The following is a 72089-nucleotide window of genomic DNA, read 5'->3' as shown; positions in this document are numbered from 1 at the left end:
TACAACTATTCAACAAAGGAGATCACTCCACAAACTAATGCATGTTAGTACAAACATTAATGGACATCCCTCACTCTCCATAGTCTCTAGCCTCTATATATGCTTCATATATATAATACCATGGGTAATCACCATGAGTCTCTCAAAATTATATAATCAATAAAACAAGCTTATCACACTATTTGTGGTCCATTGCATAACGTTGGTTAACCACTTTATTATTAACTATGGCTCATTTATTTATTATATTATTACAACACATTATTCAGTGAGTACCTCCCTTTGTACCCGATATTATCCTTGTTATTTTTTCCTCACTTGTTTTTATGGTAATATACCCCCTTCTACCTTACTTTTTAAGTCTCTTATTCTTTTTAATATAATGTAATTTATTTTATTTATTTATTATGCCTTTTTAATGGAACTGTAGTATTCTAAATTATATCATTAACCATATGATTAATCTGTTCTACTCATATTTTTGGGATTTATTTCAATTTTATTATTTTATGAATATTTATTCATTTGTTGTTTTATTTTTTTTTAAGGATGATGATGATTATTATTAACTCTTTTTAATAAGTATAGTATTTTATTTAACATTTATTATTATTATATTAAATTTAGGGTCTTATACACCAATATGGTGTCTCACTTGGACCTACCTTAAAATTAGATAATAATAATAATACAAATATATGAAAATTGGTAAAACAATTCACCTAATATTAGGCTCTAGACAAACCTCAATATTAAATAGCCTAGATCCATTTAATTCCATATCTATCAAGCACCCAGGAAGAACTACCAAATCTCTCTTGGTACACACCTCTTTTTTGGTCATATAGTGAGTCTTTATTGAACCTTTTTCTTTTCCAAATGGATATGCAAATTGTTGAGGGTTACAATAATTGTTGTGGAAATTAACATTTATTTTGATCTAGTTAGAAGGTTTTTTGCAATGAATGTCTCATTAGCAAAGAATACCTTTAAATAGAATACATTAGAGAAAAATGTTGTGGGAAAATCTATGGGTTATGAAAACTTGGAGCCCAAAAACCTCAATCTTCAAATTTACTATTTTATCTCAATTTTTTTTAATGGTTAATTATAAATTTTTATTATTTTGTTTTGTTTTGATTTTGATTTTTTATTTTTAATTTAATCCATTTGTTTTTTTATAAAGAATATCATCAAAACCATAATTGTAAAGCTTAAAAACTTAAACCTCCATCCATAATGTATTATTTTATTTAATTGCATTTTTATTATTTTTATTTTTTATTTTTTTAAATCTAATTTGACTATTAAAAAAGAATACAGCTACCAACTAAAAATTATAAAAACTTAAAACCCAATAAACCTATATGGAAATAATAAATTTACCTTTTATAAGGATTTTATTTTAATTAAAAAATACCAGTGGGCAAAAGTAACTAACGATTATAAAAATATAAAACCCAAGAATTTAATAAATTTTCGTTTTAGATGGATTTTATTTTAATTGTTAATTTATTTTAATTTAAGGAAGAGGACCCTTTGTATTTTTTAGTTCTAATGTTGCTTATATATAATACCATGAATGAGCATTACCTAAATGAGTGAAATTGTTTTCTGGGCTAGTGCGCTTCATTTTAACTCCGTAACTCAGCTAGTGCGTTTTTATCTTTGACTCGGTAATTTTGATATCTGAAGCACTTCGTGGCTCATCAGAAGAATAGAGGTCCGGTGCAGTGGGTGGTCCGCATGATCAGCTAATGCATTTCATTTTAACTCTGCACTATTTCTTTTATTTTCTGCAATTCAGCTGCTGCGTTTCATCCTTGTTTCTGTAAATCAGCAAGTGCGTTTTATCCTCTGTTGTTTTAATATCTAAAGCACTTTCGTTTCAATATCTGAAGCACGTTGTTTTAACTCTGTTGTTTTAATATCTGAAGCACCTTGTTTTAATATCAGAATAATAGCAGTCCGGTGCAGTGGAAATTATGGAACGAGAAAGCCAAAGAGGGCGAGGAGAAACACGTAGAGCAGGGAATACCAGCCGCGGTAGTACCTCAAACGCTTCCTCCTTGTCCCGCAGTAATGCTCGGAGCAGAAGTAGGAGTAGGAGTGTGGATAGTGACAGGAGTGGTAGGAGTGTGGATAATGACAGGAGGAGTGGTAGGATCATTAGTTCCAATCACCCGAGTGATGATAGTGACGTGAGACCACTAACTGCTTCCTCATCTAATCCTGCAACTGTTACACAACAGAATTACATCACAAGTAACGTAGCTGCTGCAACTGACAATGCGAGAACAGAAGCAGTAGCTGCTGTTACTTGGGAACGAGTTGTACGTTCGCGCGAAAGAAGAGAAGAATTTAGTTGGGAAAGAAGAGAAGAATTTACATTTGTATCTACAGTAATACGACGTCGCGAAACAGGAGAACCAGTTGTGCCTATAACAATAATACTACGTTCGCGCCAAAGAAGAGAACCAGCTGTACCTATGACAATAATACGTATAACAAGAGAAGAATTTAGTGTTGTACGCGATGCTCAGTCCATCGGACAGGCGGATAGAGCCGCCGTGCAGCAGTTGCCCCGCGTAATCATTTCTGAACAACATATCAATGATGATAATAATTCAATGTGCTCAATTTGCCTGGAGCAATACAAAGTGGGGGAGGAGGCGCGCGTTATGCCATGTGGGCATATGTACCACGAGACCGAGATATTTAGATGGCTGGAAAGGCAACATACATGTCCTCTCTGTCGATTCGAGATGCCAATTCAAGGCTGATTGTAAAAGATTTATCAATTCAGTCTTCTAAAAGGTGAGGTGAAACGGATAATTTTATTTTGACTATGAACACTGAATAGTTCGAAACCGATGATTAATGCAATTCTCCCGTAACGTAATACTGATTGTGAAAGATTTTTCGTTTCACCCATTTTCGTTAGGGTTTGCTGAAACAATTTAGCCAGGGAAAGATTTTCTTTTCACCCATTTTTGTTAGGGTTTGCTGAAACATTTAGCCGGTAAAGATTTTTCATTTCACCCAAATTCTTTAAGGTTCTCTGAAACAATTTAACTACTATGCTTCGGATGATATGGGCAATGCCTAAAACCTACGAGGTTATCTGGCAAACACTTCGTTCGTTTGCTTTTTTGTTTTCTAATTGCTAATTCTTCGTTGTATAACTTCATTATTTGTGAATATCTTGAGTTTCATTTTATTCTTTAAAATATTGTGTGATATTGTCAAATGCAATGTGTTTGGTTGGAAAAGAAATTTAGAAAGTTTAATGGATATTTAGCTTTTTCTTTAATCTATTTAAATTATATTTAAAATGTTTTAAGGGTTAATTTTCAATTCTCATGGATTTTGTTTTGCCATGAAGTATCTATTGACTTTATAGGTGAGTTTGAAAACCATTTCCTAGCATCTCTTTCTAAAATTTGAAAAAAAAAATATTTGTATATACATATTCATGTTTAATGGTTAAGTTATCAATGCACTCTTGAAAGGCAGCAATATGATATTTTGTTGATTTTTCACTTTCCCCATAAAACTTAGGAAGTATGTTTAAATAATTCTCAAGCATGTCATGTAGCTTTCACCTAATTTTGAGAGGCCCATACCTTGCAACTACCCATGGTGTATTTGGCTTTCATTTAGTGTTGAAGAATAAAAATTGTAGCTTCAGGGAAAATTGGTTTGAAAATGGGAGAGAATGAGACTAGAAAGGGTGGTAACTTTCCAATAGCATACAATGAAAAACCTACACTTGAAAAATCAACTAATGGTTCAATTTTATTCAAAGGAAGACTTCAAGAAAATATTTTAGGAGTTTGAATTTAAGTAAATATTAAAAATATTTAGATTCAAGAATATAATTCTTCCAATAAGAGGAATATTGAAGATGAACAACTCACTTTACATCATATATTTCCTTCTCTCACCACTTTTTTGGATCATAATAAATGGGATTTTCTCTAGAGCTATAATTAAACCTAATATGTCCTCTTTCTGCCTCCATCTTGGAATAGTGGAGTCACATGGTGAATGAGAACTCTTAAATATTTCCTTTTAAACCATGAAGGATGTCATTTGATTCTTGTTCACCCTCAACAAGCAAAAACTTTTCATTTGTCACTTCCAAAGAAATATCAATTGGAATATCCTTTCCTCATGATGATGCCAAAATGGATGTTGTTCCTTACACTATCCCTAGCAAGCGAACTATGCCAAGGCACCTAATGGAGGTTTTATTTAAACTTCCCTACTTTAGGCTAATCTAAAATAATTCAATAGCTAGAGTGGGTAGATCTAGCTAGTATAATGTAATTTGAAACATGGGCCTTTTTTTATTAAAAGGAAAAAACCCAAAAAAAATGTCAACACTTAGCACACACAATCATTTTGGTCCCCAAAGGGCATCTTTATCCTATTCCATCAGACATAAAAAAGACTCTAACTCATACAAAAGAACACAATTCTTCCACTTCAAGTATCAACAAGTAAGATTGAAGCTTCAAAGGTGTATTACATGAAACACATGAAAGTATACATTTCATAAAAAACAAACAAATATGAAGAGATAAAACAAAATTATAACTCAAATACTCTTAACATACAACTCTTTTAATCACCACACTCATCATTACCTTTATGACTCCTAAGCACTTTAAGTTCTAGACCATTCACTTATAACATTACTTAGCATCCAACATAACATTATATATTGAATTGAATGCAAATTGAATGAGTTTAAGTGAAGATTTAGTATGTGAAATAAAGATAAAGCCCATTACTTCCATGTGAAGCTATTCTTTGATAATATGAGAAACATCATACATTGTGAAAGAGAAACTACATTAAAATTGAAGAATACATGAGCAATTTTAAAAATAACAAGAAAATACAAAATCATTTGAATTAGGTGATTAATCCTTCACAATATTTCATGATTGTTTGGTGCTAGAACAAATAATAAATATCATTTTCATCAAGATGAGATCCTAGGAAAGAAATATAATGTTAGTTCTAAGAAAATTTTGACTCTTCTCAAGACTTATTTCTTATATTAGATATGCCTTCATCCCTAATTTAATTTTAAAATTCCTAACTGCTTCCCATCCACATGGATTACTTCAAATGTCACATACAAAGTTGAATTTTGGAACAATGAAGTATAAGAGAATAATATCAAGTGCCATATCTTGCATGCCACTAAATTCCTTTTGCTTTATTTTTTCATGGCTAGAAAACCCTTTCTTACTTGTTGAATGCACAATTTATTTCTCTTTTGATGTTGAATTCCTTTGGGGATAACATGTAATCCTACTTGATTCCTCACTTGTAGGTTAAGACAATGCCAACATCTTCTTGTATCTTATGTCAAGTTTACTATCTAAATTTAAATTTTGTGGTGGAGATTTATACAAATGCTTAATAAGAGCTAAAATATTGAATCATAGAACAAAGAATTTGGATATTTTTGAGTTAAAAAATGGGCTTTGAAATAAATAATGTAATAACAAAAACAAGATGAAGATTACATCCCAAGGGTAAAAAAGAAGAAAAGTTCTTTTTAAATCTCCTTATGTGTTTACTCAAATTTCTAGTGTGAGCATTCATGCTATTTTTACTTAGTGCAATATTGTTATTTGCTTTAGATAATTGCATTAACAAAACATTCGCCATTTACATTGTATTCACACCATATCATCATAACATTAGTAGAAATTATGCAGAAATAAAAGTAACATCTACTATGCAGCAAAATAGTAAAAGGAACATGGGAAAAAAAACAATGCACAAATAGAGACACCATGATTGGTAAGAGTCCATGGAAAAACCCCACAACAGGGGAAACCCTTTCAAATTATTCTTCTTATTAGATTGTCATAAAATTTCCAGCAAAGAGAGAGTACAATATTCCAATTCACCAATCACCATATTATCGAGCAAAACTAACCAAACAATATTTGAGAGATGAGCCCAATAGAAAAATCCACTTCTCAAAAAATGTGGTCAACTATTATCAAAACAATGGGTCACAACTTCATGGAGCTAGTGATCATCAGTGTGGCTAGAATGCTCTAGTTGCAGGGAGAAACATGTATGTGAGTGACAACAACCAAAATTTCCTTGTTCCAACCATAACGCTAGAGACCAAAAACCCTACTTCACACGTTTGAGCTTGAACCGTGCAATTTCAGACTTGTGTGAACCAATTATGTAAACCAACCTCAAACCTGTGTGAGCCAATCTAAAGAATAGAGAAGAAGAATATGCTTGATGATCATGTCCAAATGAGGTTCACTTGACTTGTGTTTATAGGCTTCCAAGACTGTCCAATTTCTCTTTAGGGTCAACCTTTCCTTTTATGCACATATGGGTTTCCATATTAAAAATAAATTTTTCCTTAACCAAATAAAAATTTTCCAAAGGCAAGGAGGGTTCTACCTTGATCAGAAAGAGTTTCCAAAGGAGGGAATTTTTCCTTGAGCTCTAAAATTAACATTCCCTCTCAACTAAGGAGAAATTATGGACTCGTCCCATATCAAATATCAAATTAACTTTCAACTCTTCTCATCTATTGAACACCCTTAAACCTAAAAGAACAAAAAATTGACATCATATGGGACATCAAGCTACCATATAAAATCACTGCTACTACCCAGAATCATTATCAGTGGGGATCTAATGCTATGACCTAGGAATCATCCCCGGGTAGAGTGATGATGTTATAATCTGAGAATCATCTACGAATAGGGAGTCGATGCTATAACATGTGAATCATCTTCTGGTATGGATCCAATGCTACGACCTAGTAATCATTTACCAGTGGGAAGCCAACGCTACATTCTGAGAATCATCTACCAATAGGAAGTTGATGCTACAATGGGGGAATCATCTACCAGCAAGGAGCCAATACTACAACCTGGGAATGATTTGTCACTAGGGAGCCAATTCTACAACCCATGAATCATCTTCTAGCGAGGAGCCAATGCTACCTTCCAGGAATCATCTGTAAGCAACTAGTCAATGCTACATTCTAGGAATCATCTGCCAATGGGGAGCCAAAGCTACAACCCTAGAATCATCTACCATGGATGAGTCAATTCTATAACTCGGGAATCAACAGACAATAGGAAGGATTCAACTTACCTTATGAGGTAATGGTTTTGCAGATCCCATAGTTTGGTGATAATAGGAGGGATAACACTTACCAAAAAAGGTAAAGATAATGCACATCCTATTATTTTTTGATCTTCCCAACTTTACCCATTAGCCAAATCATAAATGGTAAGGATTCCACCTAAAGCAAGAAGCCAACACCCATTAGCCAAATGGGTGGGAAAAAAAAAATCCAACTAGGTTATACTTTGTCAAATCTAGAGGTCCCTCAACCCCAAAATCTCTAAGGCTCAATTCCTCACCTTGGAAGCTCAAACAAGAATGAAGAGCATAACTTAGTGTCCTCAATTACCCCAAACCCTTACCTAGTCGGGTCGTATCCATCAATCCGTGTTTTTTTATATCAACTTAAACAATTCACTGAAGAGTTTATTCACATTGTTTTATGCAGTAATTTTGAGCATCAATCCCATCTTTTCTTTGTTCATACAAGATATCAAATAAATATTATTTTAGAAGAAACCTACTTTATTAAATTGTATTTTTGGCTTATCTCCTTAAAGAGTTACTCAAATGTCAAGTGTAGATAATTGTTAGATGCAAAATTCAATTTCACATCCAACTTGTACCCATTATGCATACTTATGAGAAGAATCACATTGATAAAAGAAGGAAGATACATTAAAAAAATGTGTTCAGCATATTTTTTTAATGTATATTCGATTTTTTATCGATGTGGTTCTCCTCGAAAATAAACATAATAGGTACTCATTAGACGTGAAATTTAATTACACAACCAAAAAAATGCATACTTGAAATTTGACTAAACTTATAAGGAGATAGGCCAAAAATACAATAAAAAAATAGGTTTCTTCTCTTCCCTCCAAAATTCATAACTCTTATTTTACTATTTTAACTATAATTTTATTATTCTTCCTTAGAATGACAATTTTACTGAGAAATTTCCTCTATTGTATGAAATCTTTCTTGATATTTGATCAAGTTCCTCGTGATAAGATAGACTTCCTCTTCTTCTCACCAATGAATTGTTTGATTTCCATTTTATATATAACATTTACAAATCCATATTGTGAAGAGAGACTCGCTCTCAATCCTATACTTTAATTATTTTCCTCTTCCTACATCACTATATCTTCTATTGGTGTCTCTTTTGTTGGAATATTTTCCTCTTCATATTCCTTTTTATTTTTCTATTTCTTTCTTCCCTATATCTTTTCACTTACCCTTGGTCTCTTTTCACCCCCAACTTATTTCCTTTCTTGCTCTTGCTAAAGAACCAAGTCACAATTTTCATCTGTGTTCCCTAAAGTTGATGGATCTTGTGAGCTTTTGCTCGTAGTTTCCTTCCTATTTGTTACCATTACAAAGCCCTCCTTGTTGATTCGATAGGAATTTTGTGTATATTATTGATTTTGGTTTTATTTGAATTCTTGGAAGAAATGATCATACTCATGAAATTTATGACATATAAAAAGGATTTGTTCATAGTCTGTCGACTTCTCCTAAAACTTTTCATGGTATCTAATTTTGCGAGTGGTTTAGTTAAATATAAACACACACATAGCCACTTATAGGTTGTCTAATTTCCCATTGTAATCATTTTAAGATGTTACTATGAATGGCTCAATAGAATTACCTATACCTTCTAGTGTATCTTGACCCAAAAATTCTTGCAACATTGAGAATAGTATGAGCCAAATTTTAGTCAAGTTGAAATTTTATTTATTAGTATTGAATCTCTCCTCACACGACTTCATATATAACCATGCCAATTTTCAAAGGTATGGTCTTCCCTAGAATATTGTATCCTTGTCTTCCACATTGTTGAAAATAATAGTGAAAATTCATTTTTGGCCCAACTTTGGTTCTATATCCCCTTTAATTTTATATTACTTCTGAATCCACCTAATTATCATTCTCTTTGATGACCAAATTCCATTGAATTTACATATTAGTGTGTGATGCTTCATGCACTGAATAATTTCCCATAATTTCTTTGAAATGATTTCAAGTATTCGCGGTATTTGTACTTTATGGGAGGCATGATCGAGTGTTTCTAGCCCCCTTCCATTGTTGACTAGCAATTTCTAGGATGGATTTTTCCTTCTCCTTCTCTTTTTGACGAGATTACAATCCCAAATCATGGTTGGAGCTTCTTTTACATCAAAATTTCTTGATACATGAAGCGTATGCCTCAACCTACATCCTTCCACCATGTTATTGAATGAAGACCCTTCCCTTAGGCCACAAGGGGGGCATGAGAAGTTAGCATATCTGCAACAAGAATGTAACCCTAGATTGAAAGCCCAAGATCAAATCAGGTTAGCTCCTTTATCACAATGTCACTTTAGCTCTCTATTTAAAACCAAATATTTTTTTTTGTAAGCTGAGCGACCATTCTTTTTGCATTACTTCGAGCTGAAACCATTACATTTTCATGGTGGCCTCAACCCGCCCGGAGGGGAAGCCGGGTTTGTTGGCCACCTTAAGTTTTTTACAGCCATCCAAAAACAAAAAATACGGATTCTTCTTGTCCATGCTATGTAAACTAAACATTCAAAAATATTACTACTCTCTCTTGTTTTCATTGTTAACTAAAAATAGAAACTAGACTATTCAACCATTTTCACAAAAAAACTTTAGACAATATACATATCTATCAGCATTAGTCTGCCATGGCTTCCTGCTTCTCCACTTCCTTCTTTATGCCGAGGTTGGTTTCCTTGATCAGCTGCTGAATCTCCTCCAGTTCCTTTTCGTGCATTATCAAAGTGACCTACATGTTTTTCAATTCTTTCTTCAAGTTTGGGATTCCTTGTGACACCTCAGCCATCTCCATGGCCACCTGCTCCATCGCCTTTGCCAACAGCCTTTTCATGACCCAATAAACATGCAATGCCTATTTATACAGAGTAATGTGGCCTCTCGTATTCTCTGGATCCACGAGGAGGTATTCTGAGTTTTCCATTTGAGACCCTGATTGCCACTGTGTTGCCTCTTCCTCCAGGTGCTGGATTATCTTTCTAGTATCTTTATTGGTGTTCTCACAGTAAGCTTCCTCCACAAACTAAATTCTCTTCTTTAATGTTTTCCTGTATTTTCTTGCTGGTGTAGGTTCATTCTCTTCCTGACTCGCTACTGGTCCTCCTCTTCCTCTGCTTCGATGCCCCCATCCCCGTCCTGCTCTTTCTCTACTCGTGTAATTTTCCTTGCCTCCCCAACACTTCGTGCCTGATGTGCTCCCGAATTCCCCTCTCTCCTCTCGCCAATTGTTACTCCTGTCTTCCTCCTCCGTGTTCTCCTGTCTTTTATCCCTTGCTCACACTCCATTCTTCCATATCTTTGTGCGCGGTTGTTCCTTTCTGTCCTGGTCCGAGTCAAACATTTTTATTTCTTCTTTGTGTCATCTTGGATCATCTCGTACTCCTTTGCCACTTCTCCCTCTTCGATTCCTTTCCCCTTCTTTCCCTGGCTTCTCCGTTCTCTACTGTCTTTGCCCTCATCGCTCCTCGTTCTCCTCCTTGTCGCCATTCGATAACTCTTACCGGCGTTGTCCGCTTGTCATCTCCGCCTTCCCTACCTTGCTATTACCCTGCTCAGAGCTTTCACTGCTCTATCTCTTCACTGATCCTTGGCACCTTTGTTTAACATTCTCCTTTGCTTATCTCGCCCTCCTTTATGATGTCTCCTTTGATGGTTCTCCTTGTCTCTCATCACTCGCTTTCCTTACCACCTGCCTATTTCATCACCTCCCACCTCCTTTCGTACTTCTCCTGTGTGGTCATTCCCACGTCCTAGCTCTGCCGCATTACCTCCATCGGTTTCTTCCCTCATTGCCTTGGCGCTGTCCCTTCTTGATATGATACCTATGTTGGTAATCCCTGTGTCCTCCTTCATCATTACCTAACTGCCTTCTCCCTCGTCACCCACTCTTGCCTGATCCGTATTAATTTCACTGATTGCCATCGATATCACCCTGATCGGGGGTCACTGGGTGTCTCTTTTATTGATTTGTGGATTCATTATGGTCTTGAGTGATTACAGTGGTGAGTTCATCCCATCCCGGTTTATTCCTTATCATTGGCCAGCTGTTCTCGATCTTATCCTCTTGTTCTTTACTCCCCCACTTTGCAAGGTAGTCAGCAGCCTTGTTTCCTTTTCTCCTGACGTGATTGATGATTTTTTAGTCTACTCTCTTTAATAATTCCACCAGGTCTTGGACAATCCCCACCGTCCTCCAGCTTCTGGCTACTTGCTCCCATTCTTTCCCATTATTGAGTTTACGTAACATTTCTACAACTATCTGGGAATCACCTTCTATTTCCATATTTGTGTAGCCATTCCTTACTCCTATCCTTAAACCTTGATAGGCAGTCCACAATTCCGCTTCATTGTTAGTCATTTCTCCTCCCCCTTCCACGTATGCCCATCTTGTGCATTTCTCGTTGTTCCTAAAAATGCCCCCAAAGCCTGCTGGTCTTGGGTTCCCTTTGGAAGCCCCATCAAAATTCAACTTAATGAAATTTTCCCTGGGGTATCTGAACTGATCTGCGCTCTGGGTTTGAGCTTGTTGTTGCGTTTCCTTTCTAGGATATACCATGTGAAAAACCATGTTTAGTTTTTTTAAGATTCTTTCTTCTTCCGAATTCGCCTTCCAATCTTCCTCTTCCGAGGTTTCGGCTAACACAGTTTCTCTAATTTCCTTTTGAATTCCTTTCCATATCCTTTCTGGATTATTGGCCTTATCTATAAAAATTCTTCGGTTTCGTTCTTTCCATAGAAACCATATCACAAATCCCACTGTTAAATTCCAACTTCTCCTTACCACCTTGCATGAAAATTGTCCCTCACCCCATTGAAAGATAATCTTTTTTATGTCACTGGGGTCTCTATTTTATTTTCTAAAGAGGCTTCTAACCTCCTCCCACTGATGCTAGGCGAATGGGCAGGCATTCAGAATGTGTTCCTGGGTTTCGGTCCCCGTTTTGCAGAGGCTGCATCTTGAGGGTCTGAAAAATCCTTTCTTCTCAATCTTATCCCATGTTAGGATTCATTCTCTTCCAACTAGACACACAAATATGGTTATCTTCGGCCACCATTTACTATTCCAGATAACTTTCCATTCTGCATTCTCTTCCTCCCTCTCCTGCTGACTTGTCAAATAATATGCTTCCTTGAGTGTGAAGGTCCCTTTCACAAATTTCCCCATCTGAGAATATCCAATCCAGGTCTGGCTTTAATTTTCCTTGATTCTAGTTCTTTTATATATATTCCTTGCTGCTTTTGGTTTATGTTTTCATCCCATTCTTCTAGCCTTCTCTAGGTTCTCCATATCCCATTTAGTTCCCCTTCTTTCCAGTAGTCTCTCACATATTCTAGTCCTTCCCCTATCGCTTTTTGTTGAATAATTTGCAAGGCTTTTATGCTGGCCATTCCGTTTCTTTGTTGCCACTCCTCGTCCCAAAATCTAGCATTACCTCCTCCTCTTATTTCCCAGAAGGCATAATTGTTTACTATATGTCTACTCTGGCTTGGTAAATCCCAGATTGCGGAGCCTTTCGGTGTTTCTTCATCTCTAAGGATGCCTGCCGTTGTTGTGGGCATGATATATTTCTGGGTCCATATTCTCTTCCGTAATTCATTTCCTCCTCTCATCCAACTCCACCACAATTTTGCTCCTAGCACTTTGTTCAGCATTTCCGGGTCTCTAAGGCCTAGACCCCCTTCTTCTTTTCTTTTAGTCAAGCTTTTCCACGAAACTAGTGCCCATTTCCTTTGCTGCTTTGGCCCTCCCCATATAAATTTGCTAAAGATTTCTTTCATTCTCATGCATGCCCCTTTGGGGGCAGCCATTATAGATAAAGGGTAAATAGGTATCGCTTGTAAGACTGATTTCAATAACACCAGTCTGCCTGCTATGTTCAGCGATCTAAACGACCAATTTGCAAGCCTATTCTTGATTTTCTCTATAATTTGTAGCCAGTTTGCCATTCTTGTGGGATTTGTGTCTAGCTGATTCCCCAAGTACTTTATTGGAAGTTCTCCAAGTCTGAACCCTAACGTTCTAGTTAGATGGACCTTAATAGTGTCTGGAATGTTAAAGATGAAGGTACATGATTTCTCTTTATTTATCTCCATACCAGATGCCTCCATAAATAGATCCAGAATTCTTTTCACGCCCCTTACCTCCTTTATTGAGACTTCACAGAAGAGCATGACGTCATAAACAAACTGCTGACGTGTAATGGGCAGATTGTTACCCCATAGTCTTAAGCCTTTAATTTTCCTTTCCCTCAACTCTTTTTTGAAATATCTTCCCAACCCCTCCGCCGCCATTATGAACAGAAAGGGAGATATAGGGTCCCCTTGCCTTATTCCTCTAGTTGCACTGAAAGTTGACAATGGAACCCCATTTAGCAGGACTGAGAAGATAGGCGTTGATATCATACTATAAACCGAGTCTATCCATCTACTACTAAATCCAAAGGCCCCAAGGATTGCTGTGAGATATTTCCATTTTAGGCGATCATAGGCTTTTGACAGATCGAGATTTATCATCATTCCTTTATGTTTCTTCTGCTTTAGAGAATGGATCGTTTCGTGAGTCACTACTAGTCCATCAAGAATTTGCCTTCCCTCCACAAATCCTATTTGCTGACGTGAAATTATACTAGGGAGAATAGGTTTTAATCTCTTTGCTATGAGGGTGGCAATTATTTTGTATATTACATTGCACAGGGCAATGGGTCTAAAACCCTCGGATGTTTTAGAATTAGCATTTTTAGGAATCAAAGTAAGGAAAGTCGAATTCAGACCCGACCATACCTTTTTCTTCATGCGGGATTCCTCTACTGCCTCTAGGATCTCCTATCCGAGAAAATGCCATCTTGTTTGATAAAACTCCATGGTGTAGCCATCTGGTCCGTGTGCTTTGTTCTTTTTCATACCCTTCAGAATTTCCTCCACCTCCTCTAATGTGGCTGCCCTCATCAATGCCTTATTCTGTTCTTCTGTTATTACTCTAGGAATCTCTTTGCAGATGAGGTCTGTAGCTGCTTCTCTATCTACTTGCAGTTCTGTTAGGATGTATTTATGGTATCCCACCAATACTTGCTCAATTCTCTCATGATCGATTATCCTTTCTCCTTCTTCGTTTTTAATGGAAAAGATCATGTTCCTTTGCATGTACTGAATCATAGCTTGGTGGAAAAAATTGGTGTTTTTTTCTCCCTCTCACAACTAGTTAATCCTGGATTTTTGTCTCCATAGAATCTCCTCCTGTTTTCTTCGCTCTTCTAGTTGGATTATAATAACTCCTTCCTCTTTACTGCTTTCCTCATTCCTGCCCTCTATAATTATTTTTTGTTGTATCTCTTCCATTTCTTTCTCTAGCTTCTGTTTCTCCTCCATTATATTCTCAAACTCATCCTTATTCCATTTTTTTATTTTCCCTTTAATTTCTTTGAGTTTTAACTGAAAAGTATGCATCTTCCCTCTTCCTTTTTGTGTACTTTGATTCCACCATTCCTCTACTTTAGATAGGAACTGACGATTCCTAAGCGAGAAGGACTCAAACCTAAAAGGTTTTTTGCAGGAGTTTTTCTTAATATCTATTTCCAACCTGATTGGCCAATGGTCCGCAGCCATTGCCGACATAATTTTAGCTTCAACAAATACATACCGGTTCATTATCTGTTCTGATATAAGGAATCGATCTAATCTAGAAGCTATTTGATTTCTTCCTCCCCTTCGGTTATTCCAAGTATGGGTGTCGCTCATTGTTGGGATGTCTACGAGTCGCTGCTCTGTGATTATTTCGTTAAAATCCTCCATAATTTGCTCTGGTCTTCTTATGCCGCCTTTTTTTTCTTCTATCGTTCTAATCATATTAAAGTCGCCCCCTACTATCCACGGTATTCCAGGGAGGATCCTTCTAGTTGCTTGCAGGTCCTTGAGGAAATTTTTCCCATCCCTTAGTATGTGTGGTCCATAGACTCCTAAGATGAGGATCCATTCTGCTGATCCTGTCATTCTGAATAAGCCTATAAGGATTCTAGAAGAGATTATCCAATTTTAAAACAATACCTCCTATGGGTTTGAAAGGATTGCAAGACCTCCTGCTATTCCATTTGCATCCTGGCCCATTACCTCATATTGTATTTTTTGTTTTTTAATTATTCCTTCTAATTCTTGGAAGCTAATCTTCGTCTCTTGGATTATCATTATGCTAGGCTTATCTTTCCTTATCCTCTCTTTTAGATACCTCTCCTTTCCTTTGTTGTTGAGTCCCTTGATGTTCCAACTTGTGACGATCATCTTATGACTTTTTGGATGGTTGTTGAAATACCTCTAAAAGAGGTATAACCCTCCCTAAATTGACCAATATTTCTCCAACGGCTTGTATAGTTTCATTTAATGTCCATCTACCTCTTTTCGTGCCTCCATTGCGAGTACTGTCCATTCCTAGGCTTTGGTTTCCTTGCGTTTCTGTTTGATCTGTCTCATTTTCTAAAGTGATGCCTTTTTTCTCCTTGTATTTTTGAAATGTTTCTTTATATAATTGTTTTTGGGCTTCCGGTATGAATCTATCATCAAGGTTCTTCCAGTCCTGTAACAATCTCCTCATGATTCTTTCCTCGTCATTTGCACTATCCTTCTGGGTATCTGTCCCCATCTGGGTTTGTTCTGTTGTCATTTCCATGCTCTCCCCTATTACTCCTTCTATCTTATTCTTCTGGTTTAGATCTGATTCTTTTGTCTCTTTTATAATTTCCATTGGTTCCTCCTCGTTGTCTTCTTCTCCGTTTTCCTCCTCTTCCTCCTGTAAAGCTTGAAATTTATTTTGGTTTTCTATTATTACTGGTTTTTCCGGTCGTTGTATCCTTGTTGCTTCCTTATCTCACCTTTTTTTCCTCTGGATTTCATGGAATCCCGTTTCCCCTTCCTCTATCCTCTTTGTCCTCCTCTGTTCTTCTTCCTGTTTTCTTTGTGTTTCCTCTTCTTTATTCATTGGGCATTGTTTGAAAAGGTGTCCATATTCGTGACACCTTCTACACCTGAAGGGTATATGCTCATAGTCTATTAGTTGTTGCCATATTTCATCATGGTATTCTAGCTCTATATAATCCAGCAATGGCTCTCCTATATTCATATAAATGCATATTCTTGCATAGGATGTATGCTTACCTCTTTTTATTGACTCTGCTACCTTGACAAAAGTCCCAACTGTATTACCTATGCCTTCCAAGATATCGGGGTCCCAAAACTCCATTGGTAGACCAAATAGTCTGACCCAGATGGGTGCTGCTAACATCTTTTCGTGGTCTGGGTTATATCTGTCCTCCCAATGTCTCATAAACAGTCCAACATTATTCATGAAATATGGCCCTTCTTCAAAGGTTCTTTCTTTATCTTCCAAGTTTGCAAATATCACTGTAAAGAAGCCCTTTGCTCCTAGTTTTAGGTCTATGTGCCCTTTCGACCTCCATCTTTGTTGTATCCACTTTGCTAGGTCCCTTTCTGACGGCCAATAACCCATAAACTTGCATATCAAAGCATGGTCTCTCATATAGCATATGTATTCTTCAAGTTTGTTGTTGGGTATTACGTACCTTGGTTTCTTCTGTGCCCTCGGTAGACATCTACCCCCAAGCTTTGTTTGCCATCGATTCCCCATTACTGGCGCATCTCTGCTATTCTCCTTTGAGTTTTTTTGTATTCCGCTCCGGCTTGATTCGCCTGCCGTGATATTTTTGTAGGAGGGGATCTCTCCCCTCCCCTGCTTTCCTTCCATTGCTTCTATGAGTCCTGATTGGCTTGCTATCCTGTCTCTTCGAATTATGTCTTCGTTGGTTTGAATGCGAACCGAGGATTTACCCTTCTGCCTTGTCTCCGACTCTGATCCGCTTCTACCTCTGTCTCTGCAAACCCTAAGTTTCAAAACCCTAGCTCACCCGTCCTCGCTCGGCGCTTCCTCATCCACCCATTCCAAGATCATAGATCATGATTCCATATAAAACCAAATATTAAATATTAATACACTATTAATATTAAATATATTGGTTCATTTTTAGTTTGTTTCATTTACAATGGTATGTATTTGTATGTCAAAATTAATTATAGTAGAATTAATTTTAATAAAAAATTTCATACCAATTTTATTCCCCTTGGTAGAGAAAATGGTACCAAAGGGAATAATGGGATGTAATAATATAATAAAAAATGGGATATATCTAATAAATAAAGTGGTTAATGTGCATTATGCAAGGGAACACAATTAGTTAGGGATTAATGTGATAAGTCTGGTATTGAGAAATCTATGGTGATTATCTATCCTATTGTATGTATGAAGTCTATATAGAGGTTAGAGACTCTAGAGTGAGGGATGTTGAGTATTTTTTTGTATTGTCAAACATATGGTTTGAGGCATGTTCTCCTTCTTTAAGGAATAATTATATGGTGTTGCCCTACCTCAAGATTTTTGTCAATAAAGAAGCATTTACTCACATTGTTTCTCTATCTTTGGTGTTATTTCTCTACTATATTTTGCACTTTTATCTATTTGCAGTAAGATCTAGATACCACTTGGAGTAGATGCAAATATATCAAATTCTATCATATAATAAATTCAAGAGCCAATACACAAATAAGATAGAAATAATTCACTTTATTAATCAAACCGTTGAGATGGGGACAACACAATACAACTATTCAACAAAGGAGATCACTCCACAAGCTAATGCATGTCAATACAAAAATTAATGGACATCCCTCACTCTCGATAGTCTCTAGCCTCTATATATGCTTCATATATATAATACCATGGGTAATCACCATGAGTCTCTCAAAATGATATATTCAATAAAACAAGCTTATCACACTATTTGTGGTCCATTGCATAATCCTGGTTAACCACTTTATTTATTAACTATGGTTCGTTTATTTATTATATTATTACAACATATTATTGAGTGAGTACCTCCCTTTGTACGGGATATTATCATTATTATTTTTTCCTCACTTGTTTTTATGGTAATATACCCCCTTCTACCTTACTTTTTAAGTCTCTTATTCTTTTTAATATAATGTATTTATTTTATTTATTTATTATGCCTTTTTAATGGAACTGTAGTATTCTAAATTATATCATTAACCATATGATTAATCTCTTCTACTCATATTTTTGGGATTTATTTCAATTTTATTATTTTATGAATATTTATTCATTTGTTGTTTTATTTTTTTTTTTAAGGATGATGATGATGATTATTAACTCTTTTTAATAATTATAGTATTTTATTTAACATTTTTTATTATTATATTAAATTTAGCGTCTTATACACCAATTTGATGTCTCACTTGGACTTACCTTAAAATTAGATAATAATAATAATACAAATATATGAAAATTGGTAAAACAATTCACCTAATATTAGACTCTAGACAAACCTCAATATTAAATAGCCTAGATCCATTTAATTCCATATCTATCAAGCACCCATGAAGAACTCCCAAATCTGTCTTGGTACACACCTCTTTTTTGGTCATATAGTGAGTCTTTATTGAACCTTTTTCTTTTCCAAATGGATATGCAAATTGCTGACAATAATTGTTGTGGAAATTAACATTTATTTTGATCTAGTTAGAAGCTTTTTTTGCAATGAATGTCTCATTAGCAAAGAATACTTTTAAATAAAATACATTAGAGAAGAATGCTATGGTCAAATCTATGGGTTATGAAAACTTGGAGCCCAAAAACCTCAATCTTCAAATTTACTATTTTATCTCAATTTTTTTAATTGTTAATTATTAATTTTTATTATTTTGTTTTGTTTTGTTTTTTATTTTTTATTTTTAATTTAATCCATTTGTTTTTTTTATTAAAGAATATCATGGACAGAACCATAGTTGCTAAAGCTTAAAAACCATAAACCTCCATCCATAAATATACTATTTTATCTTAATTGTATTAAAATTATTAATTATTTTTTTTTTATTTTTTTAAATTAATTTGACTATTAAAGAAGAATACAAGGTGCAAAACTAAAAATTATAAAAACTTAAAACCCAAAAACCTACCTTTTATACTGAAAACCTAATAAATTTACCTTTTATATGGATTTTATTTTAATTAAAGAATACCAGTGAGCAAAACTAAAGATTAAAAAAATATAAAACCCAAGAGTTTAATAAATTTTCGTTTTATATGGATTTTATTTTAATTTAAGGAAAAGGGGCCTTTGTATTTTTTAGTTCTAATGTTGCTTATATATAATACCATGAATGAGCATTACCTAAATGAGTGAAATTGTTTTCTCGTCTAGTGCGCTTCATTTTAACTCAGTAACTCAGCTAGTTCGTTTTTATCTTTGACTCGGTAATTTTGATGGTCTAGTGCGCTTCATTTTAACTCCTTAACTCAGTAAGTGCGTTTTTATCTTTGACTCTCGCTGCCCCTTTAACATTCTAGATTAGAGATCTCTACTAAGGGACAAGGCCTCTAGTTCTCCCAATCTCCATCTCTCTAAATATATATGTATTCCAATATACTGGTACCTTTTGATTTCATCCACCTTCTGAGGTCTTGAATATTTTCTTGAAAAGTTATAGGTTGATTTCCCATTATTATGTCCTTCCATATTTTGATGAGACTACCATTCCTAGGGATCTTAGAGGAGTTTTCTTTGAAAGGGTCTTTTTAATCAAACTCCAAGTATGGGAACAAGACCTTATTGGCAAACCTTTTTCTAATAATAGGATTCTATTATTGTTCATATATTTTTCTTCCATGATTTGCTTCCAACAACAATTGTCTCCAGCTATAAATCTCCAAGTGATTTTTGCCCCTAGTGCCACATTCATTATCCTAGGAAGTCTTATTTCCAAGTTTCCTTTCTCATAGGGTTGTGTTACCTCATCCCATTTCACTATATTGTTCTTCCTTGTTTCTACTTTAGCTCCTTGCCATAGGGAAAAGTTGATTACTAGCTCAATTTGTTTATGTATGCTTCAAAGAGCTTGTATTGTTGTGTACTAATAAATTGGGAGTGTTGTGAGTAATGATTTGATTAATACCACTCTTTCTACCATGTTTAGCTAGTTCATTCACAAGTTTTGCACACTTTTGTAAATTTTTTCTATGTACTTATTCTATATCTCAATCTTCAAATTTTCTTTGGAGATAGGGAGGCCTAGATAATGAAAGTGATTCCATTTTTCTTGTAAGGGAATTTGCAGAATTTCTCAATTTTTTGTAGATTATGTAGAGGAGAATTCCATCCAAAGATTCTACATTTTTTATTATTTAGAAGTCCACCAAATACTTCCATAAAATTTTTCAACGCCTTTTTTATTCTTCTTGCCATTATACAAGAGGCCCCTCCCACTACCAAGGTATCATGTGCGAATAGAGAGTGGTTGATGCTTTTCACTGCATGAGAGATTGAGAGACTTGTGATAAACTTCTCTTGTCTACATTCCTCCAGAGAGTCTGCCATTATAATATATAGGAAAGGAGAGAGTGGGAAACCTTAAAAAAGTCCTCTTGAACTTTGGAAATAATCACTTGGTCTTCCATTTATCGATGGAGAAATCCATGGAACTACCATACATGCCTTAAATATATTTATTTCCTTCTTTGAGAAACAAAATCACTAAAGAACCACCACAAGGAAGTCCACATTAGTTTTCCATATCAAAATTTATAGTCATATCTCTTTCCTTTTTATCAAGGCTAGAGTGAAGAGCTTCTTGGACAATTAGGATATTGTCAAGAATTTGTCTTTTTGGAACTAATCCTCCATTTTCTAAGATAATTTATGGGAGCACTACTTTTATTTTATTTTCTAGAATCTTTGTAATAATTTTGTACCAGGAGTTACATAGAGAGATTGGCCTGAACTTGCTAAAAGTGTTTGCATTGGGTTCTTTTGGAATTAGAGCAAGCAAGGAGGAATTTGTGAATCCTCCTATCTTGAATTTCCCAAAAACATTTCTCATCATTCTTATGAGGTCTTTTTTTATGGTACTCCAATTATTTTTATAGAAAGAGATAGGGAACCCATCTGGACCTAGAGCCTTATCTGGATGTAAATCGGAAATAACAACAACCATTTCCTTTTCTTCAACTTCTTTTGTTTTTTCATTGTTTTCTCCTTTGCTGATTTTTTTTGGGGTATGTTGTAGAAAATCATCCTACTCAAGGATGATAACACATTTTTATAATATCTGAATTCATCCTTGTTTATTTCATTTATGCTTTCACTTATTTTCCCTCATTATCCATAATTATGTCAATAAGGTTTTGCATCCTCCTGGTAGTATTATGGAAGAAGGTTGTATTATTATCACTTGCTTTAAGCCATAAAATTTTGGACTTAGTCTCCACTCTTCTTATTCCACTCTATTTTTCCTATATAATTCCCAATACCGTTTTTTTTATTTCCATAGAATCTCCTCCATTTCTTCTTGCTTCTCTTTTTCAAATTGGATTCTCTCTATTTTTTCTATTATTTCCAGCTTTCTTTTTCACATTTCTATTTTTTTGCTCCTTGCCCAATGTTTTAGCTCCTTCCTCAATGATTTAATTTTAGTTTCCAGGCTTAATTAGTATTTTTTCTCCTTGCCCAATGTTTCAGCTCCTTCCTCAATGATTTAATTTTAGTTTCCCAGGCTTAATAGTAGAGCCAATGATTTGATTTTCCTAAACATCTCCAATTATTTTTTTTACTTCTTCATCGTCGTTGGAACAAGGCCAAAGTTCTCTAATAACCCAAGTGAGAGTGCCACTAGTTTGTGATCGGATGCTATGTTATGAATGATTTTGGACTTTATTTCACTAAAGGAGGTGGCTATTGTGTCTTATATTAGGAATCTATCTAACCTTTCCTTTATATTATTTTTACCATTTCTTTTGTTACTCCATGTATACTTCCCATTGCTATGAGTGTCCATTAATCTGGAGGTTTCCATGATAAATCCTACAATTTCCCTTAATGGATCAGCATTATATTTCTTGCCAAAATTATCCTCTACATTCAGAGCCAAATTAAGGTTCCCTCCTATTATTATGCCTCTTTTTTGGACTTGCAATAGATGATTTTTTAAGGTGTCCCGATAGACTTCCTTATCCCTATAATGATTTGGGGCATAAATGTTGACAATGCAATATATATCCTTTGACTTTTTGTTTTTGAAATTTATTTGCATGCAATGCAACTCTTTTTATGTTTGAATCAACTCCCACTTCTCTGTTTTCCATATTGTACAAATCCCTCTTAAGCTACTATTGCTGGGATTGATGTTCCTTGGTAGTTTTTCATTTCTTGAATCATTGTTTCCATTTCCTTTTCAATTATCTTTGTCTCCTAGATCATAAAAATATCATGCTTCTCTCATGTTATTAGGTCTTTCATTTCCTTCATTTTTGGCATATATCTCATTTCTCTAAAGTTCCACCAGACAATATTCATTATCACTTGGAGTTGGGGGTAGAGGGACCTTTCCCTCTGGTGGGTTGAGCAGGTTTCTCCTTGTTTTTTTCTAGAATGGTGTCTAGTGGTTGTTGGGTTCCCAGAGCCATATCTCTTTCTATTGCTTCATCTCTAATTTCTGGCTTGGACTTTCTGCTTTCCCATTTAGGGTGGTTAGAGATGGTTTGAGTTATTATTCCGTAGAAGGAGGAATGGAATGGCTATGGGAGAGGATGGGAGAGGAGGGGGAAAGAATGGAGGGGAATGGGAGGAGAGGAGCAGAGGAAGGAGGGGAGGAGGGAAGATCAATGTCCCCAAGAGAGCTAAATAGATTAGAATCCAAAATGTCCAGGGGGGATAGAAGAAGGAGGAAGAGATGAGGAGGCAAAGGAGGGATCTTTATGAGGAGAAGGTAAAGGAGATGAGAAGGAGAGATGATGGGGGAGGCTAAAAGATGGGAGGGTGGAGACAAAATAAGGATGGGATGAGGGTTTGGGTTTTGCTACTAACTTTTTCTTATTGACTTGCTCCCATTATGGTTCCTGGTTTTCTATTTCTTCTTATTCCTGATTTTTACAACATCTATACATAAATTGAATTTGAATGGAATTTGTTCATAATCTAGCTGTTGAATGTGAACCCAACTATCCACTTTGATCTTGACGAAGTCCTTTCACTAAATCTACTTCCACACATATTGTGGCTTAGGAATGCATGTTTTCCTTTGGCTCACTTCTTTCCATATATTTCCCCACTGCATTACCTATTGCTTTAATAGATTCATCTCCCCAATGTAAAGGAAGATGGGGAAGCTTCACCCATATTGGGACCACATTTGGCATGTCCAAATCTGGATCTAAGTCCCAAGTCCATCTGTTGAGATAAAGCCCTCTTGAATCCATGAAATATGGTCCATTTATGAAGATTAAATCTCTAGCCCCTTTAGTAGGTAAAATAGTTCTGGCAGATGAGACAAATCCATCATGTACCAGTAGAGTGTAGCAAGCCGAGGGAGCTCCCATGGAGATGAAGGAAAAATTCTTCAAATTTACTATTTTATCTCAATTTTTCTAATTGTTAATTATAAATTTTTATTATTTTGTTTTGTTTTGTTTTGTTTTTTATTTTTAATTTTTAATTTAATCCATTTGTTCTTTTTTATTAAAGAAGATCATGAGCAGAACCATAGTTGCTAAAGCTTAAAAACCATAAGCCTCCATCCATAAATATACTATTTTATATTAAAATTATTAATTTTTTTTTTATTTTTTTATTTTTTATTTTTTTTAAAGTCTAATTTGACTATTAAAAGTGCAAAACTAAAAGTTATAAAAACTTAAAACCCAAAAACCTAATAAATTTACCTTTTATATGGATTTTATTTTAATTAAAGAATACCAGTGGGCAAAACTAAAGATTATAAAAATATAAAACCCAAGAATTTAATAAATTTTAGTTTTATATGGATTTTATTTTAATTGTTAATTTATTTTAATTTAAGGAAGAGGCCCTTTGTATTTTTTTAGTTCTAATGTTGGTTATATATAATACCATGAATGAACATTAGCTAAATGAGTGAAATTGTTTTCTGGACTAGTGCGCTTCATTTTAACTCCGTAACTCAGCTAGTGCGTTTTTATCTTTGACTCGGTAATTTTGATATCTGAAGCACTTCGTGGCTCATCAGAAGAATAGCGTTCCGGTGCAGTGGGTGGTCCGCATGATCAGCTAATGCACTCTGCACTATTTTTTTTATTTTCTGCAATTCAGCTGCTGCGTTTCATCCTTGTCTCTGTAGTTTTACGATTTTCTGTCAATCAGCAAGTGCGTTTTATCTTTAACTCTGTTGTTTTAATATCTAAAGCACTTTCGTTTCAATATCTGAAGTACCTTGTTTTAACTCTGTTGTTTTAATATCTGAAGCACCTTGTTTTAATATCAGAATAATAGCAGTCCGGTGCAGCGGAAATTATGGAAGGAGAAAGCCGAAGAGGACGAGGAGAAACACGTAGAGCAGGGAATACCTGCAGCGGTAGGGGTACCTCAAACGCTTCCTCCTTGTCCCCGGGACAATAATGCTCGGAGCAGAAGTAGAAGTACGAGTGTGGATAGTGACAGGAGGAGTATGGATAATGACAGGAGGAGGAGAAACAACAGTAGCAGTAGCAGTAGTGTAGATGGTAGGATCATTAGTTCCAATCACCCGAGTGATGATAGTGACGTGAGACCACTAACTGCTTCCTCATCTAATCCTGCAACTGTTACACAGCTGAATTACATCACAAGTAACGTAGCTGCTGCAACTGACAATGCGAGAACAGAAGCAGTACCTGCTGTTACTTGGGAACGAGTTGTACGTTCGCCGAAAGAAGCGAAGAATTTAGTTGGGAAAGAAGAGAAGAATTTACATTTGTATCTACAGTAATGCGACGTGGCGAAACAGGAGAACCAGTTGTACCTATAACAATAATACTACGTTCCCACGAAAGAAGAGAACCAGAAGAATTACATTTGTATCTACAGTAATGCGACGTGGCGAAACAGGAGAACCAGTTGTACCTATAACAATAATACTACGTTCCCACGAAAGAAGAGAACCAGGTGCGGCCCTGGAGCAATACAAAGTGGGGGAGGAGGCGCGCGTTGTGCCACGTGGGCATATGTACCACGAGACCAACATATTTAGATCGCTGGAAAGGCTACATACATGTACTCTCTGTCGATTCGAGATGCCAATTCAACGCTGATTATAAAAGATTTATCGATTCAGTCTTCTAAGAGATTAGGCGAAACGGATAATTTTATTTTGACTATGAACACTGAATAGTTCGAAACCGATGATTAATGCAATTTTTCCTTAACGTAATACTGATTGTGAAAGATTTTTCGTTTCACCCATTTTCGTTAGGGTTTGCTGAAACAATTTAGCCCGGGAAAGATTTTTCGTTTCACCCATTTTCGTTAGGGTTTGCTGAAACAATTTAGCCCGGGAAAGATTTTTCTTCTCACCCATTTTTGTTAGGGTTGGCTGAAACAAGTTAGCCCGGTAAAGAATTTTCTTTTCACCCAATTTCTTTAGGGTTCTCTGAGGTTATCTAAAACCTACTAGGTTATCTGGCAAACCCTTTGTTCGTTTGCTTTTTTGTTTTCTAATTGCTAATTCTTCGTTGTATAACTTCATTATTTGTGAATATCTTGACTTTCATTTTATTCTTTAAAATATTGAGTGATATTTTCAAATGCAATGTGTTTGGTTGGAAAAGAAATTTAGAAAGTTTAGGGGATATTTAGCTTTCTCTTTAATCTATTTAAATTATATTTAAAATGTTTTAGGGGTTAATTTTCAATTGTCATGAATTTTGTTTTGCTATGAAGTATTTTCAATTGCCATGAATTTTGTTTTGCCATGAAGTATCTATTGAGTTTATAGGTAAGTTTGAAAACCATTTCCTAGCATCTCTTTCTAAAATTTGAAAAAAAATATTTGTATATACATATTCATGTTTGATGGTTAGATTATCAATGCACTCTTGAAAGGCAGCAATATGATATTTTGTTGATTTTTCACTTTCCCCATCAAACTTAGGAAGTATGTTTAAATAATTCTCAGGTATGTCATGTAGATTTAGGGGAATTTTGAGAGGCCCATACCTTGCAACTACCCATGGTGTATTTGAGTTTCATTTATGTGTTGAAGAATAAAAATTGTAGCTTCCAGGAAAATTGGTTTGAAATTGGGAGAGAATGAGACTAGAAAGGGTGGTAACTTTCCAATAGCAGACAATGAAATACCTACACTTGAAAAATCAACTAATGGTTCAATTTTATTCAAAGGAAGACTTGAAGAAAATATTTTAGGAGTTTGAATTTAGGTAAATATTCAAAATATTTAGATTCAAGAATATAATTCTTTCAATAAGAGGAATATTGAAGATGAACAACCCACTTTACATCATATATTTCCTTCTCTCACCACTTTTTTGGATCATAATAAATGGGATTTTCTCTAGAGCTATAATTAAACCTAATATGTCCTCTTTCTGCCTCCATCTTGGAATAGTGGAGTCACATGGTGAATGAGAACTCTTGAATATCTCCTTTTAAACCATGAGGGATGTCATTTGATTCTTGTTCACCCTCAACAAGCAAAAAATTTTCATTTGTCACTTCCCAAGAAATATCAATTGGAATATTGGTTCTTCATGATGATGCCAAAATGTATGTTGTTCCTTACATTATCCCTAGCAAGCAAATTATGCCAAGGCACCTAATGGAGGTTTTATTTAAACTTCCCTACCTTAGGCTAATCTAAAATAATTCAATAGCTAGAGTGGGTAGATCTGGCTAGTATAATGTAATTTGAAAGGTGGGCCTTTTTTTATTCAAAGGAAAAAAACCCAAAAAAAATTTCAACACTTAACTCACAAAATCATTTTGGTCCCCAAAGGGCATCTTTATTCTATACCATCATACATAAAAAAGACTCTAACTCATACAAAAGAACACAATTCTTCCACTTCAAGTACCAACAAGTAAAGATTGAAGCTTCAAAGGTTTATTACATGAAGCACATGAAAGTATACATTTCCTAAAAAAAAATCAAATATGAAGAGATAAAACAAAATCATAACTCAAATACTCTTAAGATACAACTCTTTTAATCACCACACTCATCATTGCCTTTATGACTCCTAAGCACTTTAAGTTCTAGACCATTCACTTATAACATTACTTAGCATCCAACATAATATTGTATATTTAATTGAATGCAAATTGAATGAGTTTAAGTGAAGATTTAGTATGGGAAATAAAGATAAAGCCCATTACTTCCACCTGAAACTATTCTTTGATAATATCAGAAACATCATGCATTATGAAAGAGAAACTACATTAAAATTGAAGAATACATGAGCAATTTTAAAACTAAAACAAGAAAATACAAAATCATTTGAATTAGGCCATTAATCCTTCACAAGATTTCATGATTGTTTGGTGCTAGAACAAATAATAAATATCATTTTCATCAAGATGAGATCCTAGGAAATAAATATAATGTTAGTTCTAAGAAAATTTGACTCTTCTCAAGACTTCTTTCTTAGATTAGATATGCCTTCATCCCTAATTGCATTTTAAAATTCCTAACTGCTTCCCATCCACATGGATTACTTCAAATGTCACATACAAAGTTGAATTTTGGAACAATGAACTATAAGAGCATAATATCAATTGCCATATCTTACATGCCACTAAATTCCTTTATGCTTTATTTTTTCATGGCTAGAAAACCCTTTCTTACTTGTTGAAGGCACAATTTATTTCTCTTTTGATGTTGAATTCCTTTGCCAATAACATGTAATCTTACTTGATTCCTCACTTGTAGGTTAAGACAATGCCAACATCTTCTTGTATCTTATGTCAAGTTTAGTATGTAAATTTAAATTCTGTGGTCGAGATTTATACAAATGCTTAATAAGAGCTAAAATATTGAATCATAGAACAAAGCATTTGGATATTTTTGAGTTAAAAAATGGGCTTTGAAATAAATAATGTAATAACAAAAACAAGTTTAAAAGAATCAAGATGATGATTACATCTCAAGGGTAAATATTTCTAGAGGGAAAAGAAGAAAAGTTCTTTTTAAATCTCCTTATATGTTTACTCAAATTTCTAGTGTGAGCATTCATGTTATTTTTAGTTAGTGCAATATTGTTATTTGCTTTAGATAATTGCATTAACAAAATTTTCACCATTTACATCGTATTCACACCATATCATCATAACATTAGTAGAAATTATGTAGAAAAAAAATTAACATCTACTATGCAGCAAAATAGTAAAAGGAACATGGGAAAAAAAAACAATGCACAAATAGAGACACCATGATTGGTAACAATCCATGGAAAAACCCCACAAGAGGGGAAACCCTTTCAAATTATTCTTCTTATTAGATTGTCATAAAATTTCCAGCAAAGAGAGAGTACAATATTCCAATTCACCAATCACCATATTATCCAGAAAAACTAACCAAACAATATTTGAGAGATGAGCCCAATAGACAGATATACTTCATATCATAGTTTTCGAGCATGCTATCAATGGTCAAAAAGTGTGGTCAACTATTATGAAAACCATGGGTCACAACTCCATGGAGCTAGCGATCATCAGTTTGGCTCCAATGCTCTAGTTGCAGGGAGAAACATGTATGTGAGTGACAACAACCAAAATTTCCTTGTTCCAACCATACGGCTACAGACCAAAACCCTACTTCACATGTTCGCGAAGCTTGCAATTTCGGAATTGGGCGAACCAATTATGTAAACCAACCTCAAACCCGTGCGATCCAATCTAAAGAATAGAGAAGAATAATATTCTTGATGATCATGTCTAAATGAGGTTCACTTGACTTGTGTTTATAGGGTGCCAAGAGTGTACAATTTCTCTTTAGGGTCAACCTTTCCTTTTATGCACATGTGGGTTTCCATATTAAAAATAAATTTTTCCTTAACCAAATAAAAATTTTCCAAGGGCTGGGAGGGTTCTATCTTGATGAGAAAGACTTTCCAAAGGAGCGAATTTTTATTTGAGCTGTAAAATTAACATTGCCTCTCAACTAAGGAGAAATTAGGGACTGCAACATACTTCCCATCTCAAATATCAAATTAATTTTCAACTCTTCTCATCTATTGAACACTCTTGAATCTAAAAGAACAATAATTTGACATCATATGGGACATCAAGCTACCATATAAAGCCATTGCTACTACCCAGAATCGTTAGCAGTGGGGATCTAATGCTATGACCTAGGAATCATCTCCGAGTAGGGTGATGATGTTATAATCTGAGAATCATCTACGAATAGGGAGTCGATGTTATAACGTGTGAATCATCTTCTCGCATGGATCCAATGCTATGACTGAGGAATCATTTACCAGTGAGAAGCTAATGCTACATTCTGAGAATCATCTAACAATGGGAAGTTGATGCTACAATGAGGGAATCATCTACGAGCAGGGAGCCAATACTACAACTTGGGAATGATTTGTGAGTAGGGAGCCAATTCTACAACCCATGAATCATCTTCTAGCTAGGAGCCAATTCTACCTTCCAGGAATCATCTGTAAGCAGCGAGTCAATGCTACATTCTAGGAATCATGTGCTAGTGGGGAGCCAAAGCTACAATGCGAGAATCATCTACCATCGATGAGTCAATTCTATAACTCGGGAATCAACAGATAATAGGAAGGATTCAACTTACCTTATGAGGTAATGGTTGTGCAGATCCCATAGTTTGGTGATAATAGGAGGGATAACACTTACCAAAAAAGGTAAAGATAATGCCCATGCTATTATTTGTTGATCTTCCCAACTTGACCCTCAAGAGTGAGTGGTAGAACACTTACATATCTAGATTGAGTGGGATGCCACCTATCATAAATGGTAAGGTTTCCACCTAACGCAAGAAGCCAGCACCCATTAGCAAAATGGGTGGGAAAAAGAGATGCCAGCTAGGTTATACTTTGTGAAATTGAGAGGTCCCTCAACCCCAAGATCTCTAAGGCTCAATTCCTCACCTTGGAAGCTCAAACAAGCATGAAGAGCATAGCTTAGTATCCTCAATTAGCCCAAACCCTTACCTAGTCGGGTCACATCCATCAATCCATGTTTCTCTCTAAAGATTAGAAATATATCAAAGTGCTCATATTTGGTGTCAACTTAAACAATTCACTGAAGGGTTTATTCACATTGCTTTATGCAGTAATTTTGAGCATCAATCCCATGTTTTCTTGTTCATACAAGATATCAAATAGATATTATTTTAGAAGAAACCTACTTTATTTAATTGTATTTTTGGCTTATCTCCTTATAGAGTTCCTTATAGAGTTACTCAAATGCCAAGTGTATATAATTGTTAGATGCAAAATTAAATTTCACATCCAACATGTACCCATTATTCATACTTATGAGAAGACTCACATTGATAAAAAAAGGAAGATACATTAAAAAAATGTGTTCAACATGTTTTTTTAACGTATATTCGATTTTTATCAATGTGATTCTCCTCGAAAATATACTTAATAGGTACTCATTGGATGTGAAATTTAATTACACAACCAAAAAAATGTGCATAATTAAAATTTGACTAAACTTATAAGGAGATAGGCCAAAAATACAATAAAAAAAAATAGCTTTCTTCTCTTCCCTCCAAAATTCATAACTCTTATTTTACTATTTTAACTATAATTTTATTATTTTTCCTTAGAATGACACTTTTAGTGAGAAATTTCCTCTATTGTATGAAATCTTTCTTGATATTTGATCAAGTTCCTCGTGATAAGATAGACTTCCCCTTCTTATCACCAATGAATCGTTTGATTTCCATTTTAAATATAACATTTACAAATCCATATTGTGAAGAGAGACTCCCTCTCAATCCTATACTTTAATTATTTTCCTCTTCCTACATCACTATATCTTCTATTGATGCCTCTTTTGTTGGAATATTTTCCTCTTCATATTCCTTTTTATTTTTCTATTTCTTTCTTCCCTATATCTTTTCACTAACCCTTGGTCTCTTTTCACCCCCACCTTATTTCCTTTCTTGCTCTTGCTAAAGAACCAATTCGCAATTTTCATTTGTGTTCCCTAAAGTTGATGGATCTTGTGAGCTTTTGCTCGTAGTTTCCTTCCTATTTGTTACCGTTACAAAGCCCTCCTTGTCGATTTGGTAGGAATTTTGTGTATATTATTGATTTTCGTTTTATTTGAATTCTTGGAAGAAATGATCATACTCATTAAATTTATGACATATAAAAAGGATTTGTTCATAGTCTATGGACTTCTCCTAAAAAATTTCATGGTATCTAATTTTGGGAGTGGTCTAGTTAAATATAAACACACACAGCCACTTATAGGTTGTCTAATTTCCCATTGTAATCATTTTCAGATGTTACTATGAATGGCCCAATAGAATTACCTATATCTTTTAGTGTATCTTGACCCCAAAATTCTTGCAACATTGAGAATAGTATGAGCCAAATTTTAGTCAAGTTGAAATTTTATTTATTAGTATTGAATCTCTCCTCACACGACTTCATATATAACCATGCCAATTTTAAAAGGTAATGTCTTCCCTAGAATATTGTATCCTTGTCTTCCACATTGTTGAAAATAATAGTGAAAATTCCTTTTTGGCCCAACTTTGGTTCTATATCCCCTTTAATTTTATAGTACATCTGAATCCACCCAATTATCATTCTCTCTTATGACCAAATTCTATTGAATTTACATATTAGTGTGTGATGCTTCATGCACTGAATAATTTCCCATAATTTCTTTGAAATGATTTCAAGTATTCGTTCTATTTGTACTTTATGGGAGGCATGATCGAGTGTTTGTGGCCCCTTTCCATTGTTGACTAGCAATTTCTAGGATGGATTTTTCCTTTTCCTTCTCTTTTTGACGAGATTATGATCCCAAATCATGGTTGGAGTTTCTTTTACATCAAAATTTCTTAATACATGAAGCATATGCCTCAACCTACATCCTTCCACCATGTTATTGAATGAAGACCCTTCCCTTAGGCCACAAGGGGGGCATGAGAAGTTAGCATATCTGCAACAAGAATGTAACCCTAAATTGAAAGCCCAAGATCAAATCAGGTTAGCTCCTCTATCACAATGTTACTTTAGCTCTCTATATAAAACCAAATATTTTTTTTTGTAAGCTAAGGAGGGACCATTCTTTTTCCATTACTTCGAGCTAAAACCATTACATTTTAATGGTGGCCTCAACCCGCCCCGAGGGGAAGCCGGGTCTGTTGGCCACCTTAAGTTTTTTACAACCATCCAGAAACAAAAACTATTGATTCTTCTTGTCCATGCTATGTAAACTAAATATCCAAAAAGATTACTATTGTCTCTTGTTTGTATTCCTAACTAAAAATAGAAACTAGACTATTCAACCATTTTCACAAAAAAACTTCAGACATTATACATATCTATCAGCATTAGTTCGCCATGGCTTCCTCCTGCTCCTCTTCCTTCTTTATGCCCAGGTTGGTTTCCTTGATCAGCTGTTGAATCTCCTCCAGTGTTTTATCCTGCATTATCAAAGTGACCTGCATGTTTTGCAATTCTTTCTTCAAGTTTGGGATTCCCTATGAAAACTCAGCCATCTCCATGGCCACTTGCTCCATCGCCTTCGCCATCAGCCTTTTCATGACCTAGTAAACATGCAAGGCCCGTTTATACAGAGTCATGCGGCCTCTCGTATTCCCTCGATCCGGGAGGAGGTATTCTCAGTCTTCCATTTGAGACCCTGATTGCCCCTGTACTGCCTCTTCCTCCAGGTGTTGGATTATCCTTCTGATATCTTTATTGGTGTTCTCACAATAAGCTTCCTCCATGAACTGAATTCTCTTCTTTAATGTTTTCCTGTATTTTCTTGCCAGTGTAGGTTCATTCTCTGCCCGACTCCTTGTCGGTCCTCCTCTTCCTCTGTTTGATGCCCCGATCCCCATCCTTCTCTTCCTCTCCTCATGTAATTTCCCCTGCCTCCCCGACTCTTCATGACTGATGTGCTCCCGAATTCCCCTCTCTCCTCTCGCCAATTGTTACTCCTGTCTTCCTGCTCCTGTTCTCCTATCTTTTATCCCTTGCTGACCCCGCTTTCTTCCATATCTTCGTGCGTGGTTGTTCCTTTCTATCCTGGTCCGAGTCAAACATTTCTATTTCTTCTTCTGTGTCGTCATGGATCATTTGGTACTCCTCTGCCACTTCTCCCTCTTCGATTTCTTTCCCCTTATTTCCCTGGCTTCTCCGTTCTCTACTGTCTTCGCCCTCATCGCTCCTCGTTCTCCTCCTTGTCTCCATTCGATAACTCTTACCGGCATTGTCCGCTTGTCTTCTCCACCTTCCCTCCCTTGCTATTTCCCTACTAAGAGCTTTCACTGCTCTATCTCTTCGCTGATCCTTGGCACCTTTGTTTAACGTTCTCCTTTTCTTATCTCGCCTTCCTTTATGATGTCTCCTCTCACGGTTCTCCTCATCTCTCGTCGCTCGCTTTCCCTGCCACCTGCCTATTTCATCACCTCCCACCTCCTTTCGTACTTCACTTGTGCAGTCATTCCCATGTTCGAGCTCTACCGCATTACCTCCATCAGCTTCTTCCCTCATTGCCTTGGCGTCGTCCCTTCTCGATATGATACCTGTGCTGGTAATCCCTCTGTCCTCCTTCATCATTACCTGACTTCCTTCTGCCTCATCACCCACTCTTGCTTGTTCCATATTAATTGCATTGATCGCCGCTAATATCACCCTGATCGAGGGTCTCTGGGTGTCTCTTTTATTTATTTGCGTATTCATTATGGTGTTGAGTGATTATAGCGGTGAGTTCATCCCATCCAGGTTTATTCCTTATCGTTGGCCAGCTGTTGTCGATCTTATCCTCCTGTTCTTTACTCCCTTAGTTTACAAGGTAGTCTGCAGCCTTGTTTCCTTTTCTCCTGACGTGATTGATGATTTTGTAGTCTACTCTCTTTAATAATTCCACCAGGTCTTCGACAATCCCCGCCGTCCTCCAGCTTCTGGCTACTTGATCCCATTCTTTCCCATTATTGAGTTTACGTAACATTTCTACAACTATCTGGGAATCACCTTCTATTTCCAGATTTGTGTAGCCATTCCTTACTGCTATCCTTAAACCTTGATAGACAACACACAATTCCGCTTCATTGTTGGTCATTTCTCCTCCCCCTTCTGCGTATACCCATCTTGTGCATTTCTTGCTATCCCTAAATATGCCCCCAAAGCCTAGTGGTCCTGGGTTCCCTTTGGAAGCCCCGTCAAAATTCAACTTAATGAAGTTTTCGTCAGGGTATCTGAACTAATCTAGGCTCTGGGTTTGAGCTCGTTGCTGCGTTTCCTTTCTAGGATATACCATGCCAAAAACCATGTTTATTTTTTTTAATATTCTTTCTTCTTCTCGATTCGCCTTCCAATCTTCGTCTTCCCAGGTTTCGGCTAACACAGTTTCTCTAATTGCCTTTTGAATTCCTTTCCATATCCTTTTAGATAATTGGCCTTATCTAAAAAAATTCTTCGGTTTCGTTCTTTCCACAAAAACCATATCACAAATCCCACCGTTAAATTCCAACTTCTCTTACCACCTTACATGAAAATTGTCCCTCACCCCATTGAAAGATAGCCTTGTTTATGTCGTTGGGGTCTCAATTTGCTTTTCCAAAGAGGCTTCTAACCTTCTCCCACTGATGATGGGCGAATGGGCAGGCATTCAGAATGTGTTCCTGGGTTTCGGTCCCCGTTTTGCAGAGGCTACATCTTGAGGGTCCGAAAAATTCTTTCTTTTGGATCTTATCCCATGTTATGATTCTTTCTCTTCCAACTAGCCATACAAATATGGTTATCTTCGGCCACCATTTACTATTCCAGGTAACTTTCCATTCTGCGTTCTCTTCCTCCCTCTCATACTCACTTGTCAAATAATACGCTTCCTTGATTGTGAAGGTCCCTTTCGCAGATTTTCCCCATCTGGGAATATCCAGTCCAGGTCTGGATTTAATTTTCCTTGATTCTAGTTCTTTTATATATATTCCTTGCTGCTCTTAGTTTATGTTTTCATCCCATTCTTCTGGCCTTCTCCAGGTTCTCCATATCCCATTTAGCTCCCCTTCTTTCCAATAGTCTCTCACATATTCTAGTCCTTCCCCTATTGCCTTTTGTTGAATACTTTGCAAGGCTTGTATGCTAGCTAGTCTGTTTCTTTGTTGCCACTCCTCGTCCCAAAATCTAGCATTACCTCCTCCTCTTACTTCCCAGAAGGCATAATTGTTTACTATATGTCTACTCTGGCTTGCTAAATCCCAGATTGCGGAGCCTTTGGGTGTTTCTTCAGCTCTAAGGATGCCTGTCGTTGTTGTGGGCATGTTATATTTCTGGGTCCATATTCTCTTCCATGATTCATTTCCTCCTCTCATCCACCTCCACCACAAATTTGCTCCTAGCACTTTGTTCAGCATTTCCAGGTCTCTAAGGCCTAGACCCCCTTCTTCTTTTCTTTTAGTCAAGCTTTTCCACGAAACCAGTGCCAATTTCCTCTGCTGCTTTGGCCCTCCCCATATAAATTTGCTAAAGGATTCTTTCATTCTCATGCATGCCCCTTTGGGGGCAGCCATTATAGATAGAGGGTAAATAGGTATCACGTGTAAGACTCATTTCAATAACACAAGTCTGCCTACTATGTTCAGCGATCTAAACGACCAATTTGCAAGCCTATTCTTGATTTTCTCTATAATTTGTAGCCAGTTTGCCATTCTTGTGGGATTTGTGTCTAGCTGATTCCCCAGGTACTTTGTTGGAAGTTCTCCAAGTCTGAACCCTAACGTTCTAGTTAGATGGGCCTTAATAGTGTCCGGAGTGTTAAAGATGAAGGTACATGATTTCTCTTTATTTATCTCCATACCAGATGCCTCCATAAACAGATCCAGAATTATTTTCACGCCCCTTACCTCCTTTATTGAGACTTCACAGAAGAGCATGACATCGTCTACAAACTGCTGATGTGTAATGGGCAGATTGTTACCCCATAGTCTTAGGCCTTTAATTTTCCTTTCCCTCAACTCTTTTTTGAAATATCTTCCCAACCCCTCCACCGCCATTATGAACAAAAAGGGAGATATAGGGTCCCCCTGTCTTATTCCTCTAGTTGCACTGAAAGTTGACGATGGAACCCCATTTAGCAGGACTGAGAAGATAGGCGTTGATATCATACTATAAACCCATTCTATCCATCTACTACTAAATCCAAAGGCCCCAAGGATTGCCCTGAGATATTTCCAGTTTAAGTGATCATAAGCTTTTGACAGATCGAGCTTTATCATCATTCCTTTTTGTTTCTTCTGTTTTAGAGAATGGATCGTTTCCTGAGTCACTACTAGTCCATCGAGAATTTTCCTTCCCTCCACAAATCCTGTTTGCTCAGGTGAAATTATACTAGGGAGAATAGGTTTTAATCTCTTTGTTATCAGGGTGGCAATTATTTTGTATATTACATTGCACAGGGCAATGGGTCTAAAACCCTGGGCTATTTCAGAATTAGCATTTTTAGGAATCAAAGTAAGGAAAGTCGAATTCAGACCTGGCCATACCTTTTGGTTCATGCGGGATTCCTCTACTGCCTCCACGATCTCCTGTCCGAGAAAATGCCATCCTGCTTGATAAAACTCCACAGTGTAGCCATCTGGTCTGGGTGCTTTGTTCTTTTTCATACCCTTCACAATTTCCTCCACCTCCTCTAATGTGGCTGCCCTCATCAATGCCTTATTCTGTTCTTCTATTATTACTCTAGGAATCTCTTTGCAGATGAGGTCTGTAGTTGCTTCTCTATCTACTTGCGGTTTTGTTAGGATGTCTTTATGGTATCCCACCTAGAAAACAAAATGGTGACTCCTCGAGGGAGGATATGACCCTTTCCATCCATTCCTTGAATCTGATATTTTGACTAGTTTGACCAACTGTCTATTTTTGAACTAGTGTGCATCAGTTTGGGTTTATACCATCATTGATTACTGCCTTAGAGTGCTAAGTTTGGATTGTTTCTAGGAATATTTTTTTTTTCCCATATTCCTCGCCCATCGTGGGATTAGATCTCACAATCATGACGGCATTGTGAATTTTTAGTTGTACAGTTACGATGGAAAAATTTTGCTTCATTATTTGGTCACGCTGAAATCATCACTACTTTTTCTATAAAAAGTAGTGATGATGACCTCGACCATCACGAGTTTGCCTATTTAAATTAGTTATGATAACCCAATCATCACAGGTTTGGTTATATAAAGTACTGATGATCCTTGAATGTGAGAATTCTCAAGGATTTTTCCTTATAATCTAGTGTGTCTTGGCCCCTAAGGTTTTTTCCTATCTTGTCTGCTTGGATTTGTTAGTTTTTGATTGAATGTCTCGATTAATTTGCAAAAATTTTCTCGTTGGCTTCGAACTGAAATTTGATTGAGTTCTAGGGTTTCTAGTTGTTGGAAATAATACTGAGAGGGGGGGTGAATCAGTATTATCAAGTCACTTATTTTGTTTTTCAAACCCAGATCATATATGCTACTTCAGTTAGATAAAACCGCATATATACGCAACTATAGAGAACGAAACCCACGTATGCAATGCAAACTTATAATTTAATTTATCTTACTGATGTTGATCATTAATCTGTGTATTAGGATCAAATAAACAGTAACTAGATACAGTAAAACAGATCTGAAGACAATCACACTCACAAGAACACAAGATATAAGGTGGAAACCCAATGTGGGTGAAAACCACCTGCTGCAATTCGTCTCTATCTTCTTTTAATTAGAAACTTCTTTTTACATTGTACTGGTGCAGTCCTTTACCAGTACGCAACTTGCAACCTGCAGAGAGCTTCAACCCTCTCTCATTCTCCAGCTTCTCCTGGAAGGGAGCTACAACCCCCTTAGCTCTTGCACTAGCCAAGATACTAGTACGTAGGTGCTGGCCTACAGAAGGCTATAACCTTCTCTTTCTTCCAGGGACCACATTCCATAAATTTTTAGACTGGATCCATGAACATCAATCAATCATCAAGAATTTTTACATCAAACAATCTCCTTTTCACCAATTAGAACTGAATCAAGTAGATACTTCTCTGACAGTTGTACCAAAAACACAGTAACAATAACCACACACCAAATTCTGAACCCAGAACACTATAGTAATAAACAGAAGCAGCTAGATCACAACTCAAAAGATATATGCTACTTCAATAACCTGAAACCTGTGTGCATATGCTTCTGTGTTTGTAGAAAACTGTGTATACGATGTTTTTATTCACTGAACCAGCGTGTATACGCGTCTTCGCTTTACTGAACCTACGTACAGATCTATAAAGGATAATTCAATCTTTCAAATATTCAGACACAGATTATCAGATTTATAGATCAAGCATGTGCCACATATAACAGATCAAAATCATACAAAGATACTACCATTCAAGGCTAAATATTATGACCCATCAATAGAAATGATCCTTCTCTTTGCGCTAAGGTTCCTCCTTCATTCAGATCCAAATCTGCACCATAACCTCAATCACCAATTTCAGATCTAGCACTTATTAGATATTCAATTAATTCAGATGGTCCTTTGCCAAATGATCCCCTTCCTCTTTTATAGTCTTAGGCCTTTCACAATGTCGCGGTCCAAAACCATAATAAAACGATACCATGGACCTAATACTTGGAATCAACACTTCCGACGAGATACCATGGTCCAAAACCATAGGTTCAAATACCAAGGACTAACTACCATGGACCAAAAGTAAGTTCTCCAACATATACACGCTTTTCCTTGTTTGAAAGTGTGTGTATACGCACACACGCCTTTGTAACATCTAACCTGCGTGTATACGTGGTCTAGTCTAGATGAACCTGTGTATATGTCTTTTCCCTCATTCTAAAAGCCTGTACTGAGATCTGTCACCAAAGAGAGTTTCCATCAAGGACAACACTTGTTCCATAGCTCCAAACATGTGCCATAATGCCAACAATCTCCCCCTTTGGACTTGATGTCAACCCGAAGATCCTCAAAGTCATTCTCCCCCTTTGTCATCAAGGGCAAAGGGTTGTGCTCCCCTTGAGTACATGCTGAAATCACTTCCCTGCTGTTCTGACCATGCTCCCCCTCACTATAGGCAAGCTCTGCAAAAAGATGTTCTTGAAGAAGAAACATGACTTATACATCATAAGAGACCTTCCTATCATCAAAAGACTTAATACATACATCCATCACCCAACCAAGTGGGGATCATCCACCCAACCAAGTGGGGATACATCAGAAATTTACATATGAAAACCAAGTACATTACATCTTCATCCCAGGCATAGTGGGGAAACTAGAATAGGTCGTTACATGACCTTGACACCATAAAAGAGATACATGCCATAAAGACGAAATATCTAAAGCAAGACTTATGAGAGTCACCAGTAACTGATATTAGCAACATCTATCAATCACCATTCAGATCAACAACCATGATTTCCTTCTGTTCTCCTTCTTCCTTTGTTCCACCTGAAACCAACAATAGCTGTGAACTAGAACCGAAAGCTTCTAAGATAATGCCAACAATGCATCATTAGAAGTTTATCTTCTCCACCTGAACCTGTGCTAGATGGCCTCTATCAGACCCATATCATACTAGATATCATTTTTTGGGATTCAACTGCGTTAAGTAAGTCATTCAAACGTATGACCATATGAGAGGTAGTCGTAACTGACTAATTTCTCATGATTTTTGAATAGTTCACTTAGCACTCATTGCATCGGGTGATGCTCACAGTCTAGTGAAATGTGGAGAACGAATCACATAGCATCAATCATCACTTCCGCTTGCACTAACCAGGACTTCCCAGGAGGTCACCCATCCCAGAACTCCTCTGGCTCAAGCGCGCTTAACTGTGGAGTTTTCCCCACAATCAAGGCTTGTTACCCCATGCAAAACTTAGCAAGTATTGTGCCTCATGAACCATTCAAGTAGAGATCCCTTGACTCTTTTTGAATTTAAGTATGGGATTTACGCAGTGCATTATATTAGATATCGGGATTCAACTGCGTTAAGTAAGTCATTCAAACGTATGACCATTTCCATGAGAGGTAGTCATAACTGACTAATTTCTCATGATTTTTGAATAGTTCACTTAGCACTCATTGCATTGATGCTCACAGGGGTGAAGAAGTGGGATTGAAACTAGTGACGAATCACATAGCATCAATCATCACTAAACCAGGACTTCCCAGGAGGTCATCCCAGAACTCCTCTGGCTCAAGCGCGCTTAACTGTGGAACAATCAAGCCCACTTAGCTTGCTACCCCATTTGCAAAACCTTAGCAAGTATTGTGCCTCATAGCCTATCTCTACTGATATCCATCAAGTCTCCATAGCCTATCTCTACTGATATCCATCAAGTCTCCATATACGCGACTGTCTCTGCACAAACCGGTGTATGTACGCGAACCCTCCTTAGGAAACTCACGTACACCCATTTTTCTCTGAAACAGACAAGTTTTAACAGCAAGATGCTGCATCAACTACTCCGAGCTTCTGTCTGAGGTATTCAAAAGTTTCCCAGGGTAGTGGTTTGGTGAGTATATCAACAACTTCTTCCTTAGAGGGAACATACTCCAGCTTGACCTTTTGTTCTAGCACTTGTTCCCGGAGAAAATGATATTTGATAGGTATGTGCTTGGTCTTTGAATGCATGACTGGGTTTTTTGAAATGTTGATTGCACTTGTATTATCACATAAGATGGAGATAGGTGGAGTACAAGTGATTTGAAAATCCTGCAAGGTTTGCATCATCCAAAGGAGTTGAGTGCAGTAATATGCAGCAGCCACATATTCCGCTTCAGCTGTAGATAAAGCAATCGAACTCTGTTTCTTGTTGAACCAAGATACTAATCTCAAACCCATAAAGAATGCACCACCACTTGTGCTCTTTCTGTCATCCATGCTTCCAGCCCAATCTGCATCTGTATAAGCATGAAGAGTGAGATCTGTATCTCTAGGATACCATAAGCCATAGTTTTGAGTTCCTTGAAGATACTTGAAAATTCTCTTCACTGCCTGAAGATGAGTTTCCTTTGGATTTTCCTAAAATCTTCCAACTATTCCCACTGCATGCATGATGTCTGGTCGGGTAACTGTCAAATAAAGCATATTTCCAATCATGGATCTATAGGTTGGTTGATGCACTGCTGCTGATTCATCATTTGCACTGAGGCTGCATCCTGTAACCATAGGGGTACATACTGGTTTTGCATCTTCCATGCCATATTTCTTCAAGATCTGCTTTAGATACTTGGTTTGAGACAAAGAGATACTGCCTTAATTTTGTTGGACTTTCAATCCAAGAAAATATGTCAGTTCTCCAAGAAAAGACATTTCGAATTCTTTATGAATCACCAAGGCAAAGCTTTGACTCATAGCTTCTTCATTGCTGCCAAAGATAATATCATCTACATACACAACAACTATTAGCAATTTGTCATTTTCAATTTTTATATAAATATTGCTATCTGCTGATCCTTTTGAAAAACCTTGTTGATGAAGATATTTTTCCAAACGGTAGTACCAAGCCCTTGGAGCCTGTTTAAGACCATAGAGAGCCTTTTTTAGTCTGCATACAAGATTTGGATCATTCCCAAGAATGAAACCATCTGGTTGCTCAATGTACACTTCTTCTTCTAAGTCTCCATTCAGAAAGGCTGATTTCACGTTCATTTGAAATACTTTGAACTTCTAAAAGCTAGAGAGAGAAAGGAATATTCTGATGGCCTCAAGTTTGGCAATGGGAGCAAAAGTTTCTTCAAAGTCTATTCCTTCTTGTTGAGCATACCCTTTACAGACAAGTCTGGCCTTGTTTCTAATCACTCCCCCATTTTCATTCAACTTGTTTTTAAAGATCCATTTTGTCCCTATGACATTCTTATCTTTTGGTCTAGGAACCAACACCCAAGTGTTATTCTTTTCGATCTGCTCAAGTTATTCATCCATTGCCTTGACCCAGCATTCATATTTGCATGCCTCTTTTACATTTTGTGGTTCAATGGAGGAAAGCAAAGCCAAATAGCTTGAGGCTTCTGCAATTGTTCTTCTTGTTTGTATACCTGCCTCTTTTTGCCCCAAAATTTGAGATTCTGGATGATTCTTCTGAACGTACCTCGATGGAGTCTTATCTTCTATCCTTATCTATTCTTCTGGTGCCTCTTGAGCTTCTTCTTCATCATAGTTTTGATTTGATGTTGAAGGATAGTCCTCATCATCTTCGAGATCTTCGGAATTCACTTGCCTAGGAATGTTTCCTTCTTCATCAACCACTACATCAATGTTGTCAACAATTCTTCCAAGTCTTTTGTTGTAACACTTATATGCTTTGTTGTGGGGAGAATAACCAAGGAGAATGCCTTCATCTCCTCTAGGTTCAAACTTGCCAAGATTTTCATCATTATTTTTAATATAGCATTTTCTTCCAAAAATTTTGAAATGTTTTACTGAAGGAGTCACACCATACCAGAGCTCATGAGGAGTTTGAGTGCTATTCACCCGGACATTTGTCTTTTTGAGAATAACAACTGCAGCAAATGCGGCTTCACCCCAGAAAGTTGTGGGAGTTCCAAAATCATCAAGCATTGCACGAGCCATTTGTTGAACCGTTATGTTCATCCTTTCCACTACTCCATTTTGCTGAGGAGTCCTAGCTGTAGGGAATTCCCTTCTTATTCCATGTTCTTCACAAAAATCGAAAAATTCATTTGAGGTAAATTCTCCTCCTTGATCTGACCTGAGGCATTTGATTCTGAGATCTGATTCGTTCTCCACCAAGGCTTTGAATGATTTGAATTTTTCGAAGGCTTCGTATTTTTGCTTCATAAGTCCTATCCAACACATCCTGGAATAGTCATCAATGAATAATATAAAGTATTCTTCTCCTCAAGGTGAATTTTTCCTAGTTGGTCCACATACATCAGTATGGACAAGTTCAAGCGGCCTGTTGGCTGATCCTTCCTTCTCAGGAAAGTTAGTTCTAGTTTGCTTACCAAGCTGAAATGATTTGCATATTGTATTGTATGGGATTCTGATGTCTAGAAGACCACGAACTACCTGGTATTTGCATGCTTTCCTTATCTGTGAGAAACTAAGAGTCCCCAATCTTTTGTGCCATAGCCAGTGTTCATCATTCTTTCTCAGATAGCATTGATGCTATCCTTCTTTGAATATGTATAAATTATTTGGAGTCCTTACGCCTTTGATCATTTTTTTTCCTGTATCAAGATCATGAACACGACATCCATTTGATCGAAATACTACTTAGTTCCTTGATCACACATTTGGCTGACACTTAATAGTTTATGCTTTAAGCCATCAACATACATGACATTTCTAGCTTTGACCCTTTCTTTCAACTAAACAGAACCTTTACCTTTTATGAGAGCATGGGTGTCATTTCCAAAAGAAACCTTCTTCTCCTTCTCTAAGGAACTATATGACTAAAGTTTTTCTTTATCACCTGTCATATGTTTTGAACATCCACTGTCGATGTACCATTGATTTTTTTTCCCTTCTGCATATAAGGCTATACCACATCTTTCTGGTTATGGTTCTTTGATTCTCCATGATTTGGCACTTGAGGCTTGCTCCTTCTGAGTGGTGTGCCAAAACCTGCTCCTGCATTCAGAATATTCATGACCAAAATTTTTACAAATAGAACATTCTATTTCGTTTTCAAGAGCAAAGAAGTTGTTGTAGGTCCTTTTCATGATCCTAGTCATACTCCTCTGTTTATGAGCTTCTCTAGTCATGATTGTCTTATAGGCAACACATTGAGCTGCTTTGTGACCAAAGTTATGACATGAAAAACATTGGCCATTGAAGAAACTCCTGTGATTATCAAATCTACCAGCCAAATGATTGTAGTTCCTATTGACATCCATTCTTGAGGCAAATTGAGAAGGTTTTACCTGTGGCTGGTTGTAGCTTCTATTTTTCCTTAAAGTAGATTGCCCTCGATTTACCTGGTAGCCTTTGTTCATTATTGAGGTAAATTGTCCCTGATTTACCTGGTGATTTCCATTGGGTCTTTGTTCACTTCTCCTTGCAGCATCAAGATAACTCTTGGAGGTAGATGGTTTCTACGCTTGAGTTGTTTCTTCATTATATCCTAGACCTGTCTTGATTAGTGGAAAGCGCTGCACTTTGATAATCTCATCGAACGTGTTAGATCCTTTAACGAATATAAGATTAAGAGCTTTTGTTTTCTCAATCTCTTTTCTCAATCCCATAATTTCACATTCTAACTTTTCATGATGTTTTTCCTTTTCAGCAAGTTGGAATTGTAGAGTATCTATGATCACATTCTTCTCTTCTAAACCAATTTTGAGTCTAGAAATCTCTTCATAAAGACATTCTTCATCTATAGCATCCACAAAATCATCATCTTCAAAAGCCGTTAAATGTTTATATTTGTTACCTTTTTCATCTTCGTCACTATTTGAAAGTCCATCACTATCTTCAAGAGTGTAATAGTTTTTCTTATTTACATTTTGTTTCTTGTTCCATCTAACAGGTTCCTTCCCCTTGTCAATCTTATCCTTATGAGGACATTTGGTAGCATAGTGACTAACTCTTCCACAAGCAAATCATTTGAAGGTAACTTACCTCTGAATCTTCCAGCACCCCGTTGAAGGTTCTTGACAAAATTTGATTCCTCCTCTTCTTCTGACACGTGTCCTGACTCATAATAATCTCCTTTGCCTAAAGCCTTGAAAATAACTTCTCTTCTATCCGATGGTCCTCCTTTCGTCATTTCATAAGCAGTCAGAATTCCGTGCAGCTGTGACATGGTAAGGTTTTGTAGATTCTCTTTTTCTTCTATTGCAGAAACTTTAGATTCAAACCTAGGGGACAAAGATCTTAGAACTTTTTCAACCACAACAACCTATTTTATTTCTTCACCCAATTTTTTCATACAATTAACAATCTCATCTACACGAAGGAAATAGTTAGCAACACTTTCATCATTGTGCATTTTGTAATTTTCATACTGAATTCTGAGGGTTTGAAGTTTTGCTCGCTTTAGCTAGTCATCTCCTTCATAGCTCAGAACAATCTTGTCCCATATTTCTTTTGTGGATTTATACTGCATAACCTTGATGAATTCTGATTGAGATAGACATCCTAATAGAGTATTGATAGCCTTTACATTTGTTTCATATTGCTTCTTACCAACCGGATCTGTAGGAGTTGCTGAAGAAAAAGTGTACCCTGTATCTATGATATCCCAGACTGCAGTACTAAGAGATTGAAGAAAGGGTATAACTCTTACATTCCAATAGACAAAGTTAGTCCCATCAAAAATTGGTGGCCTGATTGATGCTTCTCTCTCGTAGTTTCTCATGATGATGGATCTTCCTTCAAGCGATCAAGCTTCTTCAGAAGGACCTGCTCTGATACCAATTGTTGGAAATAATACTTAGGGGGGAGTGAATCAGTATTATCAAGTCATTTATTTTCTTTTTCAAACCCAGATCATATACGCTACTTCAGTTAGATAAAACTACATGTGTTATAGACTTTTTTGGGAACTCCAAACCCAAGAATAATTGTCCATAAACCAAGGGCTCCTAAGTCCCTAAAGGTGTTGTTCCAACCCCTAGAAGAACAAGGTCAAATAATTACAGCATCTCCTTGAAGTTATCCATGAAAAACTACTCAGAACTAGTCAAAACTGGACCATCTCACCTGCTCCATAGGCAAAGTGCGTTGCATCCCACCTAAATACACACAGTAGGTGTGTTGCATGTCAAAAATCCCTTCTATGGGGTGCGATGGGTGAGAAGGGAAAAATGGCAGGGTCAATCCCCAAGGTGGAGAAGCATGGAATCTTCCAAAAACTTCTCCTGTGACACCTGCCTCTCTGAATTAGACCAGGGATGAGTAAGAGATCATCAATCTCCAAGTGGAATCAAGAACTATCAGAGGGAAGACACTAATCAAATCTCAAGCTGACTCACCTCCCTTGCAAACATCTATATATGGATCCCTCATCCCAGAGATCCAGAGGCTGGAATTTTGTATCTTATAAGGAAGTGCTGTTGGTTTCTTGGTGCAACATCATAGTGTTGGGTGATCTAAGCTTTTCATGAGGTGAAGAAGGGCTTACTTGTTGAGAGGATGATGCTGGGTTAGAACAATCTGTTGTAATTCTCTTGGCTCTTTCTTGATTATCAATAAAGCTATTCAATTTTTTCTCCATACATTTGTGTGATTAATGTTTTATGCATTTGTGTGGTTAATATACATCTAATCCTATATTTCTTATCATAATAGATCTATGTTCTCATATAGTGTTGTGCTAATTTGACTCTACAGGTACTCTATGAAGCTAGGTACACAAGAAAGCAGGTAGCAAAGGACTATCAGAAGGGAGAGGAATCGAGCAAGGAACCAAGCGCAAGACAGAGCTTGGTCTCCTTTATTCTTCTCTAATCTATCTCTCATAAAGGAAAATGAAAGTAGTTTTAGTTTGTTTGTTTCTAAGGTAGCTACCAGCCTTAGCGGGATTAGCAGCTATGCATAGACACTATTCCCGTTTACAAAATGGCGACTCCGCTGGGGAGCGAGTAGATTGTTTGTTCATCTACATTTGTTTACTTTATAAACTTACAGACAGAACCTAAAGTCAAGCCAGCTAGCCTTTGAACTGCATTTACTATGCAAGTGAAAAGTAGATCAACGTTGCTTAAGTGAATCTTCGGGTTTTGTTTATGAATTAAACAATTGATTTACAAGCTTTCTAATTGCCCTCGTGGTGGCTCTAGTAACCTCCTTAGATCTACCCCTGTGACTGATTTACTGATTACCACTTGCTTGGCCTAAATCCCTGAACTGAACTGTAAACTGTGACCTGGAATCCAATCAAAGTCTCATCCTTGGTCCAACGCACTGTCTGTTCTGTGAACTTCAAATGTAGTGCACTTCCCGAGTGTAGTAGGTTCATTTCATTTAAGTTTCACTGTGTTACGGGTGCGCTGATCAGACAAGGCCTTGTTCCTAAATTTTGGTTTCTGTGTTCACTCTTTTTAGCTTTATTCAGGAGTTTTGCTGCCTGTAGTCAGTACACCTCTGTTTGAAACCCCTTTCCTTGCTATTATTCTTCTTCCATTGTGCAAAGAATTGTGAATGTTTTTATGTGTTTTTGAGTCATTTTCAGTTCTCCTTTACAAAGAAGTAGCGTAATTGTAGTGTCGTTTCTTGATTTGAAAGTGTCACAAGTGTCAGTTTGAGTCATAGAAGAGAATCTGATTGTTCTTGATAGTTGATTACACTGTTACTTTTGTATTTGATCTGAATTAGTAGTTTTTCTACTGTCGAAAGAAAGTTTTCAATTCCAAATCGCAAAGTGTTGTCATTGTCCTCATTTTGTTTTGAAAAGGAACTTGTTAGTAATTGTCGCTTTGGAAAATACATGCACGTGCATTTTCATTTAGACTGTTTGTTGGTTTGATTTAGGACAGTGCACATAGTGTGTGCTCTATGCTCTTTGTTGAAAGAACGCCATCTCTCTTTCCTTAGTAGCTAGGATTTTCATTGCAGAAAGAAGATTAAATGACTGCTTATCATCTTAGATTGCATTTTAGGAATTGTACATCTACATCATGCGCTAAACCTGAAAGGAAAATTTCTTAAGCAATATCAACTATAAAATAAATTTAATGAATCTAAAAATGCTTTGGAACCTAACATAAAACATCTAAAAGTCTAGGCTAGAGACGTATTCTGGCATCGTAAAGCCTGGTAACTATTTTTTCCACTGTTGGTTGGGTGATTCCTCCACTTTGAGATGATAAGTGCCAGTACAAACTTGTGTTGCCACGTACCGTCGAGTATATTTTGGGAGACCACAATAGGCTTTATCCTTTATCCATAGGAAGCCATGTCTGTCGCCCTATCGATAACAATGCACTGAACACAACATTCGGGAAGATTGACTGCCATACCGTAAAAAGTATTCTACAGTTTTGCGATTGGTTTGGTAATCCCTCTATCTAGATTTCCAGAGAAGTCCCTTTCATTCCTTTTTAGACTCCTTAACAGAAAAGTTCCATCTGAGCACTTGTCACTTCAGGCTCATTAAAAATCGAGGGCAACTAGAGTCATCTTTTTCTTTTTCTCGACTCTTAAAAATTCAATAAACAAGTTGTGTCAAAGCGTCTAAAATTTATTTTAAATGGAATAATCATCACCTTTCCTACGTTGATCTTAAGTTGAGAAAAATGGAGTCCACCAACCAAGGAGTTCCCCTTGGAGGAAATCCTAGTCCCTTCTCCTCTTGGGGAGATGTTGGTGCACCCCATATGGCCACATTGTCTCTTCTAGGATTGACGATCGGCTTGCCCGTATGGCTCTTCTCGACTTTTGTCGTTCAGAACACCGTAATTCCTAAACAATCAAGTCAAAAATTAAACGATATTATAGTTACCCCACAACCCTCTACTTCGTCCAATTCTTCCTCTCCTCCTTTCTCTTCGCTTGATGAAGCTGGTAAAGCCCAAAATCAAGTAACTGAGAAGAAGAAGGAGAAGAAGAAGAAAGAGAAGAAGAAGAAGTAGCCAAATGTGAAAAGGGGCAACCAAGCATCGTATAGAAAAAATCCACACACTACACTAACCAGGCCTAAATTGACATGTGTCATTTGCAAAGGAGACCACTTCCATCGAGATTGTCCTTGCATCCCTCGGATATTAAGGGACTGGTCTCCTCGTTTGCACAATCCGGTGTCATCAACCTCTTACGATCATGTTGAGCATTCACTGTCAACTAGTGAAAGTGAAGCCCCTGGACAAAAAGGAAAGTATAAATTTCCTTGTAAATTGTGTGAAGGCAATCACGCCATCCACCGTTGTCCCTTCTTAGACGAAGCTAAAAGAGTCTTGGACGGCCATCCGGTTTCACCATTACGACTTCCTCCTGGATACAAGAAACTCTTTCCGAGTCCGTCACTAGTTGAAAATCTGACTGACACGCCCTTGTGGTCAGCCGAAGCATCTATTATTGAAGATAAACCATCTGAATCCATACCAGACGAAAGTCAAAAGGTCAAGGCGGCAGTTGACCCGGTCATGTCTTCAAAGGATCAATCTTCAGATGATACAGTCTCCAAAGAGAACAAGAACGACATTGTTCAAATTCTCTTCGTAAACACAGACTTCGATGAACATGGGGGTAGTTTACCCGTTCCTTTACCGCGGGAAGGATGTTCATCAGAGTCATACTCGGTCGTCTATTCGGTCCCACCTCCAAGCAACCTGGTTGTTTCCTTTGACTGGAATCTATTAGGCAGACCCCGTTTACCAGCTAGTGTACCATTCCGAATCATCACTCAAGTATATAGAATGGTTATGGCCAGTACCATCATAGATGAGGGGGCTTCTTTGAGTATCCTTTCCTCTACTGCTTGGAAAGCGCTTGGTTCGACATCGCTTTTGCCTGACATGAGAAATCTAACAGGCTTTGACAAAGGAACCAGTCGACCGTTAGGGATTGTTCCCGATGTGCCGATAACATTGAGAAGGAAAACTGTTCACATGAGTGTAATGGCAGTCCAAGGACCCCTGGATTATAATCTACTCCTTGGACAAGACTATATTTATTGCATGGGATCCATTGTCTCTTCACTCTTTAGAGTAATGTGTTTTCCGCACGAAGGAAGAGTGGTCAAGCTCGTAGACCATCTTTCATTCCCTGGTTCATACATAGCAAATAGTCATATACCAACCCTGAATGGTCTTTTCACACAACGGATGTCTCATCAATCCCTAGTTCATCCTCCTGATGAGTGCGAGTGATTCGGAGGGCATGACTGAAACCCAGGGGACATGCACCCTGGCCTGTTTCGACAGGAAAACTTCAGGTATAGGGTAGGTTTCCGCGAAGGATATCTGACTAGTCTAACATGCCCGTCCATTTAGGAAAAGGGGATTAGACTAGAATAAGATTCCCTCGTCAAAGTTATGTGAGTGGAAGCGTCTGCACCACTCACCTTTTTCTATTTCGGTAGACATCGCTGAAGAAGTGTTTTGTTTGTGGCACAAATAGAAAAATATTTGGTAACCTGAAAAAGGTAGACCTTTCCCGATAAAACAAATGTTTTGTCTGCAAATAGAGGGGTAACCTAAAAAGGTAGGCCTCTCTTAATAAAACAAATGCTTTGTCCAAAAATTGAGGGGTAACCTTGAAACTCTATTTCACTATACCTGGGGGCATGCAAACCCTTTTGGCATGCAATCAAAGAGCGACCATTTATTTTTTTAAATTGGTCATTTCCTAACTTGCATAAAGAAAGGATGTGGGGAAAAGCTTTGAAATAATGTCGTTTTTATATATAAGACCTCCTTATTATGCGACTGGATTAATCGAGCAATTTTAACGTGGAATTCAAGCTCATTAAAAGATAAACATAAGCAATGAGCAAGTGTTTACCCCAGCATTTAATCTCATTAAAAAATGAACCAATTTCCAGTAAATAACCATCGTGAATGTATTACTTCAGCCTTTGAAGCCTTGGTAGTGTTCTCATCATCACCTCCACTCTGTATTGGCCGATCATTCACCTCCACTTGATTGTTCACCCCTTTTGAGGAGCAGCTGTGAAGAGTGATCTTGTTAGCCATCCTTGTGACACTGCTGTGATTCGAAAATTCCAAACCTTACCTGGAATAAGCTGCTACCCGAATCTATCACTCATTCCTCAAAAAATGAGTCTCCTTTAAGCTCTTTTCAACTGAATCATAAAATATGAAAAGATTGTTGAGCGATTGGCCTCTCCAGCTCGTTAAAGTGACCGGAAGTGCTATCCCTCCTCTAGATTTTAATTTTTTTGGACCTGAGGGATTATTACACAAAAAGACCAAGCGCTTGTCTTGTTTTGCTCATTAAAATTACCGAAATTTCATCCCTTTTGTATTATTTTATACTTTTTCGGACTTAAGGGATTAGATGATGAAAAAGGATTTTGGAGTTTCCTTTACGTTCCTTTTTAGAATCTCTAAAATTGAAAAGGACCGAGTTATATTTGTCGTTAAACCCGTTAAAACCTAATAGCGACAAACTTGTTCATAACAGACAAGAATGAGTTTCACTATTGCTAGGCTCGTTAAAACATAGCGATGGGTTTTCCTAAAGGGAAAATTATAGAACAAGCATATGTTATCCTCCTCAATCTTGACAAAAATAAAGAGGTACTGGTCAGCAATGACTCGGGAAAAATTGGGAAGAAAACTTGAAGAAGCTTTGTTGGTAGCAAGTCGCTCTTGAACGTGACACTTTCACTCCGCATCCGAGTTGGGTTGGGTTGTTCCATTCACTGGTCACATCACCATGGTTCCATCACACCATCCACATTTGGGGTAAATGCTACCAATCCATCATGTCAGTGTCACTGATATGTTCAAGAGAAGTCGCTCAGAGAATTCACCTATGTCTCACCCACTATAATACACTTTCGCTCCATTCTTTCATGACTACCACCCTGAACCATATATCACCAAATTGTTTTCACCTCCATTAAAATCATTTGATCTGTTCCATGTCATTGATGTGGGATTCTCTAAGGCCCTCCTATGATAGATCGCTTCTTGTTGACATCAGCTCATTATCCAAGAAGTCGATCTAAGAACAACCCTTTCAGTACTTTGAAGCTTGCATGCCTCAATGGCAAGTTTCTCACTTCAGTGACACGTTTACATGAATGGCCTTTGACCGAAATATTTTGCATGGTGTTCGACGCCAAGTCCCTTATTCACACCACGTGAATTGTACTGCAATACCTTGAAGATCATTATCATTATCGGTGATTCCTCTCACGCCTGTTAATAGCTTACATCATTGGCTGGTAATCAGGCGATGTCTTTCCATGTTCGACTCCAGAACATCTCTCGCATGGATCGAATTGTACTTTGAGTGAATATCGAACGAGATTGAAGACCCCGGATCTAGTTTCATCCATCTGGGCTGCAATATATATTCAGGAAAATAAAGACACCGAATGTACATCATTGCTGCACAGATAATCATCCAATCTAAGGGATGATGGCTCTACCAGAATCATCAGTCTACACTTAGACGATTTTCTGTTCTATGTACATGAAAATGAATTTATAAAGCTGAGCATGGGAGTGCCTGCCTCAGCTAGATCATGAAAATAAAATGAGGATAATGTATTGTATTGTATCTTATTACAGGTCGCCTCCTAGCCCGAAAAAACTTCAGATCCTAATGATAAAGCATTTCACCCGACATCAAAAGATTAACGACCTCATTCTTTAGGGGGAAACTGTTATAGACATTTTTTGGCACTGCAACCCCAAGCATAAATGTCCATAAACCAAGGTCTCCTAAGTCCGTAAAGGTGTTGTTCCAACCCCTAGAAGAACAAGGTCAACTAATTACAGCATCTCCCAGAAGTTCTCCATGAAAAACTACTCAGAACTGGTCAAAACTGGACCATCTCACCTGTTCCATAGGCAAAGTGCATTGCATCCCACCTAACTACAAATAGTAGGTGTGTTGCATGTCGAAAATCCCTTTTATGGGGTGCGATGGGCGAGAAGGGACAAATGGCAGGGTCAACCCGCAAGGTGGAGAAGCATGGAATCTTCCAGAAACTTCTCCTGTGACACTTGCGTCTCTGAATTCGACCAGGGATGAGTAAGATATCATCAATCTCCAAGTGGAATCAAGATCTATCAGAGGGAAGACACTAATCAAATCTCAAGCTGACTCACCTCCCTTACAAACATCTATATATGGATCCCTCATCCCAGAGATCCAGAGGCTGGAATTTTGTATCTTGTAAGGAAGTACTGTTGGTTTCTTGGTGCAACATCATAGTGTTGGGTTATTTAAGAATTTCATGAGATGAAGAAGGGCTTACTTATTGAGAGGATGATGATGGGTCAGAAAAATCGGTTGTAATTCTCTTGGCTCTTTTTTGATTATCAATAAAGCTATTCAAGTTTTCCTCCATACATTTGTGTGATTGATGTTTTATGCATTTGTGTGGTTAATATACATCTGATCCTATATTGCTTATGGTAATAGATCTATGTTCTCGTATAGTGTTGTGCTGATTTGATTCTACAGGTACTCTGTGAAGCTGGGTACAGAAGAAAGCAAGTAGCAAAGGACTATCAGAAGGGAGAGGAATCGAGCAAGGAACCAAGTGCAAGACAGAGGTTGGTTTCCTTTATTCTTCTCTCATCTATCTCTCATAAAGGAAAACGAAAGTAGTTTTAGTTTGTTTGTTTCTGGGTAGCTACCAGCCTTAATGGGATTAGCAGCTCTGCATACACTATTCCCGGTAACAGCGTATATACGCAACTACAGATAAGGAAACTCGCGTATGCAATGCAAAATTATAATTTAATTTATCTCACTGATTTTTATCATTAATCTATGTATTAGGATCAAATAAACAGTAACTAGAAATAGTAAAACAAATTTGAAGACAATCACACACACAAGAACACAAGATATAAAGTGGAAACCCAATGTGGGTGAAAACCACCTACTGCAATTCGTCTCTATATTATTTTAATTAGAAACTTATTTTTACAATGTACTAGTGCAGTCCTTTACCAGTATGGAGGTTGCAACCTGTAAAGAGCTACAACCCTCTCTCGTTCTCCGGCTTCTCTTGGAAGGGAGCTACAACCCCCTTAGCTCTTTCACTAGCCAAGATACTAGTACGTAGGTGCTGGCCTACAGAAGGCTACAACCTTCTCTTTCTTCTAGGGACCACATTTCATAAATTTGCAGACTAGATCCATGAACATCAATCAATCATGAAGAATTTCTGCATCAAACAATCTCCTTTTCACCAATTAGAACTGAATCAAGTAGATACTTCTCTCACAGCTATACCCAAAACACAGTAACGTAACCACATACCAAATTCTGAACCCAGAACATTACAGCAATAAACAGAAGCAACTAGATCACAACTCAAAAGATATACGCTACTTCAATAATCTGAAACCTGCATGCATACAATTCTGTGTTTGGAGAAACCTGCATATATGTTGTTTTTATTCACTGAACCAGCATGTATACGTGTCTTCGCTTTACTGAAACTACATAGAGATATATAAAGGATAATTCACTCTTTCAAATATTCAGACCCAGATTATCAGATTTATAGATCAAGCATGCGCCACATATAACAGATCAAAATCATACAAGGATACTACCATTCAAGGCTAAATATTATGACCCATCAATAGAACTTATCCTTCTCTTTGCACTAAGGTTCCTCCTTCATTCAGATCCAGATCTGCACCATAACCTCAATCACCAATTCTAGATCTAGCACTTATTAGATATTCAATTAATTCAGATGGTCCTTTTCCAAATGATCTCCTTCCTCTTTTATAGTCTTAGGCCTTTCACAATACCACAGTTCAAAACCATAATAAAACAATACCATGGACCCAATACGTGGGATCAACACTTCTGATGAGATACCATGGTCCAAAACCATAGGTTCAAATACCAAGGACTAACTACCACGGACCAAAAGTAAGTTCTCCAACATATACACGCTTTTCCTTGCGTGAAAGTGCGTGTATACGCACACATGCCTTTGTAATGTCTAACCCACGTGTATACATGGTTTAGTCTAGATGAACCTGTGTATATGTCTTTTCATTCATTCTAAAAGTCTGTACTGAGATCTATCACCAAAGAGAGTTGCCATCAAGGACAACACTTGTGCCATAGATCCAAACCTGTGCCATAATGCCAACACTAGTCAATTGGTCATCACTTGTGGCTTGTTGGTGTCATCGAGATGTTTGTTTTTTTTATTAATTAAATGTTGTTTTCTATGGAAATCATTGGAAATATCATTTTGCATTTGTTTTAGATTGTATTTCGAAATTCACTTTTCATGAAAATGCATTATATTAGTTGCATTGAAAAGTTATTTTTTGAGATTCATCATTGAAAATAGATCACATTTTTTAGTGATTTAAAGCTAAAAATTGTATTAGGTGCATCAAATAATTCAAAATGGAAAGAAAAGCATGATTCATATAGATGGATCTTAGCAAAGTCAAAATTATTTTTCTTTCGAAAAGTTTCATTTAGGGTAGTGAAAATTGGAAATCATTTTTACTTTTGGAATTGCATTTGGAAGACAAAAGTGAAAGGAAAGTGATTTTCATTTCTTATAGGATCACATCTTGGCAGTGCATTTAGTGAAATGAAAGATTAGATTTCATTTTCACATTTTGCATTATGAAAGTTAGTGAAAGGCTTTTTTCATGATGCATTTTGTTTGATACATTATTGGATGAAATTTCTTCCCTTGGTTAGTCTAGCTTTCATAAAAACAAAAAGTTTTCCTTTTCTCATATAGTTGCATCATAGGTGTTCAGGTGACATCATTTTGAGCCCAAAACTGAAACATAATTGAAGATCAACTTTAAATCTATCAATTAATATATGGATAATTTGAAACATTAACTTTCATACATAGTGGTCTAGGCTAGAGACGTGTTCCATCATCTATAAAACTTAGTAGCTGTCATTTGCAATACTCTTTCATTATACAAGCAATAGCACAGAGTTGTGATCCCTGTATCATTAAGTATATAAAGGGATACCCTCATAGGTTGCAAACTTTTATCCATAGGAAGCCAAGTCTGCTGCCCTCTAAGCGTGATACACCGAACACAATATTTGGGGAGATTTCCTGCACGTACATTAAGTCCTTAGTAAATTTATTTCCTAAGGTGTATATTGCAGTTCACAGTTACTTGGTAATCCTTTTTGCCTAGAGTATCCTGAGTCATCATTTCGAGCTTTTCAGACTCCTTAAATTTGAAAATATCATCAAGCACTTATCCTTTCAAGCTCACTAAACCAACAAAAGTGACTAGAGTCACCTTTTCATCCTTTTCTTGACTCGTAAAACATGAAAAATAAATGTTTTTGTTTGAAATTCTAAAATTAATTGACCACAAAACAACATCCTTACTGTGGAAATACTCCTTAGTATATCTTAGGTTGATACCAATGGCAACATTTCCTGAGTTGACTAGTCAAGGAAACCCCTATGACGGAATCCTAGTGCTTTTCCTTCTTTCAGAAATACTGGTGCTCCCTATATGGCAATGTTGTCCCTTCCTGGATTGACCATTGGTCTGCCAGTTTGGTTGTTTTTGACCTCGGTGGTTCCGAGTGTCCAAACTGATTTTCAACCAATTTCTCCTCCACCTGAACAACATAAACCTCATGTTGATCCTAGAGTTGAACCCTTACCTTCTTCGCTTATTTATTCAGCCCATTCTTCCTCTTCACCTCGTGAAAGTATGGATTCTAGCAATCAAGAAGCTACGAAGAAAAAGAAGAGGTCGAAGAAGAAGAAGAAGAAAAATAAGCAAGGGGGAAACCAAGTAGCGAGTGCTACAGATGCAATTGTTGTAGAAAATGTTGGCATTATGATACAGGTGTTTTCGTTGATGGAAAATCACTCAGATGATAGTTCATAGTGCAGCAAGTCAACAACAAAGGATTACAGATGAGACTCCAAAAAAAGGGAGAAAGAAAGGTATACGATGGTTCACTTTGTTCAAGAAACATATACACATGGGTTAACAGAACAAAAGAAGCACATAACATATACACGCACTTTCACAAGAGGAAAAGTGCATACATGTTGGAAAACCAAGTTTTTTGGTCCAAGGCATTTTGATCCAAAGTATTGAGAAAGTCCTAAGAGTATATAAGGAGGAGAAAATCATTAGGCCAAGTGTGCAAGTAATAAGTTTCTAAGGAATACTTCTATCTGAAGTATATTTTATGTTGCAGGGTTATGTTTGGGACCAGATCTGAAATATTTATGTGCACCTTGAGTTCAATGTTGCTTCAAGATCATGTGACATGAAATGACTTATTCTTGAATGATCTAATATTGATTGAGACTAGATTTGATGTTTTGCACATGTTTTTTTCATTATCTATCAAGATCTAGGTTTGTCTGAAGTCTAGAATTGCAAGTCAACGTTTGCATATCTGTATGCAGGTTTGTTTCGACCAAAAAGCATATACATGCAAGTTTGGTTCTTTCAAGTAGTGCATACAAAAGAAAATCTTCTTTTTCAGATCTGACTGATCTATCTGATCAAATTTTGTTATTTTACTGTTTTCTGTGAATGAAATCTTCTTAGATCTTAATGTAAAATTGATTGCATAAGGAGGCTGGCAATTGATTGATTGATTGTATAAGTGAGAAGAAGTGATATTTGTCCCTACGTGTGTAGAGATCTAAAAATTGACAGTAGATATTTAGTATATTGATAGTTGGTATAGACTTGATTGAAACGTTTATGCTTGCAGTAGTTTTGAAGGTATACACAGGTTCAATTAATGGAAGTAACATATACACGAAGTTTGGGTTTAGCCAAGTATCGTATATACTCTAATGCATGATTTTTGAGGTTATAACTCGTTCTGAATGATAATGCAGGGTCCTGGGTTCAACATAATGTTCTAGTGTCAGTGATCTGATTGTTCAGATTAACTGAATATTGGTTGATGTAGTTTAAGTTTAAAAGGTGTTGATGGCTCTAGTGTGAAAATTTGATGAAACGTGGTGTTGTGATATAGGAGTATCCAGTTTGAAAATTTGTGAAATGTGATCCCCGGTGGAAGAGCGGAGTTTCTATGTAGGCTGGCACCTACGTACTAGTAAACATATTGGCTAGTATAAGAGATAGGCGGTTGTAGCTCTCGTCCAGAAGATGCTAGAGAAAGAGAGAAGGTTGTAACCTTCTATAGGTAGAAGCCTACGTACTGGTATGAGTCTACACTAGTACAATATTGTAAACATATTTTTCTTATTATTGAAAGAAGATAGAGATGACTGCAGCAGGTGGTTTTTACCCACATTGGGTTTCCACCTTAAATCTTGGTGTTCATGTGTGTTGTTTATGTCTGATGATTTATTCTTCTTTTACTGCACTGTCTAATAAATCTCTGATATACTGATTTAAGCTAAACACATGATAAATTATCTAAATCACAAGTTCTCTAAATATACGATGGTTTCCTTAATCATAGTCGCCTATACACGCTAGTTCACTTCACTGAAGTAGCATATATAAATTGTTTGGGAAATAAAATTATTGATATGATAAAACTGATTCACCCCCTCTCAGTATTATTTCCAACAATTGGTATCAGAGCAGGTCCTTTAAGAGAAGCTTCATCGCTTGAAGGGAAATCCATCAACATGAATAATCAAGAAAGTGTGGGATCCATCAGACTGCCAATCTTCGATGGAAGAATCTTTGTTTATTGGAAAATAAGAACCACAACCTATCTACAATTGCTTGGAATGGATGTCTGGGAAATTGTGGAAGGAGGATATACATTTCCAACAACAATTTCTACAGATGCAAGAGATAAAAAGAAATATGAAACCAATACCAAAGTTGTCAATACATTATTGGGAAATATGTCACAATCAGAGTTTTTCAAAGTCATGCAACTTAAATCAGCCAAAGAAATATGGGATAAAATTGCTCTAAGCTACAAAGGAGACTCTTAGATAAAACATGCTAAGCTTCAAACTCTCAGAATCTAGTATGAAAATCTTAAGATGCATAGTGATGAAAATATAGAAAGTTACTTCTTACGTATAGATGAGGTTGTTAATTGTATGAAGAATCTTGGTGAAGAAATAAAGGAAGTTACCTTAGTTGAGAAAGTTTTTGGATCCTTGTCTTCTAAATTTGAATCAAAAGTGTCTGCCATAGAAGAAAAACAGGATTTGCATAATATCACTATGACACAACTTCATGAAATCTTAACTGCCTTTGAGATGAGAAAAGGAGGACCATCAGATATGAGAGAAGCCACATTTAAGGCTTCAAAGAAAGGAAAGGAAGAACACAATGAATCAGGACATATTTCAAAATAAGAAGATAAGGTAAACTTTTTCAAGAAGCTTCAATGGAGTTCCGGAAGGTTTATAGGTAAGCTACCCTTCAGATTCATTGCTTGTGGTAGAGTCAGTCATTATGCTACCAGATGTCCACGTAAAGATAAATATGAAAGAGGAAAGGAATATGCAAAAGGGAATAAAAAACAAGTTGTGAATAAAAGGAGCTACTATACTCATGAAGATAGCGATGGTTTATCTCATAGTGATGAATATGAAACTAGACAAGATTACAAACTTCTCATGGCTTATGATAGCAATGATTTTTCGGATATTTTAGAAGAGCATAGTGATGGTTTATCTAATAATGATGATTATAGACTTCTCATGGCTTATGAAGATGATAACGTTTGGGATACTTTATAAGAGGAATACCTTCATGAAGAAATCTCTAAACCCAAAATTTGTTTAGAAGAAAAAAATATGATTATAGATACCTTGACATACCAACTTTCTAAAAAGGAAAAAAACAATGAAAAACTAGAATGTGAAATTGTGGGTCTAAGAAAGGATATTGAGAAAAAAAAATCTCTCAATCTTAGATTTGCTAAAGGATCAGAAACTTTAAATGAAATTATCAAAGTTCATCATTCTCCTCTGATAAAGACAGGTCTTGGATATACTGAAGAAGCATCTCAATCATAGAAGCTATCAACCTCCACCAAAAGCTATCTTGATGCAGCAAAGACTAGTGAACAGTATGACAATCATCGGCAAAGGCATAAAACTGATCACCAGGTAAATCATACTCATTTTACTCTAAGGATGAATAGAAGCCACAACCAACCTCAGGCAAATCATACTCAATTTGATCCAAAGATGAATATCAATAGGAACTACAATCACCAGGTTAATAGATTCGATAGTCGTAGGGACTCCTTTAATGGGCAATGTTTTTCATGTCACAATTTTGGGCACAAAGCTACTCAATCTGTTGCTTACAAAAAAATCATGACTAGAGAAGCATGAAATCAAAGGAATGTAACAAGGATCAAGAACATTTCCTATAATAACTTTTCTCCTCTTGAAAATTTAATAGAATGCTCAATTTGTAACAACTTTGGTCATGAAGAATCTGAATGCAAGAGCAAATTTCGGCAAACATCTCAAAAGGAGAAAATGTCATTATGTCGCAAGATAGGGAGAAGGAAAGAATATCAAACAGAAAGATGTGGCATAGCCTTGTATGCTGAAGGACAAGAAAATCAATGGTACATCGACAGTGGATGCTCCAAACACATGACAGGTGACAAAGAAAAACTTCACTCATATAATGCATTAGAAATGGAAAACAATGTCTCATTTTCAAATGACACTCCTGCTGTCATAAAAGGTAAAGGTTATGTTTTCTTGAAAGAAAAGGTTAAAGCTGGAAATGACGGTTTAAAGAATAACTTGTTGACTATCAGTCAAATGTGTGATCAAGGAAATGAAGTGGTGTTTTGATCAAATGGATGTGTTGTTCATGATCTTGATACAGGATAGACCATGATCCAAGGTACAAGAACTCGAAACAACTTATACATACTCAAGGGAGGACAACAACAGTGTTATCTAAGAAAAAATGATGAAAATTAGCTATGGCATAAAATATTGGGACATCTAAGCTTTTCTCAAATAAGAAAAGCATGGGTACTCAAGGTTGTTTGTGACCTTCTAGATATAAGCATCACAGAAAATACAATATGCAAACCATGTCAAATCGGTAAGAAAACCATAGTTCACTTCATGGAAAAATAAGGGTTAGCTAGTAAGCCTCTTAAACTTGTTCATACTGATTTATGTGGACCATCAACAAAAAAGTCACCTCATGGAGAAGAATACTTTATTTTTTTCATTGATGATTTTTCCATAATTTTTTGGATAGGTCTTCTAAAGCATAAAGATGAAGCATTTGAAAAGTTACAAGCCTTCAAAGCTTTGGTTGAATATGAATCATATTGAAAAATCAAATTTCTTAGATCTGACCGAGGAGGGGATTTTACCTCAAATGAATTATTTGACTTTTGCGAACAACATGGAATAAAAAGGAAATTCTCCATTACAAGGACTCGTCAGCAAAATGGTGTGGTAGAAAGAATGAATAGAACAATTCAACAAATGGCTTGAGCTATGCTAGATGAATCTACAACTCCTGCAACCTTCTGGGGTGAAGCTGCATTCGTTGTCATAACTATTCTCAACCAAGCAAATGTTTGGGTAAATAGCACTAAAACTCCACATGAATTTTGGTATGGTAAGACTCCTACTGTAAAATACTTTAAAGTTTTTGGAAGCAAATGTTTTATCAAAGGGACTGATGAAAAACTTCATGAGTTTGAACCCAAAGCAGATGAAGGTATTCTTCTTGGTTATTCTTCCAAAAGTGAAGGATATAAATGTTATAATAAAAACTTGGAAAATTTCTTGAAAGAATTGATGTTGTATTTGATGAAGCATGCAAAAATCCAAAACAGATAAAATCAACAGAAGATTATGACAATGAAGAAGATGGAGATTATTTTCCCAAATCATCAAATCAAAATCATGTTGAAGAAGAAACCAATGAAGCACCAGAAGAAGAGATAATGGTAGAAGAAAAGAGTTTGTCCAGGTATGTTCAGAAAAATCATCCAAAAACTCAAATTTTAGGGGAAAAAGAGGCAGGTGTACATACAAGAAAAACTATTACAGGGACCTCAAGCTATGTAGCATTACTATCCTCCACCGAACTTCAAAATATAAAGGAAGCATGCAAAGATGAATGTTGGGTCAAGGCCATGGATGAAAAACTTGAGAAAATTGAAAAAAATGATACTTGGGAATTAGTTCCTAGACCTCATGATAAAAATATTATAGGAACTAAATGGATATTCAAAAACAATCTGAATGAAAATGGAGAAGTCGTTAGAAACAAGGCTAGAATTGTTTGTAAAGGGTATGCTCAACAAGAAGGTCTAGATTTTGAAGAAACTTTTGCACCTGTTGCTAGACTTGAAGCCATAAGGATGTTTCTTGCTCTTTCTAGCTTTCAAAAATTCAAAGTATACCAAATGGATGTAAAATCAGCCTTCTTGAATGGAGATTTCGAAGAAGAAGTTTATATTGAACAACCAGAAGGATTCATTCTTGGAAATGATGAAAAACTTGTATACAGACTCAAAAAGGCTCTCTATGGTCTAAAATAGGCTCCAAGGGCCTGGTATTATCGCCTTGAAAAATATCTACACCAACAAGGTTTTACAAAAGGTTCAGCAGATAGCAATCTATATACAAAGATTGAAATTGATAAATTGCTAATTATTATTGTTTATGTTGATGATATCATTTTTGGGAGCGATGAAGAATCCATGAGTCAAACTTTTTCTTCAGTAATGCAGCAAGAATTTGAAATGTCCTTGCTTGGTGAACTTACCTATTTTCTTGGTCTACGAGTTCAACAAAATAAAGATGGTATTTTTCTGTCACAAACCAAATATCTCAAACAAATCTTGAAAAGGTACGAAATGGAAGATTCTAAACTTGTACGTAACCCAATGGTAACAGGATGTAGTCTCAACTCAAATTATGAATCAATAGTAGTACATCAACCAACTTACAAATCCATGATTGGTAGTCTACTTTATCTAAGTAGGAATAGTTGGAAGATTCCAAACAAATCCAAAGGAATCACACATTTAGGCAGTTAAAATAACTTTCAAATATATTCAAGGAACTCAGGACTTTGCTTTATGGTATCCTAGAGATGCAGATCTTACTCTTCATCCATATACAAATGTAGATTGGGAAGGAAGTCTAGATGGTAGAAAAAGAACTAGTGGTGGTGCATTCTATATGGGTTCTAGGTTAGTGTCTTGGTTCAGCAAGAAACAAAGTTCAATTTCTTTATCTATAGCTAAATCAGAATATGTGGTTGTCTCATCTTGCTGCACACAACTGCTTTGGATGATGCAAACTTTGCAAGAAATTTAGATCACATATACTCCACCTATTTCAATTTTGTGTGATAATACAAGTGCCATCAGTATTTCAAAGAATCCAGTCATGCACTCCAAGACCAAGCAAATACCCATCAAGTACCATTTCCTACATGAACAAGTGCTTGAAAAAAAGGTCAAATTGGAGTATGTTCCCTCCAAAGAATAGGTTGCTGATATATTCACTAAACCACTGCCCAGAGAAACATTTGAATATCTCAGACAAAAGCTGGGAGTAGTTGCAACATCATCCTACTGTTAAATCCAATTTTTTCAGAGAAAGGTTATAGTCACGTACCCATGTGGGTCTCTATGGTTCAAGAAGTGTATATGTTTTTCATACAGGAAAAACATTAATGTAGGCTCTGATATGGGTGCTCTGTCTCATATTAATGATTACTGTCTATCGATATGTGTTATCGGGAAATCTAGTGTCTATGCAGAGCTACTAGTCCCACTAAGACTGGTAGCTATCTTAGAAACAAACAAACTAAAACTACTTTCGTTTTCCTTTATGAGAAGTAGATAAGAGGGGAACAAAGGAGACCAACATCTATCTTGTGCTTGGTTCCTTTCTTGATTCCTCTCCCTTCTGATAGATCTTTGCCACTCGCTTCCTCGTCTACCAAGCTTCAAAGAGCACTTGTGGAATCAAAGCAGCATAACACTATCCAAGAATAAGATCTACTATCATAAAAAATATAGGACCAGATATATATTGACTACACAAATTCATATGTCATCAATCATACAAGAATGTGGAGGAAAACTTGAATAGATTTATTAATATCAACAATAACAAAGAGGATTACAACCAATTGTTCTGGCCCAGTGTCATCCTCTCATCAAGAAATCCCTTCTTCACCTCATGAAAATCTTAGCTCACCCAACACTATGATATTACACCAAGAAACCAGCAGCACTTCCTTACAAGATACAAAATTCCAGCCTCTGGATCTCTGGGATGAGGGATCCATATATAGATGATTGCAGGGAGGTGAGTCAGCATCTGAGATTTGATTAGTTTCCTCTCTTTGATATTTCTTGATTCCACTTGGAGATTGATGATCTCTTACTCATCCCTGGGCGAATGTAGAGAGGAAAGTGTCACAGGAGAAGTTTCTAGAAGATTCCATGATCATCCACCTCACAAATTGACTCTCCCATTTGTCCACTCTCGCCCATCGCACCCCATAGAAGGGATTTTTAGTATGCATTGCACCTCCCATGTGCATTTAGGTGGGATGCAGCACACTTTGACCATGGAGCAGGTGAGATGGTCCTGTTTTGACTAGTTCTGAGTAGTTTTTCATGGAGAACTTCTGGGAGATGATGTAATTAGCTGACCTTGTTCTTTTAGGGTATGGAACAACACTTTTAGGGACTTAGGAGCCCTCAGATTATGGACATATTTGATTGATCCAGGTGGATATTGGTGGCCACCTGCCAAGTCCACCTGGACCCCCAGCACTGTTTCTCTCAGCATTTTCAGTTTCCTTAATTGTAGCACAACTTACTATTTTTAGCAGTTTTTGGGTCTTGAACTTCTGGAGCTGTTTTGAGGCCCTCAACGACGTTTTTTTGGGAAATCTAAGGCAACATGGGTCCATGGACCCATGTTGCCTCCCAAACTGGTAGTGCTCGGATAGATCTTTCTAATGAGCTATTGTATGTGTCAAACAGAGATTGTATGCCAAACTTATGACCCTAGGAAGTTGGTGTACCAATTTACCCAAACGGGGCCCATAGTTTGGCGTTTCATCTTCTAGGGTTAGGTTTTGGAACGTTAAGGGTTTTCCATTGTTTCTCAACAATAAATAGGCCTTCGAGCCTCATTGTAACACAGTTCAGAGGTATGTAGCCACCACATCTCTCCTCAGAGATAAGCTACCATCACCCTAGCTAGTTTATTTCCATTACTGTTTGTAAGGATATTTTAGTATTTTACATTAATGAAATGAAGTATTATTTTCGCTGCATATCTGTGTTTATGGTTATCTCTATAATTTGTTTCGTTCTTGTTTAAAGTCCGGATTAGTGGTATTAGAGCGATCTACTTTTTCTATGTTTTTCTTTGCGTGTCCCCAACAAGGTCAGGATATAAGGAGTTAGGGCTTGAACTGGTTGAACCTTTGCAAGACCAACCTCGCAAATCCCGACGGCCTCCCATGGTGGATGAGAACAAATATTAGGGGGAAGTAGATCCTATAAAAATCTTGCTCGAAGAAGCCCTCGAGCAAGAACGGAATGCGATGATGGATAACTTTGCCCAGATCCTTCAGCGGCTACCCAGAAGCGATGCATCGGCTTCCAGCAGCTACACTGGAAATGCCACGCCCTTTAAGGTACAAGTCAATTTAGAAATCCCCATATTCGAGGGTCAGATAGACACAGATGCCGTAGATAAATGGTTAAATCTACTAGAGGGTTATTTTTCTGTTCATAAATTTTCGAGTCGGGAAAAGATTGTTTTCGCTCTTCTTAAAGCAGCCCCCTATTGGCATTATGATGCATGTGTTGTACTTGATGGCAAACAACTCATAGAAGATCAACTCACTTATATATATCTAGATGAATCTACGGGAGAGATATCAGATGACAATTCTCAGTATGACAAGTCCAAAGGGGGAGATTGTTGGCATTATGAGACAAGTGTTGTCCTTGATGGCAAATCACACAAATTATAAATTATAGTGTAGCAAATTTATTTAATAATTATAGTGCAACAAAGTTTCCTTCATGTAGAGAAAAGTTCACACACTTTTATGCAGAGAAAAGTTTATTCCATGTAGAGAAACGTTCACGCACTTTTATGCAGAGAAAAGTTTATTCCATGTAGAGAAAAGTTCACGCACTTTTATGCAGAGAAAAGTTTATTCCATGTAGAGAAAAATTCATGCACTTTTATGCAGAGAAAAGTTTATTTCATGTAGAGAGAATTTCACGCACTTTTATGCAGAGAAGAGTTTATTTCATGTAGAGAGAAGTTCACGCACTTTTATGCAGAGAAGAGTTTATTTCATGTAGAGAAAAGTTTACGCACTTTCATGCAGAGAAAAGTTCCCTTCATGCAAGAGAAAAGTTCACACACTTTCATGGTTGGTTCATGGTATTAGTCCGACAGTTTTTGATCCTATGGTTTTGGTGTGTGGTATTGCATCCAAAATTGTTGATCTCAAGCACTTTCATGGTTGGTTCATGGTCTTAGTCCGACAGTTTTTGATCCTATGGTTTTGGTCCATGGTATTGCATCCAAAAGTGTTGATCTCACTCACTTTCATGGTTGGTTCATGGTATTAGTCCAACCGTTTTTTGATCCTATGGTTTTGGACCATGGTATTGAGAAAGGACTAAGGCTATAAAAGAAGAAGGAGATCATTTGGCAAAGCATCATCTGAATTATTGAAAATCTGATAAAGTGCTAGATCTGGAATATTGTGATTGGGTTATGGTGCAGATCTGGATCTGAGCTAAAGAGGGATCTCACCGGTTGATGGAAAACAAGATCTAAGGATAGATCGGGATCAAATGGTTTGAAATGAACTATCTCTATATATTTGATTATGCTTATTCTATATCTGTATACTGATGCTTGTAATGATCTGAACTGGGTTTGAAATCGCTGCAAGTCATGTTTGAATATTTATAGATCTGTACGCGGGTTGGCTTTGGTGTAAGCACATATGTATGCAGGTTTGGTTCATTGTAGTAGCGTATACAATTTGAGCTATGATATTTGAAGTCACAGGTGGTTCTGGTTGTTGATGGGTTCTGGTGACAGTTTAAAGGTGTCAGTATTCTGCATATCCTGTTTGGTTGATTGTGTTTAGCTTCAGTATTGATGGATGAGAACTAATATTGGATTAGGATCACAATGGCTCATATTTATGTGATCTGATGGACTAGATCTGGGTGCTAACACATATATTATCCTTGTATATGTATTGATCTAGTGTTTGGGTGACTCATAAGATTGATTGATTATGTGCTTCAATGATGTTAATGGGTCCAGTATGAAAATTGGATGAAACGTGGCCTTTTCAGATTATGTTTTGTGCTTCAGGAGTATCCGGTATGAAAATGTATGAAACGTGGTACCTGGAGGAGAGAAGATTGTAGGCCGGCGCCTACGTACTAGTATCTTAGCTAGTACAAGAGCTAAGGGGGTGGCAGCTCCCTTCCAGTAGCAGTTGAAAACTTTGGAGCATTGTAGCAGGTAGCAGCCTGCGTACTAGTAAATGGATCGGCTAGTACAAGAACTATGGGGATTGTAGCTCCCTTCCAGGAAAGACTGGAGAATGAGAGATGGTTGTAGCTCTCTGCAGGTAGAAGCCTGTGTACTGGTATAAGACTGCACCAGTACAGAAATATTGTAAAAGGATTTTCTTATTAAGAAGAAGATTGAGATGACTTACAGCTAGTGGTTTTCTCCCACATTGGGTTTCCACCTTATATCATGGTGTTCATGTTTGTGGCTTATGTGTGATGATCTGTTCTATTTTACTGCACCTGTTTACTGTTAATATGGTTGATAACGTTCGAATGCACTCATTAAGGATCAACTAACTGAATCATAAGAAGTTGTGAAAGTAGCATATATGAATCTGAATATGGAAATGAAATTTTTTTATTGATGTGATAATACTGATTCACCCCCCCCCCTCTCAGTATTATTTCAAACACCCCCCAAGTCAAGGATTGGTGGGAAACCTACTACGAGCAGAAGGATGAAAGTATTGGCTCACTATTTTCAGCCTCACCCACCAGGAATTCATTTCGGGATGCCATCAAGGAGCAATACTACCCTGTGGGGAGCTATGAGGATGAATACATAAAGTGGACCACGCTGTGGCAGGGAAGGGGCCAAGACGTGCCGAAGTTCACCAATATTTTCCATACCCTTCGCACAAATTTGGGTATCAAGGATTTGAAGCAGCATTTGATACTCAAATACCGTGGCTGCCTGCACAAGTACATCCAGGAAGAAATACAATTCCTGAACATCTCCTCGCTCGGCATGGCATATTGATATGCCGTCAAGGTCGAGCAGAAGTTTAAACAAAAGAAGCGAGACTTTGGATCTGTGAATCCAAAGCAGGGGAAAGGTGACCCTAAACCACATAACAAAGGACAAATCCAAGGCGGGGCAGCCCAAGACAACCCGCCGAAGCTACAAGCAAAGAACAACGATGCGAAGCCAAAAAAGGACATGGGAAAATGGTGTGAGTTCCATAAGAGCTCCACTCACAACACAAGTGAGTGCCAGGCCAAGCAGTCACTGGTGGCTGAGCTAAAGGTTTCAGAATCAGATGCATGTTCCGACTCTGAGTCAGAACTCGACAAGGGTAATGACAAAGGGAAGCAGATCATTGATGCAGATCCCAACACCACTGTTGCTACTGCCAAGATCCAGAAAAATGAACCTGAAGATCTAGAGGAGGAGGAGCGTCTCTTCCACTCCCAGATGTGGGTAAAGGGCTCCCCGCTATAGTTCATTGTTGATAGTGGGAGCCAAAAGAACCTCATTTCGGCAGAGGTCGTGAAGCGGTTGCGCTTACTGACCACAGCACATCCACAACCGTACACCATCGGGTGGCTTCACCAAGGACGAGATCTTCGCGTGAGCCAGCAGTGTCACCTTCCATACAACATCAAGCCCTTCACGGATGAGGTATTGTGTGACATTGCTCCCTTTGAAGTTTGTGATGTATTATTAGGACAGCCATACTTGTGGAAGCGACATGCTGTGTATGAATCAAGGCCCCGTGCTATTATTATTATATTGGGAAGTAAGTTGTACAGGATACCAGAGGTTGCACCACCTACCGCCATCTCTTTGGTTACTACAAAACAATGCAGTAAGCTCATTTCCAAAACCGAGAAATTTGTTTTCCTAATGGTACACCCTCAAGGAAAGAAGAAGACGGTGGCCACAACCTCCAGATAGGGCCCCTCCACACGACAACTACAAATGCACAAGGTTTTGGAGGAGTACGATGACATCTTCACCTCCCCCGTAGGGGTTCCTCTGCACTATTAGGTCAAGCACTCCATCGATCTGACCCCAGGTGCGCCGCTACCCAATGGACCAATTTATCAACACTCTGTTTTGGAGAACGATGAAATCAAGAGGCAGATTCAAGAGCTCCTGTACAAAGGTCACATCTGTCCAATTTCATCGCCTTGTGGGAGCCCGATCGTGTTGTTACAGAAGAAGGATGGGATGTGGAGACTCTATATTGACTATCGGGCGCTGAACAAGATTACTGTCCATAATAGGTACCCGATCCCACGGATTGATGACCTCTTGGACCAACTAAAGGGGGCGAAATATTTCAACAAGATCGATCTGAAGTCAGGATATCACCAGGTACCAATCGAACCCTCTAATGTGTTGAAGATTGCGTTCAAATCCAAGGAGGGCCTTTTCGAATGGTTGGTTATGCCTTTCGGATTGACAAATGCTCCTGCAACCTTTATGAGGCTAATGGATGACATCTTGCGGCCATTCACCAACTCATTTTTAGTAGTATAGTTGGATGACATTTTGATCTTCAACCAGAGTTTGGAAGAGCACCTCCACCACATCCGACAGGTTCTCCAAACACTGCGGCAACACAAGCTATGTGCCAATTTGGAGAAATGCAGTTTTGGCATGACCTAGGTTCAGTATCTGGGATACATCATTGATGAACAGGGGGTGCATGTGGATCCAGCCAAGATCCGATTCATTCAGGATTGGCCATCTCCAACCACTCTAACAGAGCTCTGTAGCTTTCTAGGTCTTGCCAACTTCTACCGCAGGTTCGTGTTGGGGTTTTCTCATATTACTTGGCCCTTAAGTCAAGTCACTAAGGGAGGAGCAAAAGAAAAATTCTTTTGGTCTGAATCTCAACACAAGGCATTCATAGAGTTGAAGGATCGCCTCTTCACGGCACCAGTGCTCGCGTTACCATATTTACAACAACCATTTGAAGTCGAGACAGATGCCTCTAACTATGCTATTGGGGCATTCCTTACTCAACATGGACATCCAGTGGCATATCATAGTGAAACGCTTTCAGACACAGTCCGGAAGTACCCCACTTATGATAAAGAGATGTATTCCATTTTGTAGGCCTATCGATAATGCAAGCATTACATTTTAGGGAAGGAAACGGTCATCCACATAGACCACCGACCCCTGCAGTTCATACAGACCCAAGGGAAATTGCAGAATGATCGCCATTAGAAGTGGTCTACATACCTGCAATATTTCCACTTGAATATCGAGTATAATAAGGGCAACACCAATAGTGTTGCAGATTGCCTCAATCGACCACCAATCATGGTGTTAACCACCGTGCTCAACTCTTGTGGGCACGAGACTTCTGATTGGCCACTTCTCTACAAAAGCGGCCCAGAATTCGGCCACACATACCAGACACTCTTGGAGGGTTGGTATGTTCTAGATTTTCACCTTGAGGATGCCCTGTTATGCCACCTGGGTCACCTTTGTGTTCCTTCAAGCGAGCGTGCCAAGATTATTTGGGAAGCACACTACAGTCGGGCTGTTGGGCATTTTGGGGTCGAGAAAACAGTGGCAGTACTGCAAAATTATTTCTATTGGCCGAATCTTCAATAGGATGTTTGGAAGTACATCAGATCATGTATTGCCTGTGCCATTGCCAAACATACCATCAAGAAGCACGACCTTTATACCCCGTTGCCTACCACTAGTCGACCTTGGGAATCCACCTCCATGGATTACATGTCAGGCCTTCCTTCCACTAATTATGGAAATGACTGTGTTTTTGTCGTCGTCGACAGGTTCTCGAAGATGGCCATTATGGTTGCCTGCAAGAATAATATCACAGTAGAAGCCACTTCTAAACTCTTCTTTGAACGAGTATGGGTACACTTTGGGATCCCATAGTCTATCATCTCAGATTGGGAGTGTCGGTTCCTCAGCACATTTTGGTCCAGTCTCTGGTCAATGCTAGAAACCAAACTCACGAAGTCCACAGCCTTCCATCCTCAAACTGATGGCCAGACAGAGGTTGTTAATAGGTTGATTGTGCACATTCTACGCATGTACAACTCAAAGCATCCATGCACATGGGACGAGAGCCTCCCCTATGTTCAACACAACTACAACCGAGCTCTTCACAGCTCCACTGGACATAGCCCTTTTTAGGTGGGTTTGGGATTCCAGCCACGATGCCCCATTGATGTGGCCATGCCACTTGCAGCTACTCACATAAATTCAGCTCATGTCCAGTCCGAAACAGATAAGGCCACCACCTTCATTGAGCACATCCAACATATTTTCCAGTAGGTCCATGAAATTCTGGAGAAATCAAATGCCAAGTACAACCAGCAACATGATCAACATCGGGTGCCACACAAGTTTCAGGTGGGCAACAAAGTCTGGTTGCATTTGCAAAAGGAACGCCTTATTGGAGCCTATCGGAAACTGAGACCACTACGATATGGTCCTTACACCATTACTAAGGCTATGGGAGACAATGCATTTGAGCTCAGCATCCCCCCATTCCTTGGCCTGCACCCAGTGTTCAATGTGGACCGCCGTTGACCATACTTTCCACCATTGCTAGACACATCCAACATTGCAGAACAGCTCACACCCACAGAATTAAATCCAGATTGCATGGACAAAAGCTGCAACTGATCGGATGATGGACACACAAATCAAGAACACTCGCCAACAGAATATCCAACTGTATCGATTTGTGAAAGCAGGCCAACTCCTTCACTAGGGCAAGTGGCTCACCAAGGAACAAGTTCAGCAAAAGTTTCCTCATCTCATGGAGGAACTCAACACAATGGGGACCATTCCTTCCTAAGGGGGGAGGAATGATCCAGGCGGATATTGGTGGCCACCTACCAAGTCCACCTGGACCCCCACCA

The sequence above is a fragment of the Pinus tabuliformis genome, chromosome 5_1 (genome assembly GCF_031772625.1).
Source record: "Pinus tabuliformis cultivar Carrire ecotype Pingquan chromosome 5_1, CPIR1, whole genome shotgun sequence".
NCBI lineage: Eukaryota > Viridiplantae > Streptophyta > Pinopsida > Pinales > Pinaceae > Pinus > Pinus tabuliformis.
This window is presented reverse-complemented; position numbering follows the sequence as displayed.